General features: G+C 36.9%; 2 protein-coding genes across 2 annotated transcripts; one reads left to right on the top strand and one right to left on the bottom strand.

Moving 5' to 3' along the window:
* Window positions 1-41,377: 41,377 nt before the first annotated feature.
* Window positions 41,378-42,321, bottom strand: LOC101432058 (olfactory receptor 5G25-like). Its single transcript, XM_012530057.2, is given in 2 exon segments — window positions 41,378-41,997; window positions 42,000-42,321. Coding segments are annotated over 2 exon segments (942 nt in total).
* An 18,077-nt stretch (window positions 42,322-60,398) lies between these two features.
* On the top strand, window positions 60,399-61,343 carry LOC101419594 (olfactory receptor 5G3-like). Its single transcript, XM_004471068.1, has one exon. The coding sequence runs from the start codon at window positions 60,399-60,401 to the stop codon at window positions 61,341-61,343; it is 945 nt and encodes a 314-aa protein (XP_004471125.1).
* The last annotated feature ends 10,746 nt before the right edge of the window (window positions 61,344-72,089 follow it).

Here is a 72,089-nt window from a genome sequence, read left to right as displayed (position 1 = left end):
AATCCCATCCATCAACCATGTGGAATCTAAGCCCCCTCTCAATTTAAAGGAGGAGTGGACATCACCTTCCCAGGTCCTCAGGATGAAGGAATAAAATATGGATTAGAGTGTAGAGTGGACTTACTGGTATTCTACAATAGAATTTATTGTGACTCTATCAATGGGGGAAAAAAAGAACTCAAAATAACAAACATGGGTTACCAAATCCTCCCCTACCTCACCCCTAAGATATTAAGCTTGGGGGAAAATCCCTGACTCACTGCAGCTAAGAGGAGAACAAACATCTTCCTCCTGTGAGCTGTTACAAGAGAAAGGGGGGAGGCATTGCCAGGAAGATTTTCTTCAGTGAATTTAGCCAGCAGAGCTAGCTTTGACTGTCACCACTGGCCGGGCCAAAACACAGAAAAACGGAGATTCAAACACCTCTGTGGAAAGGTGTGCTGACAAGCGCCATCTGCTAGCAGGTCTGGAAATTGCATAGACAAAAAATGCTTTTGGCTCTCTCTGTACCCTAACTTCTGTGAGAAAATTTGCACCCAATTAATGAGTCCCTGGCACAGTTTTGGTAACTTAAGCTGGGTAATTTTAAAGACTTAGAATAAGTTAAAACAAATATAAAAGAAAAGTGTGGGAAAAAAAAGCCAGTAGACGAGAGGGGGAAATTGGCCATCAGAGTAAATTTACCAACATATTAAGATGCCTAGACATCAGCAAAACCTTACAAGCCATACTAGGAAAAATAAATGACCCAGCCAAAGGAACAAACCAAATATCCTGAAGAGATACAGGGTTTAAGACAATTAATTAGTGATAATCACATGACACTCCTAAACCAATTCAAAGAATTGAAAGAAAATATGATAAAATAGATAAAGAATATTAAGAAGACACTGGGTAGCCATAAAGAACAATTTGACAGCCTGCAAAAAAAAAAAAAACAGATTTGATGGAAATGAAAGACATGATGGTTAATTAAAAATACATTAGAGACACATAAGAGCAGATTTGAATTTCTCAAAGACAGAATTAGTGATTTCAAAGACAAAACATCTGAACTGGAAAAGACAGAACAAAAGGAAGAGAAGAGAATGGATAATATGGAACAGGGTCTCAGGGAATTGAGACAATGTGAAACACACAAACATATGCATTATCAGTGTCCCAGAAGGAGAAGAAAATGGAAAAGGGGCAGAAAGAATGTTTTGAAGAAATGACGACTGAAAACTTCCCAATCTTTATGAAAGACATAAATATCAATATCAAGAAGGACGATGCAATGCAAACTGAATAAATTAGAATAGACCTACCCAGAGACACCTTCTATTCAGAATGACAAATACCAGAGACAAAGAGAAGATCCTGAAAGCAGCGAGAGAAAAGAAAATCATCATATAAAAGAGAATCATGATAAGATTAAGTGTCAACCTCCCATCAGAAACCATGGGAGAGAGAAGAAAGTGATGTATTCAAGGTACTGAAATTGAAAAACTGCCAGCCAAAAATTCTATCTGGCAAAGCTGTCACTCAAAAACAAGGGTATGGTAAAAAGATATATCTCAAGCAGTTGAATACCTGTTTCCCACATTGGAAGTCCCGGGTTCGGTTCTGGTACCTCCTAAAAACAAGGAAAGAAAGAAAAAAAACCAGCAAACATAAAAAAAAAAATCAACACAGGGTTGCTGGTGTGGCTCAGTGGTTGAACACCATCTTCCCACATACAAGGACTCCCAAACTTGGTACCTTAAAAACACATAGACACATACTCACACCAATAAACAAATCAATTAGTGTAATAAACCACATTGATAAATTAAAGAATAAAAATCAAATGATCCTCACTATTGATGCACAAAAGGCATTTGACAAAATACAGAAAACTTTCTTGATAATAACAAGCCAAAAGAGGAAAGGAAGATTTCTCAATATAGTCAAATGCATATATGAAAAACCTACAGCTAGCATTGTACTAAATGGTGAAAGACTGAAAGCTTTCCTGCTGAGATCAGGAAGAAGACAAGAATGCTGACTGTCACCATTGTTATCAAATATTGGGCTAGAAGTTCTACCTAAAGCAATTAGGCTAAATAAAGAAATAAAAGGCACCAAGGTAAGAAAGGAAGAAGTAAAACTTTCACTATTCACAGATGACATGATTCTATATCTAAGGAAATCCTAAGAAATCCAAAGAAAGCTATTAGAATTAAAAGAGACGAGTTCTTTAAAGTGGCAGGATACAAGATTAATGTGCAAAAATCTGTAGCGTTTTTACATTCTACTTATGTGCAATGTAAGGAGGAAATCAGAAAAAAAATCCATTTATGTTAGAGACTAAAACAATCAAATATTTAGGAATAAACTTAACCAAAGACAAAAAGGATATATATTTAGAAAACTACAAAACATTGCTAAAAGAAACTGAAGAAGACATAAGTAAATGGAAGGACATCCTGTGTTCATAGATTGAGAGAATAAATATCATTAAGATGTTCATTCTACCCAAAATCATTTACAGATCTAAAGCAATCACAATAAATATCCCAAGAGCCTTTTTTGCAGAAATGGAAAAGTCAATAATCAAATTTATTTGGAAGGGTAAGGAGCCCCAAATAGCCAAAAAATATCTTTAAAAAAAGAAGAACAAATTTGGAGGACTATCACTTCCTGACTTTAAAGCATATTTCTTAGCTACAGTGGTAAAAACAACAGGGTACTGGCATAGAGACAGAAGATAAACCAGTGGAACCAAATCAAGAATTCTGAAATAACCTCCCACATCTACAGTCAAGCAATTTTTTACTATTAAGACCAACCAGCTGGGCCAGAACAATCTATTCAATAAATGATGCTGGCAGAACTGGATATCCATAGCCACAAGAAAGAAAGTGGACCTTTATCTCACATCTTATACAAAAATTCACTCAAAACAGATCAAGGACCTAATATAAAAGCAACAGCCCTAAAACTTCTCAAAGAAAATATAGGAAAACATCTTCAAGATCTTATAGCAGGCAGTAGTTTCTTAAACCCTATACCCAAAGCATGGGCAACAAAAGAAAAAATAAATAAATGGGACCTCATCAAAATTAAACATGTTTGCACCTCAAAAATTATGTCAAAACAGGGAAAAGGCAGCTGACTCACTGGGAGAAATATTTGGCAATCAAATATCCAAAAAAGGTTTAATATCACAATACCCAAAGATATCATACAATTCAACAATAAAAAGACAAACTACCAGATTAAAAAATGGTCAAAACACTAGTCCAAAGAAGAAATACATTAAAAAATAAAAAATATATATATTTTATGTATATATTTACATATATGTATATATATGTATATGTGTGTGTATATATATGTATTTTTTGTGGTTTCTCAAAAGTTTTATTGTACTGACATACATATAACCTAAAATTTTCCCTGTTAACCATATTAAAATATGTAAGTCATTGCTGTTAATTGTGTTCACAGACGGCGGACTTGGCCCAGTGGTTAGGCCTCCTTGACCCGTGTGGAGCTGGCCCATGCGCAGTGCTGATGCGCACAAGGAGTACCGTGCCACACAGGGGTGTCCCCCGTGTAGGGGAGCCCCACGCGCAAGGAGTGCACCCCATAAGGAGAGCCACCCAGCACGAAAGAAAGTGCAGCCTGCCCAGGAATGGTGCCGCACACACGGAGGGCCACACAACAAGATGACACAACAAAAAGAAACACAGATTCCCGTGCCGCTCACAACAACAGAAGCAGACAAAGACGACGCAGCAAATAGACAAAGAGAGCAGACAACCGGGGTGGGGGGAAAAGGGGAGAGAAATAAATAAATAAATAAATAAATAAATAAATAAATAAATAAATTTGTGTTCACAGTGTTGTTTTACCATCATTGTTATCCATTGCCAAAACTTTTCCAGCACCCACAACAGAAATTCATATCAATTTAAGCATGAACTCCCAATTCCCTACCCTTATTCAGTCCCTATTAAATTGTATTTTAGTTTCTGATTCAATGAATTTCTGATTCAATGAATTATTCTAATGATTTTGTATCAGTGAGATCATAGAATAATTGTCCTTTTGTGTCTGACTTTATTTAACCCATCATGATGTCTTCATGGTTGATCCATAGTATCACATGTATCAGAACTTCATTCCTTTTTATGCTGAAAAATATTCTGTAACATGTATATACCATATTTGGTTATTTATATAATTATATAACTGAAAATAAAAATATTTGAAATCTATAACATTTTTTTCCTCAGGAATTTCAAGTTTCTGTCAATTCACATAATCGAAACATCTTTGCTCCAGCACAGACTAAAGACAAGTGACATTTTTAAAAATTAAGACCTACATCTTTGGTTTAGAATTCTTTTGAAATCTAATGATTCAAAAGACAGTTAGGCAGTAACTATTTGACACAGTTATCAAAAAGATATTTTTTTTTCTCCAGACGTCATCCCAAGTTAACTTCATTATAACAAAGCAGAACTATTTCTTTAATTTTTTTTTGTTTTTTTGTCTTTATTCATTTTTTTAATATTACATTAAAAAAATATGAGGTCCCAATATACTCCCCACCCCCCTCACCCCACTACTCCACCCATAACAACAATCTCCTCCATCATCATGAGACATTCATTGCATTTGGTGAATACATCTCTGAGCACCACTGCACCTCATGGTCAATGGTCCACATCATGTATTTTTTAAAAGAATATGGTATTTAGTTTTATGAGATATGAATACAATCAAGCATTTTCTTTTCACTTTCTTCATTAACAAGGAGACTTTGATCATGTCAAAAAAAAGTTTGGATATGCGTTGGGTGTTTTCGTAGTAGTTAAGAGTTATAAATGACAACTGAGGGACTGCTGAGTTCCTAGCCAGGGGAGCTCTGTCACATTCCCCAGTGGAACAGCAACAATCTCCCAGGTGAAAGGGCAAAGGCCAGTGAAGAACGATGGTCCAATGATGGGCCCTTGATACTGATGACTTATGCTTATGAGCCTGTGTGCTTAAAATTTCAAATAAGCCTAGAGCTTTAGGGTGCCTAAGAGTTACCTCCTGAGGGCCTCAGTGTTGCTGAAATGTGGCCATTCTTTAAGCCAAACTCAGCATGTAAATGCATTACCTTCCTCCCAGCCTGGAACATGAGCCTCCCTGGCACCGAGGGATTACTACCAAGCACGAGCTGGTGATGCAACTAGAAGAAGACCTTGAATAAAAGGGGGAAATGGTAAAGAAAAATAAGTTTATATGGCTAAGAGACTTCAAAATGAGTTGGGAAATCATCAGAGGGATCATGCTTACACATGTCTCAGCAGGATCCCAGAAATGGCCAAAGTAGATACAACCCCAGGTACCAGTGCTCCTGAGGGCTACAAAGACATACAGGTTCTATGGTCATGGCAGATGGCTCCGGAATTCAGTGCCTTGTCAGTGGGCCCTACTTTGGAATTTGTCCTCCTGAGTGTGATGGAGTTAGACTCAGATGTGACCTTACTACACATGCCTCTTCTGTCACTTTCTGAACCTGGAGTTGGTGTATACTCAGGAGACTTGAATCTCTGGACTGGCCATGTGCCTCAGCAGAATTGCAACACCTGCTCTCCTGTCCATTGACTTACCCAGCTCAGCTAAGAGGGAGGTAAGAATGGTCAACCTCCAGACCAGGGAACCAAGAGTGTCTACAACAGCAAGCAAGAGAATCACATCCATCAGTCATGTGGGATCTAAGCCCCCTCTTGATTTAGAGGTGGAGTGGACATCACCATCCCAGGGGGCACAGGATGGAGGAATAAAATATGGATTAGAGTGGACTTACTGGTATTCTACTATAGAACTATGGTGACTCTAGCATTGGAAGAAATCGTATCATTGATGTGGAGACAGTGTCCATGGTAGTTGCTGAGAGCAGGGAGAGGGAAGAAGAAATGTGATGTGGGGGCATTTTCTGAACTTGGAGTTGTCCTAAATGATATTGCAGGATTAGAGGCTGGACATTATATATCCTGCAATAACACACTTAATGGACTGGGGGAGAGTGTAAACTATAATCCATGTGATGCAGCAATGCTCCAAAATATATTCACTGAATGCAGTGAATGTGCCACAATGATGAAAGAGGTTGTTGATGTGGGAGGAATGGGAGAATGGGGTGTGGGGTATATGGGAACATCTTGTATTTTTTAACGCAACCTTTTGGTGATCTATGTATATTTTTTAAAAAGACAAAAAATATTTTTAAAAGTTTCACTTGAAAGAAAGCTAAAGAATAATCTAGGGTTTGAATAACACAGTAAAAACAGAGGAGGATGAGAATGGTGGTTGATAGTACAGATGCAAGAGTGTCCTTCTGTGAGCTAGAGTATATGTATGTCACAATTGCAGGGCAGTGGAAATGTGAAGCATGAGAAAAATATAATTGCTATGATTTATGGACTGTGGTTAACAGCAGTAGTGTAATATTCTTGCATCGATGCCAAAGATACTGTACTGATAATGGGGAAGAGGGGTAAAATAGTGTGCCAAATATACATTATTGTTGGTGGTAATTTTCTGATGACATTATCTCATAATCTGTAACAAATATTCCACTACAGTGCGTTGGGAAATGGTGATATATGTGAGTTCTACACATGTGCATGATTATTTTTTAATTTCCCAATTTCTGCAATAAAATTTTATTTTTTTACAAAAAAGAAGAAATACAAATGGCAAAGAAACACATGAAAAAATGTTCAATATCACTAGCAATTAGGTAAATGCAAATCAAAGCTACACTGAGGCATCTTTTCACACCTATTAGATTGGCCACTATTTAAAAAGTCGGAAAACTGTAAATGTTGGAGAGGACATGGAGAGATGGAATGCTTAATTCATTGTTGGTAGGAATATAGAATGGTATAGCCTCCATGGAAGACTGTTTGGCAGTTCCTGCAGAATTTGAATAGACTTGCCATATGACCCTGCAATTCCATTATTAGGTATCTACCCAGAAGAACTGTGAGTACTGACACGAATAGTCATCTGCACACTGATATTCATAGTGGCATTATTCACGATTGCCAAAAGTTAGTAACAACCCCAGTGTCCATCAATCTATGAATGGATAAACAAATTGTGGTAAATACACATGATGGAATATTGTGCAGGAGTAAGAAAAAATGAAGTCGTAAAGCATATGACAACATGAATGAAACTGGAGGACATTATGTGAGTGACGTAAGCCAGACACAAAAGGACAAATATTGTATAATAGCACTATTATGAACTAAATACATTGTGTAAAGTCATGGAGTTAATAACTACGATATAGGTCACCAGATAATAGAAGGAGTTTAGAAAATAGAAAGCTGAGGGTTAATCTGTGCAGAATTGGTAAAAAATGTTGTGTGCATACCCACCATATGGAAGTTGCTGACACTGATTTCCAATTCAGGCACCTAAGCATTTTCTGGTCCCTTTTTCTCTCTCTTTGCCTTCCAGCATTTGACCCTAGACTGGCCACATACTGCAGCTACAGAGTGAGAAGGAGGTAGAACAACAAATAGAGAATCTGATTCACTCTATTCCACCACTGCAGGCTCCAGAGCCCACGATGGAGGAGGGAGGAAGTTTTAATTTGAATAAAGATTTGAGTGCAATTTACATTGGACTTGACACTTTAATACTTGGAGAAGAAAATAATTTGTTCTTTACTTTCAAGTGAAAGGAAAAACTATAAGAACTGCCTGAAGTATTAATGTGTTAGGGAGTTTTGAGATAACATTCTGAAGATGAAATGATGAAAAATAAAATAAAATTGTTTCTTGCTTGCACCCTGTGAGCTTTAGCTCCTTCAAGAAATTGATTACAAATGCTTAGTAGATTAGGTATTATTATCCCCAGGTTACAGATAGAATTAAAGATACCTGAAAAACTGTAAAACTCAAGTGATGGAACTAGGATTCAAATTCAGGTGACTGTCTCCAAAATCCAGCTCTTGCCCATACCACCCAAAACCCAAGTTTTTTCCTTCCCCATGCTGTCTCCACTTTCCCACCCATTAGTGCATTCAAAAATCCTGCAAAGGAATCAATATTGGGAAATCTTGCACACTTCAGATAACACCATGTTTACAAAATTCTGCTGTTTGTACTGAATAGTTTTTATTAGGAAACAGCCAAATACCTTTATAATTCACAACATGATTCCACACCCATTACCTAATTTAATCTTCAGAATAGCCCTACAATAAGATAGATATTGTCATTTCCTCCATTTATCACAGAATGGCTAGGCTCATACATAAAAGACATAATCAGCAGGAGTTCATCTTGGATCTACTACCCTGTAAACTTCACAGATGTAAGAAAGATGTCCATCTTATTCACTGTTCTTTACAGCACCACCAGACTACATGCATTTGAGTATTTACTCTGTTTTTTTGTTTTTGTTTTGCTTTTGGTATTATTTTGTTTTTTCTCATCTCTTTGATCACATTTTCTTTTTCCTCTACATTTTCCAACAGTTCTTCAAATTAGAGCTTTCAAACATGAATTTGATTTTCTAAGTGTGAAGCCTCTTTTTCAAGCCTCCCATTATCACTTTTTAATTTTGTCCCTGCATTGTATTTTCCTTAAAATCTTCACAATGTTTAATAAATCTCTTTTGCCTAATCATTTTTAATACGATCTGTTTTCTTCTCTGACTTTCTGCTTCTTTTTTTTATTGAGCAAAACGCAGCTGAGCTTCTCCTAGAAAATCTAAATATTTTCTAGAAACTCCAAGCTTCCTTACAATCCAGTCACTTCAGGGTTAATGCCTGGTTGAGCAGAAGAAGGCTCCAGGGCCAGGTTTCAACCATCACCCTTTGCAAGACTTACTTAAGGTGAGGAATGCAAAGAGCACCAGCAAAAGGAAAAAGAGGTTATCAAAATAATTCAGTTTACTCTTTTTAGTCCTTATAAACTGAAGTTCATTAATGACCAAACACTGTTAGTCTTTTTCAGGATCATTGAATAAGGAATGCCAAGGGAAAAGAATCACTAATTTATTAAATTCACTATAGTTGTCAAATTTACATAGAAATTTTCCAATGAGATATTCTCAAATTTTGTATAGGGATTATTTTTAATTGATACAATCAATTCTAAATTTCTTATAAAACATTTGACTGGAAAGAGTATCAAGAGAAAATCCAAAAATGGTAAGTGGGATATAAAAGACCAGACATATCAAATAATAAATATTTTATATAATTAAGTATTAAAGCAGGGTAATACTGGCAAAAAAAAAAACAGCTGGATAGAATTAATTTCATTATGTTACATATTTTCTAAAAATATATAAACAAAAGAGGAGGCAACTTAAGGGGAAGGGAGAGCTAAAGAAAGTCTCAGAAATTGCTTTGATATCTGTGTCTGCTTCCTGTACATCTTCAGGCAAGTCACTCAGCTTTATAAACCTCAGGGGTCTTTATCTCTTGGAGGAAGATACTTTTGACCTTACATGATTGTCTTAAAGTAGAATATCTTTACAGGACTTACAGCATCACCTGGACCTTGAGTTCCACAACATACCCTGTTCTTAAAGAGTTTAAATAGCTCATATTATTGATATTTAAGTATTATCCCATGAAGAGGAACAATCCTTTCTATACATCTAAAAATTCCAGAATAATTGGGGGTAACACAAACAATAGGACCATAGAACACAAAACAATAGAAACACAAAAATAAACATTTGCCAAATATTCAACACTTTTGTCAATATTTAAAAATGGTAGTAATAAAAATGAAAATTTTACATACTTTCATTTATTTTAAAAGGAGCAAAGGATTTTCAGTTAGTGTTAAAATCTTTTTTTCTTTATTATTGTTGGGTTGATATAAGGAGTTATAAAAATATTTGATGGAAAAGTAAAAAGCTCTAAACTACGTGTGTCTAGAACAGTTGTGCCATAATTCAATAACATGTAATAGGAATATCATTTTATATGTAATATATAAATAACAGTAACTTTGTTAGTTTCCCAATCCAAAAGAAAAGAATGTTGGACTAAAACAGTTATTTTAAAATTTTATGTGCCATGAAGTTTAGAGAATCTGATGAAATCTCTGGTTCTTCTCTGTGGAATAAATGCACATGCTCACAGACACACAAAATTTGTGTTTGATTTTAGGGTTTCACAGTTCTCCACAAACCATTCATACACTCTGAAAGTCTTTTCAAAGTCTATCTAAATAACACTTTCAGGTATTAAAAGAAACCTTATTGGACAATCTTGTTATGATTGATGAGTTGATGCTGCCATCTTGTGGCACAGTTTAATCATATCATAAGTAGAAACCATTACTGTGCTGGTTCTCCAGAAATGCCATCTGTATTGTATTATATTTGAACACAAAGGAATTTTATGCTAATTTATATTACCATGGTAGTTGTTAAGTTATTTACATTTATTACATAATTTATGCAATACTATTTAAATTTTATTTGCTTTTTATTTTCTCCAATAATTTATATGTCATAGACTTTTTCTACTGGAGCTGACCTTTAATATCGATATAAAAACTATATTTAAACCTATGTATTTTTTGACAAACTCAATAATGAAGCTCTACGTTAGAAAGTCTCTTTTCCTCCACTGAAAGATAAAACATGCAGTGTGGTGGCGGACTTGGCCCAGTGGTTAGGGCATCCATCTACTACATGGGAGGTCTGCAGTTCAAACCCTGGGCCTCCTTGACCCGTGTGCAGCTGGCCCATGTGCAGTGCTGATGCACGCAAGGAGCCCCACGCGCAAGGAGTGTGCCCCGTAAGGAGAGCCACCCAGTGCAAAAGAAAGTGCAGCCTGCCTAAGAATGGCGCCACCCACATGGAGAGCTGACACACAAGATGACTCAACAAAAAGAAACACAGATTCCCGTGCCGCTGACAACAACAGAAGCAGATAAAGAACACGCAGCAAATAGACACAGAGAACAGACAACCGGGGTGGGGTGGGGGAAGGGGAGAGAAATAAATAAATAGATAAATCTTTAAAAAAAAAATGTTCAGTGTGATTTCACTACACTTCCTCATCAACTGTCTCTCAATTTTTGTTTAAATTATCTGTAATATTATATATTAGTTTTTATTTTGAATTTTGTAATATAGCTTTACTTGTGTAGCCTGAATATTTGTGGGCTATTCACATATTTATAATCTCTCTCTCTCTCTCTCTCTCTCCATCCCTCCCTCCCTCCCTCCCTCTCTCTCCTTCCCTCCCTCTTTCTCTCTCTCTCTCTCACACACACCACCTGATTCTAAAATCAGTACAAAGTAACGAAGTAATAAAGTTTGAAGTGTGCTCCCCCCTCCCACAGAGATTGTTTCTTTGATTGGTGTAGAATAGGAAGATGTAAAAATGGTCTCTTTCTTCTTTGGAAGTTCCACATTCCAAACGTGCTGGTCTGTCCAACCACATATGATTTTCCATTCTTTTGTCCAGGGCAGCACATTTTCTACTTTAGGGAAACTCACCCACCTGGTGGGCCTGCCTGTCATTGACTCCACTTGCCCAAACCACAGAGTTGGGCACTAGATCTAGGAGAGTAGGTTGGAGAACAACGAGACACCCTGGGCACAGCCTCCAGATCAGGCCTGAGCAGGACCACAGGATCCTTCTAGGGGACTTGATAAAGAGATGATAAGTCCTGTTCTGTTGGCCTCTGTGGAGAAGACTGATATCAATCTGATCTTTAATCCTGTATTTTAAAATATGAAACACTTTTTTTTTTCTCTTTCATTTAGACATTTTTTGTTTCCTTTATTCTCAAAATGTAAATATATACCAGATTATCCCTGGTGTAATTCTCATTGTGTTTGGTACTTTCCAATTTGAAACCAAAGGCTTTCTTCAGTTCTGGGAACACAATTTCAAATTTGTTTTTATTTATTGCTTCTCTTCCATTTTACTATCTTTGCTTGTTTGGAAGTTTATTATATATATGATACCAATGAGATTTACTTGAGAATTTATGTTTCCCAGTGAGACAGAGTTGGACACAGTTGTGATTTCCCTACACATGCTCTTCCATCCCTTCTATTACTGTAGTTAGTGCTAGAGTTGATAGGTGTATGTCCAAGAGAATTAAATCTTTGGACTGCCATATGCCAGGTGGGCCCTGAATCTCAACAGAGTTGTAACATCTACTCTGCAGTTCATTGGACTCACCCAGGACAACTAACAAGGAGATGATGATGAACAATGACCATCCCAAGAATCAGAGAGAATCTGCAACTGCAAGCAAGATAGTCCCATTCATCTGCCCCATGGGATTTAAGCCCCTTCTCAATTAGAGGTGGAGTGAGCATCATTATTCCAGAATCCTCAGGATTGAGGAATGAATAATGGACTAGAGTAGGCTTACTTGTATTCTAGTATAGACTTACTGTGATTCTAGCAATGGAAGCACTTCTATCACTGATGTAAAGGTAGTGTCCACTGGAGGTTCTGAGGGAAGGGAAGGGAAAGGGGGAAAATAGGTGTAACATGGGAAGAGTTTCAAGAGTTAGGAATTGTCCTGCATGACATTGTAATAACAGAAACAGGCCATTATGTGTCTTGCCATAACTTACAAAATTGTGCAGGACAGAATGTAAACTACATTGTAAACTATAATCCACACTTAGTGTCAGTGCTCTAAAATGTGCTCATCAATTGTAACAAATGTACCACATTAAATAAAGGATATTGTTAATGTTGGGAGATGTGGAAAGAGTAGGGAGTGGGTATATGGGAATCCCTTATACTTTTTATGTAACATTTATGTAATCTAAGTATCTTTTTTAAAAAATTTTAAAAGTTTATTTTTAAAAAGTGAATGAAAGGATGCTGCTTATTTGAAGCAGTAATGTGTCTTTTTTCTCCTCTTGAGCCAAAATCTAAATCTAAGGATTTTATCATTGTCTGTTCAGGTTTACATTATAGGAAACAGAGACATAGAGGTGACAGGTGTGCCTGGGCAAGCACAAAAGAAAGATTGCTGGGGTCTCAGAGGGCTCTCAGAAGGCACTAGGATGTCTAGCACATGAAAGGAACCGGCAGCAGCAGGTTTTTGCAAGGGTGGGGAACATTTTAAAACACAATCATGTTCTCATCTAAAAAGTGTGGCCCAGTCAGTAAATAGTAATTGTGCCAATCATATGCCTAGCATTTTTTACTCTTGAAGGGCACCAAATGGGGAGCCAGAAAATGAGTAGAAATCTTCTGCCAACTGCATTCTTCCAATTTGATTCTTTTTTAATGCATTACGTCAAAAGTCAACCAGAGGTGTGGTGTGGATTTTTCACCCCCAAAAAGAGACATTTGTTTCAGTTTGAATTAGGCTTGCCTGCATGTGACAAAATAACAGTAACTTAAATAAGCAATTTTTAAAAGTTTATTTTCTCTCATATAACACAAGTCTGTAAGTAACCAACTGTTTTAGTTTGCAAGGGTGCCAAAATGCAATATACCAGAAATGGGTTGGCTTTTAAAGGTGATTTATCAAGTTGTAAGCTTACAGTTTCAAGGCTGAGAAAAATGTCCAACTCAAGGAAGCGCAGGTAATGCTTTCTCGCCAAAGGCAGGCTGCTTGTGAGCCTGGACTCCTCTCTCAGAATGGCAAGGCACATGGTGCCATCTGCTGGTCTCTCCTGTCTCTTCAAGGTTCCTTTGAGTTAAGCTTCTGGATCCCTCTGCCTTGTCTCTCCTGTGGCTTTCTCTCTGTATTCATTCCATTTATAAAGAACTCCAGTAAGAGAATTGAGACCCACCCTGGTCACACCCTATTGAATAATTGTAACAAAAGTTCCCACCTATAATATGTTTACATTCACAGGAAGGGATTAACCCTAATGACATGATTTTCTGGGGCCATAAAAGCTTCTAACTATCACATCGACATATGACTGACGTGGCAACTATACTGTGCCGGGAACCTAGCAGTTTTCTCATGGTAAAAGATGACTGCTTAGGGCCCAGCCATTAAACCTGCATACCATGGCACAGGAAAAGAAAGGTAAGAGGAGGGGCACTCCATTGAAAATCTGAGACTTCCCAGAAGCCCCTCCCAAATCTTCCACTTCCAAGTCGTTGGTTAGTATTTGGTCATAAAACCAGTCTTTTATCTTGGTTGCAAAAGGCCCAACTAAAAGTGTGGCTTGCTTTAAAGAAGCAGTATGGAAGATGGGACATATGGCTACAATTGCTGTGGCAGAGGAAAATGGAAGTTATTTGGCTTCTTTTCTTCTCAACCCTTCTTTTTCCTAGGAAAGCTCTCTATGATAAACATCTTAATATAATGGCTAAAACAATAAGCTTTAGAGTATAGGGGTCTGGGTTAGAACTCCAACCCTACTTCACACTAACTGCATGATCCTGCCTCGACCCCAAGATATCCTCCACCATCATATCCTCTTTCCTTTTGTGTAGTTGTACTGATCTCTAACATGTCAGCCTTTATTCACTTGACCCTCTCCCACCAAGAAAACGTAAGTTCCCTGGATGAAGAGGCTGTTCAATGTTAAATCCTCAAATCCTGGAATAAGTCTACCAATTAAAAGTCATTACATACATATTCATTAATTTAGTGAACAATTTTAGTAACTAATATCCTTTTGAGGAGAATATTTAACAGAAAATAATTTATTAGGAAATGTCTAGGCTTTCTGTTTTAGTAAAAACATGCTAAAAATAAGGGGTAATGGATATTGGTGATGGTAAAACAATATTTTGGTAATGTAATTAATACTAATGAATAGGACACCTGAAAATGGTTAAAATGGATAATTTTGAGTTGCATATTTATTACTACAATAAAAATTCAAAATTAAAATAATATTTTATATTAAATCTTGTAAAAATATTACATATGCAAAAACATAGAAAATACCAGAAAAAGATAAATACAAGTTTTAAAAAAGATTATCAGCGCAAACAAAATCAAATTACAAGAATATGCATTTTTCAGGATTTCATTGTCTTATAAAACAGATTATCTACATTCATACTTTTCTGATTTTTATGTATATTATACATATATATGAAAATAATGAAAATAAATGTATTAAACTGACCACAGTTTTTATATATGAGTAGTGAAATTACCTGTTATTTTTATCTTCTTTGTGCTCCACTTACAAAAATTTTTACACTGATTTTAAGCCTAGGGGAATGATTATGACCTTGTCACTCTATCAATGCTGCCTAAGAAAGAATTCATTTATCATGAATCATGAAACTCATTTGGGTAAGTGCTTGAGCTAAATCTGCCTCCTAATTTTTACTCATATCACTATTAAGACTTGTGTCAACCTTCTTTTTCTTTTCCTACCCAGGTGTAGAGTATTCTATAATATAGAAATAAATTGTATATATTTAGATCATGCCCAACCATCAGAGCTAAAATGCTTGCACACTTTGGTTTGTATGTTTCAAAAATCATTTTAACTTCTGTGAAAATAGCTATAATTCCTCTTGAATTCTTCAAAATGTTTTCAGAGGGGCAAAAAGTGTTAAAATATTTTTAACTTCATACTATTGTATTCCTATGTTAATTTGGAAATTAAAAATGAACATGAAAATGGAATATAAGCTTTTCTGTATTCTAGTTCACCTTTGACTTCTCAATACCTATTATTTCGGAATTTTTAGAATTATTCTGGTTTCTGCGTTCAATTTTTGCATTTTGTTTTTAATTTTTTAGTAACCTATCCCTATTTATTTTAATCTAAGGAACTACAAACAAACCAAGTATAAAACAAAAAAGTAAGAATAAAGTAAGAGGTGGAACAACTTAAGTGTCAAATATGTGGAGAGGCATCCAGGAATTATTACCAGAATTTTCCATTGGTAGAACAGTAAGATTAAAGGTTTTTATTTTTATCACTCTTCTTTTGCTTTCCATAATTTCTTTTTTTCCTGCAATGATCATGACATTTTATTTTAAGAAGACAATAATGAAGAAAACAAACATTAAAAAATAAAAGGGACATGGCACGGAGATTACTTTAATTTTTTTTTTTAAATTGTGAGCTGAGTTTGATTCTCCCTCTTTGATGTTTTCAAATTCTATATATAGGATGGGTAATATATATGTTGTCTCAATGAATCTCATATAGTCTTTGACATGTAAAGTGTACCAACTTGTGTGATAGTATTAGAGTCTAGAAGGTTCTAACATTTAGTCACTTTTATCATATTCCCAATAAAGAAGATGTTTGGGGAAGCAGAATTGTTATGACTCTGTGGGTCACCAGGAATTTTTTTATATTTTTTTCTTCCTTTTTATTATCTTTTTTTAAAAAAAGATACATAGATCACACAAAATGTTACATTAAAAAATATAAGAGATTCCCATATACCCCACGCCCCACACCCACACTCCTTCCACATCAACAACTTCTTTCATTAGTGTGATACATTCATTGCATTTGATGAGTACAGTTTGGAGCATTGCTACACAGCATGGATTATAGTTTATATTGTAGTTAACACTTCCTCCCAGTCTATTCAGTGGGTTATGGCAGGATATATAACGTCCTGCATCTGTCCCTGCAATATCATTCAGGACAATTTCAAGTCCCAAAAATGCCCCAATATCACACCTCTTTTTCCCTCTCTCTGTCTTCAGCAACTGCCATGGCCCTGTCTCTGCATCAATGATATAATTTCTCCCATTGCTAGAGTCACAATAATTCTATAGTAGAATACCTGTAAGTCCACTCTAATCCATATTTTATTCCTCCATCCAGTGAGCCCTGGAATGGTGATGTCCACTCTACCTCTAAATTGAGAGGGGACTTAGATCACACATGGTTGATGGATGGAACTCTGCTTGCAGCTGAAGACTCTCTTGGTTCCCTGATGTGGTGGGTGACCATTCTGATCTCCCTGCTAGATGACCTGGGTAAGTCCAACAAACCAGAGAGTAGGTGTTGCAACTCTGCTGAGGCTCAGAGCCCAGCTGGCACATAGACAGTCCAGAGATTCAAGTCTCCTGAGCATACACCAACCCCAGTGCCAACCACAGGTTCAGTAAAAGTGACAGAAGAGGCATGCATAGAGGTGACACTCCATCACACTCAGGAGCACAAATTCCAAAGTTGGACAGGTTTTTAATTAAATTATTACATATTCTATTTCTAATCTTTTAACTTTATTGCCATTTCATCTCCTATTAATTGAATTTGGCAATATATTAGACTTCATTTTTGAAGAAGTTTTGGATCACAGAGGGGTTCAACTATGGTAGGGGAGGAACACTGATGTGGGGTATCACCAGGAATTTTTATCATCTATGGTCCTTGGAAACTTCATTAGCCATTGTTTGGTTTGGGTTTCCACAGTAAGAAAAAGAGAGAAATTATAATGCATTCAACATAAATTCCTTAAATCATAATATAATGCATAGGAAAAGAAAATTACAGCTTGAACTTACTTATGGAAATTGATGTAAAATAAAAGAACATTTTATTAAATTCTACTTCACATACTAATGAATTTTATCAAATAAAGTAGATCACTGCTCTAAAGAGAAGTATGATTTAAAGGGAATTATTTAGTAAATTTAGTGCAATTCCATCCAAAACCTCAACATAACTTTTAATAACTCAAACTGATTTTGAAAACTTATGGAAGAGAAAAATGCTCAAAATAGCCAAGAAAATTTTGAAAAGTAAAATCAAAGAAAAAGGATGGTATTTATTATGGCAGATATCAACACATATTACTAAGTTATATTAATTAAAACTGTAAGGTGTTGGTACTAGGAAAAAAAAAGAGAGGACTAGAAAAGAATAGAAAACCCATCAACAGACCTATGTAATATGCCAATTTAATATTATATATCTTTAATACAGATCAAAAAGGTAAAGATGAATTAATCACAAAAAGTTGTTGGTCATTTTTGAATGGTCATTTGAAAAAATAAATAATATTAAAATTCTACCGCACAATACTCAAACAAAAAAAAAATCTTAATTATAAATACATGGGAAGAAAATAATAATGCATATTTTTTATTTTGTTATAGGGATGGTCTTCAAATGTTAATACATTTGACTATCATAATTTTAAATGACTGCACGATAGTGTGTAAGTTAAGTTAAGACACACAGACTGAGGAAAATATTACAGCATATATTACAAAGGGTTAAAATTAAAACACACGAAGAACTACCACAGATCATCAATAAAAATAGAAAAACTCATCAGAACAATAGACAAAGGATACATAATGGCATACCATGAAGAAGAAACTCAAAGTCCCAATAATCATGAAATAAATGTTTGGTCTTCCTACTACTGAAACAACAATTAGTTACTATTTTCACACAACAAATTGACCAAAAAATGAAGAAACATGAAAATATAAAACACTGATGAAGGGGTGAAGGAAGAGGGTGATAACTCATACCATGAAGGTTGTTCATGTTTTCATTACAAAGGCAATGTATGTATATTGCTTCTTATAGCAAAAACATAAAATGACAGGTAAAGGTAGAGTTCCTTTTGATTACCAACTTTGTACTGTCCTCAGAGGTAATGTTCATTTGGTGTGTATACTTCCAGACTATATTATTTTATTTTATTTATTATTACTCAATCTTATTTTGCTTACACAAGTTTATATAATTATCTAAACTTATATTCTGATGAGTTCCTTTTCTTCTTTACGGATGATAAAATGAACTAAAATTAAGATGGAGGATAAGTTGCACTGTATCTATCTCCACTCCCACACCTGTGTTTCTGCACAGACAGGAGGTCAGACTTTCCAAGAATTATTTAACTTTGTTCTTAATCTTCTGCTCATGGGCCTTGTAAATTCCCACTCTGAAACAAGTTAAGTGTTTTCTTCATTTGGACTAATGTTTCCAGAAGCAGTTGTAAGAAAGAAATTTTCTTCCAGAAAAAAATAAGGCTCAGCTGGTTGTGGAGAAGAAAAGGATTTATTCTCAACCTTGCAAGAAGGGGCACACAACCAGAAAACGTGGCTGGCGCCATGAACAAAGAAGAATGACACAATTTATACCCCTAAGACTAGCACGCAAGTGCTTCCTCTGTTTCTCCATAGATTGGATACTTCAGAGGTTACAACCCATCAGAAAAGATCTAACATTTCCATGCAAAAGTTTGTGATTAACTGCTTCCCCCATCACATTCCAACCATTTTAGTTTTTACCTACTCCCCTTTGCTAAATAAGGAATGGAATTTAGTGCTGAATTGGTGTTGACTTAGCTCTTTCTTGGGCATCGTTTTTACTGCCTATAGGACTAAGTTAAGCTGGTTTCCTTTGTTCATGCTTAACCCGGGAATGGAAGACTGAGGCAGTAGGCTGCCAGGTTACATTAATAAATATTTTATTCCTTTATGTGAAAACTAAACTAATCTTCATTTCTTACAATTACCCCCTTTCTTTTAAACCTTTTCTTGTTTTTATGTTTCCATTTTTCAAATTTTCTGAGAGCTATCTCACACTCTTCATCATAGAGATCTCCTTCTTTAAGGGGGTACAGATATTTTGCCTATACTGTATGGGCATTTGTTTGGTTAGGGTGGTTTCAATGAGTCTTTGAACTAGCCCTCGGGCATATGGAATGATACAGCATCTGACTGTGGTAAGCACCCCAGCTGAGATAATGAGGGAAGTTAAGATGGACAGTGCAACCCCTTTTCATTTTCCAAACCAATTTTTAGTCCATCCTGTGCGTGAGTGAATTGCTAATACCAGAATTTTCTGCTAATTCCTCAGATAGGGCTGTTAGGCCTTGTAAAGCTTTAGTGACAGTTCTGTTAGGGGCAATGTTATTGGGAATGAATGTACAGTAACTACCTCCAGTCATAACACAGACTCCTCCTTTTTCAGTTAGCATCATATTTAAGGCCATTCTATTTTCCCAAGCCATTCTACTAGTAGCATCTAATTGTTTTGCAATTCCCTTAATTACAGTCCTGGTATAATTAATAATTTTTTGTTGATTATAATAAATATAATTAATCTAATGTACATTTTATTAAATTTTATTAATGGTGACCCACCAGAACAAGAATAACTCAAACCCACCTGCTACCTGATTTCTAGTCTTAAATTTATCTGGACTCCTCAGGGAACTCATATTATTTATGAGTTTTAGATAGATCTGCTCATCAAAAGAACCAAGTAAACTTCTCTCTCTTTCACTGGGATGTAATTTTCACTTTTTTTTTTCAAATGCCAAGGTGAATTGGGATAGCCAACTGGACCAGAGCACAGGTTTCACCCAACCTCTCAGGCAGTATTGGTCAGAAAACACACTTTCCACAGCACCACCGCAGGTCTGTTCGAGGTCTGACCAAACTGGAGAAATTGTTAGTATGATCACTGCTTACATTTCACACTTGTGTACCTGAGGCCATAGTTCCAAGCTTCTGGAATCCTTTCCCCTGTCTAGAGAGACAAGCGGAGTGATTCCCTGGGCCCAGATGGGAGGCAGGTATCGCCTTGATGTTTCTGTTTTTGACTGGTGGGAAGAGAGAGGACAATGTACTACAATTTTCACCAGGAGCAGCATTTTGGAAGAGGAGTATCATGCACTTAAACTCCTTTTTATGCTTTTTCATGCCTAGCCGAAAGGGTACAATATGAGCTGCACGCCGGTTTGTTGTACAAGCACAACAGTTGCTTTTGTTTAGACTCTGAACTGTATATTTGATTCATTTTACCCAGGCATTTGTGTTCCCATATCTTGTTTCTATTTCTATGGTTTGCTTTAAATCTTTTGCCTTAAGTGTCCTGACTTCTTTGGGATCATTTTGAATTGTGGAACTGACTTTTGGTTGGTTTTCCTGTGGTATTTCTGAAGGGTTAGCTGGAGAGGGTGTTGTCAATGTTACATCCACAGGAGGAGGAAGGACTCAGATACGGAACCTTCCCAGAAGATTTTTACCTGTAATGTTTGCTCCCATTCCATATAGTCTATTGACTACTTGGTCCCTGGTGCTGTTCCTAGTTTCTAATTTGTCTACTTTTTTAATAGTTATTACTATTGGATTGCACTGATGATTTTAAATTCCCAGTTCCCTCTTAGGGACAATTTGGATTCTTAACAGAGCTATAGGTAGACATTTAACACATGATAATTTGGTTTCTAAGACCAACTTAGAGAGAATTTTTTTAAGGTTTGGATTATTTTTTTCACTTTCACTGAGGATGGTGGGTGCTAGGGTATATGGAAGTTCCATGTGATTCCTAGACCCTGCATAATATTTTGCAACACTCTGGATGTAAAGTGACTACCATTGATTGAATCTATATTTTTTATTAACCCATATCGGGGAATGATTTGTTTAAGGATAATTTTTGAAGTCTCTGATGCTGTAGCTAAAGCAAGAGGGTATGCTTTTACCCACCCTGTCAGGTGATCTACAATAACCAGAACATACTTTAGGTGACCTACAGGGGGCATTTCAGTATAATCAACCTGAATGCTCTGGAATGGCTTGAGGCCGGGCTCCCTCCCCGCTGGCACTTGCTTTCTTAAACCTTTATTATTAACTTTTTGACAGATTATGCACCATTCACTTATTTGTCTGGCTATAGTATAAAGGCCCATACACCCAAAATGCTTGAAGACCAGGTCACACATGGCCTGTACTCCCCAGTGACTCCCTCAGTGCAAAACTGCTAGTACTTCCCTTATTATTTGCTTATTCAACATCTGCTGGTCATTTGGGAGGAGCCACTTTCCTTGGCTATCTAAGGTTACCCCCAATTATTTTCTTTTACTTCCGTTTCAGAGAATACAGGGATTCCACTTTCTTTGGGGATGGAGGGTATCAGGACCATTAGTTCCAGAGGGGAACAGAGAGAAACCACTTTGGCCTTCTCAGCCAATCTGTTGCTTTTACTTCAAAAGTATGACATTTCTTTTTTTTTTTTTTTAATTTTATTCATTTTGTAAAAACATTACATTCAAAAAATATGAGGTCCCATTCAACCCACCACCCCCATCCCACCACTCCCCCCCCCAGCAACACTCACTCCCATCATCATGACACATCCATTGCATTTGGTAAGTACATCTCTGGGCATCTCTGCACCTCATGGTCAGTGGTCCACATCATAGCACATACTCTCCCACTTTCCATCCAGTGGGCCCTGGGAGGGTTTACAATGTCCAGTGATTGCCCCTGAAGCACCATCCAGGGCAACTCCAAGTCCCAAAGACGCATCCACATCTCATCTCTTCCTCCCATTCCCCATACCCATCAGCCACCATGGCCTCTTTTCCCACACCAATGCCACCTTTTCTCTGTGGACCTTGAATTGGTTGTGTCCGTTGCACCTCTATGTCAAGAGGAGGCTCACATTCCACATGGATACTGGATGTAATCCTCCTACTTTCAGTTGTAGGCACTCTAGGCTCCATGATGTGGTGGTTGTCCTTCTTCAACTCCATGTAAGCTGAGTGGGATGAGTCCAATAAATCAGAGTGTAGGAGCTGAAGTTTGTTGAGGCTCAGGGCCTGGCTATCATATTGTCAGTCCAGAGATTCAAATCCCCTAAATATATCTTAAACCCCAACACCAACTACAATTCCAGTAAAGTAGCATGAAAGTCTTATGAAAAGAGATCCCATCTGAGACCAGTTCCATCACACAGAAACACCAGCTCCAAAGAAGGGCCATCTGACATGGCAGTGAACCCCATCTGCCATGACCATAGGTCCTGTGGGTCTCTTTAGCCCTCAAAAGAACCAATACATGGGGTTGTATCTACTTTATCTGTCTCTGAGACTCTGCTCAGGTGTGCATAAGGGCAATCCTTCTGACAACCTCCAGACTCTTTTTTAGAGACTTGTAGCCATATAAACTCATTTGTCCTTTCCATTTTCCCCTCACATTAGGTCAAACAGCATTTTAAAGTCATGTTATTATATGTAGACAGGGATATTCTGCTGATCCTCATTGAACCTTTAATTCAAGGTCGTTTTCTAGTTGCATCTTCAGCTGGTATTTGGTAGTGATCCCTCGGTGCCAGGGAGGCTCATCCCCAGGTGTCATGTCCCACGCTGGGGGGAATGCACTGCATCTACATGCTGAGTTTGGTTTCAAGACAGGTCACATTTGAGTAACATGAAGGCTGTCAGGAGGAAATTCCTAGGCATGGTGCTGCTCTAGGCCTGTTCTTATTTCAGGCATATAGGCTCACAAGCATAGTCATTAGTATCATGGTCTCACTGTTGGACCCTCATTCCTTCCTGGTCCTTACCATTGCACCTGGGGGACTGCCGCTGCTCCCCTAGGGACCACAACAGAGCACCCCCGGCCAGGAACCCAGTACCCCCCAGCTGTAGTTTTTAATTGTTGCCACTATGAGTATATCCAAATATTACCATGCACCCTGGACATATGCCCTGTATAGCTCCCTGTCAGCCATATATTACCTGTCAATAGTATCCTATACCAGTATTCCTCCACTGCCATTGTTGAACCACTCTGTGATCCAAAACGTCCTGAAAAGTGAAGCCCAATATAATGTCAGGATCCCTTACAAGTAAAATGGAATATAGCTATGGGTTTAAAGGTTAGATATAGATTTGGAAAAATTCTACATCCTATCTTTTTCTGTTCTTTTTTCCTAATTATTGAACTTCTCTTCACAAGAGCCCTAGACCACAGTAATTCATATATACAATATACAGTACTCCCACACATCTACCATAAAACCTTTTCCCTTCCACAGTGATATTCTTATAACTTATTCATATCATATTTACTTAAACTGATGTACAGACTCTGAGACAATAGCTTTCAAACAAGGTGACATCTGTGCTTACATTGTGGTCCATACTTTAGGATATGCAGTTTTCTAAATTTTTAGTTATCCTATGTTTTACATTATGGTTTACATTATTAGTCTGTCATCCCCTATATGTTTATGGTGTAATGTTACAGGTTTTATATCCATCCTTGTGTACTCTCGTGAAACTCCTCTCTTACCCCACATTTACTTTGGTTCCACACATTTAACATCCATTTTCCCCTCCCCTTGGGACCCACAGTGACAGCCAATGTCCATTTCCCGAGGAGCCACGTCCAGAGATACTTGCAACAGTGTTCAGGGCCTACCTTGCTCAATTGCCCCAATGCCCTGCGACCCTTTCTCTCGAGAGATACAGTTCCCTCTATTTGATGGCATTAGTTCTCCCCAGGATATGGGTCCACCCCCACTCTCACTACTTCAGTCTCTACCCAATGGTACAACCCACTCTGGCAAAATGAGCATTCAGACATTCCCCAGGAGCCCGTCCCGCGTCAGACCATCCTCTCTGAGCATCCTAAACAGGTAACCCTCCTAATTATATTTTGATACGATTTTCTCAGCATTTTACTCTCAACCAACACCTGACACTCTCCTATGTTCATACGGTGCCTCTCCCTCCCCCCACTTTTTGGGCAATATTACCCATCCGCCCATCCCCAGCCCCCCTCAAACCTGCAAAGACCCACCCAAAGGCAACCCCTTGCCCCCATTTTATCTCTTCTTTGTGTTCATACTTACCCCCAGCTCATCATAAATTCCACCCCTGCAGACGTCGGCTCACATCCTTCCTCCACCCCTTGATTTCCTGTAAGCCTATCGTTCAGTCTCTAGCTCTCTGAGGCAGCTTGTTTATTTCATATCATTGAGGTCATGTAGTATTTGTCCTTCAATGCCTGTGTTGCTTCACTCAACATAAGGTTCTCAAGATTCATCCATGTTTTCATGTGTGTTTGTAGTGTATTTGTTCTTACAGCCGAGTAGTATTCCATTGTGTGTATATACCACATTTTATTGATCCACTCGTCTGTTGATGGGCATTTGGGTTGATTCCAACTTTTGGCGAGAGTGAACAATGCTGATATGAACATTGGTGTGCATATATCTGTTTGTGTCCTTGTTTTCAATTCTGCTGGGTCTATACCCAGCAGTGGTATTGCTGGGTCATATGGCAAATCTATGGTTAGTTTTTTGAGAAACTGCCAAACTGTCCTCCAGAATGGCTGGATCCTTCTGCATTCCCACCAGCAGTGGATGAGTGTTCCCCTTTCTTCACATCCTCTCCAGCATTTGTATTCTTCTGTTTTTTTCAAAGCTGCCAGTCTTATGGGAGTAAGATGGTATCTCGTTGTAGTTTTGATTTGCATTTCCCTGATAGCTAGAGATTTGGAGCATTTTTTCATGTGCTTTTTAGCCATTTGTATTTCTTCTTTGGAGAAGTGTCTGTTTAAATCTTTTTCCCATTTTTTAAATGGGTTGTTTATCTTTTCATTTTCAAGATATAGGAGTTCTTTATATATGCAAGTTATAAGTTTCTTATCAGATATATGGTTGCCAAATATTTTCTCCCATTGTGTGGGTTCCCTTTTTATTTCTGACAAACTCCTTTGAGGTGCAGAAAGCTTTAATTTTGAGGAAGTCCCATTTATCTATTAGTTCTTTTGCTGCTCGTGCTTTTGGTGTGATATTTATGAATCCATTTCCTATTACAAGGTCCTGTAGATGTTTCCCTACACTGCTTTCCAAGGTCTTTATGGTCTTGGCTCTTATATTTAGTCCTTGATCCATCCTGAGTTGATCTTTGTATAAGGTGTGAGATGGTAGTCCTCTTTCATTCTTCTACATATGGCTATCCAGTTCTCCAGGCACCATTTGTTGAATAGGCCATTCTCTCCCAGTTGAGAGGGTTTGGTGGCTTTATCGAATATTATATGGCTATATATGTGAGGTTCTATATCAGAACTTTCAATTCGATTCCATTGGTCTGTGTGTCTCTCTTCATGCCAATACCATGCTGTTTTCACTACTGTAGCTTTGTAGTATGTTTTGAAGTCAGGTAGTGTGATTCCTCCAATTTCGTTTTTCTTTTTCAATATGTCTTTGGCTATTCGGGCCTCTTTCCTTTCCAAATAAATTTCATAGTTAGTTTTTCTAGTTCCTTAAAGAAGGCTGTGTTGATTTTTATTGGGATTGCATTGAATGTGTAGATCAGTTTTGGTAGGATAGACATCCTAATAATATTCAGTCTTCCTACCATGAACAAGGAATATTCTTCCATTTATTTAGGTCTTCTTTGATTTCCTTGAACAGTCTTGTATAGTTCTCGGTGTATAAGTTTTTTACCTCTTTAGGTAAATTTATTCCTAAGTATTTAATTTTTATATTTACTATTGTGAATGGTATTTGTTTCTTGATTTCCTCCTGATCTTGCTCATTATTGGTGTACAGAAATGCTACTGATTTTTGCACATTGATCTTATAACCTGTGACTTTACTAAACTCATTTATGAGTTCTAGAAGCTTCATTGTAGATATCTCAGGGTTTTCTATGTATAGGATCATGTCATCTGCAAATAATGAAATTTTGACTTCTTCCTTTCCAATTTGAATGCCTTTTATATCTGGTTCTTGCCTCAGTGCTCACGCAAGTACTTCTAAGACAATGTTAAATAGGAGCGGAGACAATGGGCATCCTTGTCTTCTTCCTGAGTTTAGAGGGAAGGATTTTAGGATTTTGCCATTGTAAACAATGTTGGCTGTAGGTTTTTCATATATACTCTTTATCATGTTCAAAAAATTTCCTTGTATTCCGATCTTTTGGAGTGTTTTTATCAAGAAAGGGTGCAGTATTTTGTCAAATGCTATTTCTGCATCTATAGATATAATCATGTTATTTTTTTCCTTCAATCTGTTTATATGGTGTATTACATTGATTGATTTTCTTATGTTGAACCATCCTTGCATACCTGGAATAAATCCCACTTGGTCGTGGTGTATAATTCATTTAATGTGTTGTTGAATACAATTAGCAAGTATTTTGTTAAGTATTTTTGCATCTAGGTTCATTAGAGAAATTGGTCTGTAATTTTCCTGTCTTGTGGTGTCTTTGTTTGGCTTTGGTACTAGGGTAATGTTGGCATCATAGAAGGAGTTCAGCAATGTTCCTTCTTTTTTGATTTTTTTGAATAGTTTCAGCAGGATTGGTGTTAGTTCTTTCCGGAATGTTTTGTAGAATTCACTTGTGAAGCCGTCTGGCCCTGGGCTCTTCTTAGTTGGGAGATTTTTAATGACTGATTCCATCTCTTTGCTTGTGATTGGTTTGTTAAGATCATCAATTTCTTCTTTCATCAATATGGGCTGCTTATGTGTTTCTAGGAATTTGTCCATTTCCTCTAAATTGTCATTTTTGTTGGAATATAGTTTTTCAAAGTATCCTTTTATGATAGTCTTTATTTCTGTGGGGTCCGTGGTGATATCGCCTTTCTCATTTCTTATTTTGTGTATTTGTGTATTTGCATCTTCTCTCTTTTTTTCTTTGTTAGTCCCGCTAAAAGTTTGTCAATTTTGTTGATCTTCTCAAAAAACCAGCTCTTGGTCTTGTTTATCTTTTCAAGTGCTTTCTTATGTGCTATTTCATTTAGTTCTGCTCTTATCTTTGTTATTTCCTTCCTTCTTCATCCTGTTGGGTTACTTTGTTGTTGTTTTTCTAATTCCTTCAAATGTGCTGTTAGTTCTTCAATTTTTGCTCTTTGTTCTTTTTGATATGTGAATTTATGCCTATCAATTTCCCTCTCAGTACTCCTTTTGCTGCATCCCATAAATTTTGGTATGTTGTGTTATCATTATCATTTGTTTCAAGGTAGTCATTGATTTCTTTTGAGATTTCCTCTTTGACCCACTGTTTTTCTAAGAGTGTGCTGTTTAATTTCCAAATCGTGGTGCGAAATCTGGGCCTCTGTCCCTTGTAAATTTCCAGCTTCACTCCACTGTGGTCAAAGATATTGTTTTGTATGATTTTGATCTTTCTGAATTCATTAAGCCTTTCTTTGTGGCCTAGCATATGGTCTATCTTGGAGAATGATCCATGTGCACTTGATAAAAATGTATATCCTGCTGTGTTTGGGTGTAATGATCTATATATGTCTATTAGATCCAGCTCCTCTAATATACTGTTCAAATGCTTTGTTTCTTTAATGATTCTCTTTTGAGATGTTCTGTCCAGAGTTGATATGGTGTATTAACATCCCCCACTATAATTGTAGATGCATCTATTGTTTCACTTAGTTTTTCCAGCGTTTGCCTCACGTATTTAGAGGCACCCTTGTTAGGAGCATAAATATTTATGATTGTTCAATCTTCTTGACAGATTGTCCCTTTCACTAAAATGTAGTATCCTTCTTTGTCTCTCACAATTGTTTCGCATTTAAAGTCTATTTTGTCTGTTATTACTAGAGCTACTCCTGCCTTTTTTTGGTTATTGTTTGCTTGTATGATTGTTTTCCAGCCATTCACTTTCAACCTCCATGAGTCTCTGGGTCTAAGATATGTCTCCTGTAGACAGCATATAGATGGGTCATATTTCCTTATCCAATGTCCCAGTCTGAATCTTTTGATAGGTGAGTTTAATCCATTGACATTCAGTGTTATTACTTTCAAGGAATTATTTGTGTTAGCCATATTTTGATTGGATTTGTGTTTTTCTTATTTTGTTTGTATTTTTTCCCTTCTATTTTTGTCTTTTTTGTTGCTCTTACACTCTCCTCCCACTCTGCCTGTCCTGTTTTTTCCTTTCTTCCTGCAGAACTCCCTTTAGAATTTCTTGAAGGGGAGGTTTCTTGTTGGCATAGTCTTTCAGTTTCTGTTTATCTGTGAATATTTTGAACTCTCCATCATTTTTGAATGCTAGTTTAGCTGGATAGAGTATTCTTGGTTGGAAATTTTTTTCCTTTAGTACCTTGACTATATCATACCACTGCCTTCTTGCCTCCATGGTTTCAGATGAGAAATCAGCACTTAATCTAATTGAGCTTCCCTTGTATGTGATGGTTTTCTTTTCTCATGCTGCTTTAGAATTTTCTTTGTCTTGAGCATAAATACTATTAAGTCCCTTCCCAACAAATTACTCCCAGCTTCTGGGATGTATGACAAAGGGCTTAAAATTTGACTGTCTTCCCAACAAATATTAGTGGGAGAAAGAATTGGGACCTCAAATCCTTCTCCTTTTACACCTGAGACTGTAAGGGAGCTGCCAGAGAGTTTGGTTACTCTGGGAAGATAAGTCACAGAGGATCGGACTGCACCAATTTCTGTTGTAGAATGGAAGAGGTTCAATTATTTGCGTATAGAGAGGCCAGGACTCAGGAATGATTTTGAGAAGGAAAAATGGTTTACTGATGGCTGGCCAGACTCAGGAGCTTTCTGTTTCAATCCCGAGCCCTGAACTAGAATTTTTAGTCCCTTTTATAAAGAGAGGAAATGCCAAATGGTCCTTTAGTTTCAGTTCTCAATAGGCTTGAATTAGCATATATCTTCCACATCCTAAGTAAGCTTTTAGCATGTTTGGTTTGCATTTCCCCTGAATATTCAAAGTCTATATTGTTTGCATTGATAAACTGTTTTCTGTGACTGGAGTCATTGCCATGGTCACCAAGGGGAGGACTGCAGCCCCCCATTATCCCACAACCACAAGTCAGCACAGACAGTCTAGGTTAAGGTTATCTCCTAAGAGACAAAGAGCCTCTCACCCATAGCCCAAATCATTTCCCCCTTATGCCAAAGTTTAACTTGCTAAGCTTTGGCATAATTATTGTTGGAGCTATGAGGTGGATGGCTATTTGCTGTTTTGATTGATTACTTTACTTATCAATCTTTAGTGTAACATCCAGGACTGTTTTTAGAAGTTTAGAAGTTTTCATTCTGGACAGCAGACTCCTGGGGCAGGGGCCCCCTGCAGTCATCCTGGGGCCACCAGCATTCACGTGGATTTCCAGTCAGGCTCCAGATCCATCTATTAATTTTGTTTTACCCTTAAAGAGTTTACACTTTAATTTGAAAGGGGTGCTGAAGGGAGATGATCTCTTTTCTGTAACTGCTTCCTGCTGGCCATGGGCTGTAGTCATTGCCTAACAAGGTGTAAAACTCTTATTTTATTTTAACTGGAGGAAGATGGATCTGGCATTCTGTACGAAGTTGGGTGAAGTTTACATATGGTTAATAAGATGTTCACTCTGAAAGAAACAAACTTAATTAAAAATTTGGAAGACCTGTTTTTAAAAGAGGACATTGGATTGCAGAGGTAGACAAGGTAGACATCTTTATAAAGATGGCACTCCTTTTTAAAAGCTGGTGGGAACAGTATATATATATACTTTTTCTAAGTTATTTATTTTTAGAGAGAAATTGCAATAGATATTTAGTTTGTTTGAAGACACATTTCAAGCTGTTTAATGATTGGCACTCATGTGCTCTGTCAAATGCTCCTGGTGAAATGGCACCCCTTGGGCAATTGGTTTCATTCAGGATTGGTACACCAAGTTGGAAATTTTCTTAGTTTTTAGCTGTGGGAGTGATCAGAACTACAGAATAAAGGTTTCTTTTTTTTACACCTTGGTTTTAATTGTACAATTTCTAGTAATTTTGACTTGTTCAATAGGTGACTCATTACTGGCAAGCAAACCTCATTTTTGCTACACAGTAGAGTACAGTAGAATATAGTAAGTTGACTGAGCCTGGTTGAGACTCCCACCTTATTTTATAGACATGTTTATTAACTGTTTAGAAAATGAATTTACTAGGAATTTAACATGTCTAATATACTTTTGCACTTGATCTGAAATAGAAAAGATAACGTTATAATTATTAGGCATATATTTAGTACAGGATAGGAGTACAGAACTTAATATTAATTACTGTATTACTTAATGCAAAGGATTTAGAGTTGCAATTAATAATTTTAAATTTCAGGTTTGTAATACTTTACATGTTATCTCTCCATGGGAGCAGGCCACAATGCCAACAGTGTTTAAGTTTTACTTGGTATCCTGGTATCATGGCTCCACTTAGTATGTTCTTCACAGTGAGCAAGTCGCAGCATTGTTGATTCTAGAGAGAGTTTCCAGTAGTTTACCACCTGGTGCATAGTGCTCTCTGGCACTATTGAACAGTGCCAGTCTGGAGGCGATATCCATTATACACTTGGCTGTACCGAGTCATCATTGGCTGCTGCAGGAGCTTGAAACTGCAACGTAGTTTCCATCGACTTCAGGAGCAGAACCAGAGGCTGATATAGCAAATATTTCTAATTGAGGGGTCAGGGACCAGCCTAGCCAATAATTCACATGGAGAGGCAACTTGTAATGTATTCAAGGCCTGGTTTGAATGCACAAAAGATTTTCACAATGTTAAAGTTTATTCCTTGTTTTTATATATATTTTAAACAATTTAATGCAAAACATCATATATCAAATGACTGCTTACTTATATAATTTTACCATAAAGATAATAGTAGGTATTTTACTTTAGTAATAGAGGGGGAAAAATATTTTCCATTGTTAAAATGAAAACAGAAGATTCCCAATAGAATCAAGATAACTTTTTATTACCATTTACTTAAATATGCACTTTGCGGTGGCCTTCAGACAGGTTTTATAACCACCAAGTTATTTTTTGCAACCACTACCAATCCAAGTTTTTAGTTAACAATGACTTCTAAAACTAGAACTATTTAAGTGTTTTCAGTTTGGAACATGTCTTACAGACTTTTTATAATTTACTACAATCACATTGACTAGTTACCTTACATTTAAATAAACTTAGTAAATTATAATTACTAACCAAAGAAATTTACTTTATTTCTTTAAAAAAGCATATCTACAATCTTTTTTAGGTTAATTTTATTAATGTGAACTTAAATTTTTATTGCTTTAAAGATTTTGTACATATAATGTTAATTTAGTTTATAAATTAACTATGGGAGATTACACTTGAGCTAAGTAAAATTGAAACCATTATAGTTTATGCAAGGAATGTTCTCTTTTTATCTTTACAGGAAGCTAAAACTTTTTCTTTGTTTAAGTTATAAAAATGAATAATTTTTTTTAAAAGCACATTGACTACCAGGTTTGAAAACACATTATACAATTACTTAATTTGTTGAATCATAATCTCGGAAAGATCTCTCCATAGTTTCATAGAAATTACTGAAATTTGTTAACAGAGCCACTAATTACCTTTATTTTTGTTGGAAAGAAATCTTCTAGAAGAAAATAAGGCTCACTCAATTGTGGAGAAGAAAAGAATTTATTCTCAATCTTGCAAGAAGGAGCAAACAACCAGAAAATATGGCTGTCACCCCCGAACAAAGAAAATGACACAATTTATACCCTTAAACCTAGCATGCAAGCTCTTCCTCTGTCTATCCATAGATTGGATACTTCAGAAGTTACAACCTATCCAAGAAGATCTAACTTCCCCACACAAAAGTTTGTGATTTAACTGCTTCCTCTATCACATTCCAACCATTTTAGTTTTTACCTGTTCCCCTTTGTCAAAGAAGGAATGGAATTTAGTGTTGAATTGGTATTGACTTAGCTCTTTTTTGGGCATCTTTTTATTGCCTTTAGGACTGTCTTAAACTGATTTCCTTTGTTGCTGTTTAACCCCGGAGTGGGAGACTGAGGCAGTAGGCTGCCAGGTTACATTAATCAATATTTCCTTCCTTTATGTGAGAACTAAACTAATTTTTGTTTTTTTACATTTTATGGCTGACAAAAAGTTTAAACTGGGATATTACAGGGCAAACTGATTCTTAATTCCCTAGCATAGTAGATAGGTTTAATCTGCCACACCTAGTCTTGCCTTTAAAGCTCTTGCCAAGAGGAGGCCCTTTCCCAATTGTTTCTATAATCAGATTTCTATGACTTTTTCATCCTGCTTAGTTTAATTTGGGCTTTAAGAATATTTACTTACATATATAACTGCATATTTAATTTTTAACAATCTGAATAGAGCTCTTTTAAGAATTTTCACTTGTTAATTTGATATTATTATTCTGATGTGTGAAGACATACACTGAGCAAACGGGCAGACACAAAGAGACACAGAAACACAACTCATTGATGTTACTTATAATTTGCATTATTTTATATACTGTTTAGCTTAATGTGGGGTCCAGAAATATATATTACTTATATAACTGCATATTTAACCTCAATAATTTGAGCAAATAGGCAGGCATGAATAGTATGACACAAAAACATAACTTTAGTTACTTAAAACTTCCATTTTTTACAAAATAAGTGTGACTGCAGAACATTTCAAAGACTCCTGAAACTTTTCTTAATTTGCACTATGACTGTGCAGTTTTACACTATGACCATGCAGTTTTACAGAAGATTTTTTTTTTCTTAACTAATGACTTGTAACCAAAATGTTCCCAATGCTTTAGCACTATTTTTTTTGTTTCAGAACTTTATATTTTACTTTGAATTTAGCAGAATTTTGGATAAGCAACAAGATTAATTTTATGTATATTTACTTAGGCTATTTGAAGCCTCAGGAAGACAGACTGGTTTCTCTCGTGAACTGCCACTCTTAGGAACACTGACAGTTAAGGCAGGAGATTTTCTTTTTTTCCCCCTAGTCCTTGGAGATAATAAAACTCCAGTGATTGTTTAAACCTAAGGGCTAAGAATTCCACCAGGCAGCAATTTAGTTTACTCTTGGATTCATGAGAGAAAGCAGGGTTACTAATACCAGGACAGGAAACAGGGAAGTCCCAGCTTTTTTTGGGACTGTAGGGGCAGAAGCTATCATGAAATAACCATAGGCAAAGACAAGGGGTGAGGTCAGGCTTGAAGCAACCATAAATGAAGGAAAGGTTAGTTTACAATTTATACTTACAATAATAGTTTCAGGCTAAATTTACTCAGTTATAATTTCAGTTATTATTTTTCTACTGTTTTATAATATAAATGCATTTATAAATGATTTTAACTCTTAGTTACAGTTTTTTTTAATTTTTTAAACCTGTTAATTTTATAACACTTTAAAAACCTTTCATTTGACTTATAACATATTAAATGAACTTAACTATTACTTTAATTTTTCTTTTAAGGTAAAAGAACAAATCTATTGCAGTTAGTTTGAAATAAAAAGTTACTTTTTGGGATTTGATTTCTATTTTCTCTTTGTCTTTATTTACTTTTTTAATATTACATTCAAAAAATATGAGGTCTCCATATACTCCCCACCACCCTAACCCCACTACTCTCCCCATAGCAACAATCTCACCCATCATCATGAGACATTCATTGCATTTGGTGAATACATCTCTGAGCACTCCTGCACCTCATGGTCAGTGGTCAATATCATAGCCCACACTCTCCCACGTTCCACCCAGTGGGCCATGGGAGGGCATACAATGTCCAGTAACTGTCCCTGCAGCATCACCCAGGACAACTCCAGATCCCAAAAATGCCTCACATCTCATCTCTTCCTTCCATTCCCCACACCCAGCAGGCACCATGGCCACTTTCTCCACACCAAGGCCACATTTTCTTCTATTACTAATTATTATAGTTCATGAATAAAATATCAGTAAGTCCATTCTCCATATCCTATTCCTCCATCCTGTGGACCTTGGAATGGTTGTGTCCACTCCACATCTATATCAAGAGGGTGCTTAGATTCCACATGGATGCTGGATGCAATCCTCCTGCTTTCAGTTGTAGGCACTCTTGGTTCCCTGCTGTGGTGGCTGACCTTCTTCAACTCCATGTTAGCTGAGTGGGATAAGTCCAATAATCAGAGTGTAAGAGCTGAAGATTGTTAAGGCTCAGGGCCCAGCTATCACATGGTCAGTCCAGAGATTCAGATCCCCTGGGTATATATTAAACCCCAGCACCAACCACAGTTCTGGAAAAAGTAACAGGAGAGGCTTGTGAAAAAAGATCACATCTCAGTCCAGCTCCATCACACAGAAACACCAACTCCAAATAAGGGTCAACTGACATGGCACTGAACTCCATCTGCCATGGCCATAGAACCTGTGGGTCTCTGTAGCCCTCAGAAGAACCAATACCCGGGGTTGTATCTACTTTATCTGTCTCTGGGACTCCACTGAGGTGTGCATAAGGGCAACACTTCTGATAACCTCCCAGCTTTTTTGAGAGACATATAGCCATATAAACTCATTTGTCCTTTCCATTTCCCCCTTTTATTCAGGTCAAAAAGCATTTTTAACTCCTGGTATTATATGTAGACTGAGATATTCTGCTGGTCCAAGTTGACCCTTTTATTCAAGGTCATTCTCTAGTTACATCATCAGCTGGTACTTGGTAGTCATCCCTTGGTGCCAGGTAGGCTCATCCCCAGGAGTCATGTCCCATGCTGGGGGGGAGACAACGCATTTACAAGCTGTGTTTGGCTTTAAGACTGGCCACATTTGAGCAACATGGAGGCTCTCAGGAGGTAATTCTTAGGCACCCTGCAGCTCTAGGCCTTGTTCTTATTTCAGATGCACAGGCTCACAAGCATGGTAATCAATATCAAGGGCTCACTGTTGGAACTTCATTCTTTTTTGTTCTTTGCTGTTGCACTTGGGGGATTGTTTCTGTTCCTTTAGGGACTGTGATAGAGCTCCCCTGGCTGGAACTCAGCACTCCCTCAGTTGTTGTTTTTAATTGTAGCCACTATGAAAATATCCAAACATTTTTATGTACCCTGAATAGATGCCCTGTAGAACTCCTTGCCAACCATGTGTCCCCTTTCAGTAACATCCCACACCAGTATTCCTCTGCTGCCATTGTTGAATCTCTCTGTGATCCAAAACTTCCTGAAAAGTGAAGCCCAATATATTGCCAGGTTCCATTAATAGTAAAATGGAATATAGCAATGAGTTTAAAGGTTAGATATAGAATACATATTAACTTGGAAAAATTATGGTAAAAATAAATTAGAGTATCAAAAAATTAAAAGATGCAGAAGCTTTGTTTTTGATGTTTTGTCTTCCATCACTACAATAAGTGTTGCCTTGTATGCAAATTGGCAAGGCAACTACTTCCATCTTTTCCTCAGTCTCTATGTCCTATCTTTTTCTTTTCTTTTTTCTAATTATTAAGCTTATCTTCATAAGAGTTTTAGATCACAGTAATTCATATATACAATATACAGTACTCCCACATATCCAACATAAAACCTTTTCCCTTCCACAGCAATAATCTTTTTACATATTCATACTATATTTACTGAAACTGATGGACAGATATTGAGACAACAGCTTTCAAACAAGGTAACATTTGTGTTTACATTGTGGTTTATATTTTAGACAATACAATTTTCTAAATTTTTAGTTATCTTATGTTTTACAGTACAATTTACATTTTAGCCTATCAGCCCCTATATATTTTTGGTGTAATTTTACATGTCTTCCATCCATCCTTGTGTACTCTTGTAGAACATTTCTATAAGATTTGATTTCTAGAACATAATGTTCTTTTAAAAGAGATAAGACCCTTTCTTCTTCAAACACTGAGGAAATGAGGTTAAAGCACAAGAAGCTATTTTGATAAAACAGATTTTCTTTGTATATTGAGTATTCAGGAAACTTTTACTAAAAGAGACTAATGACTTGAAAGACTTGGAGAAAGAACAAAATTTTTAACTTTGCATCTGTATACTACTTGATACTAAACTTTTTAAAACCTTATAGACAGACTTATCAAATCTTACTCAATTTTAATCATAAAAATTTTTCTTCCACAAACCTTCTACACTTTCAGCATTCATTCAGGTTTTGTCATATACTCTACTCTTTCCTAATAATCAATCATTTTATCTTAGGACAAAATCATCTTCTGTTTCCTTAACAATAAAAACACATTCCATATATTCCACATACTAAGTTACCAGGCAAACTTCTTACAACATATAATTGCATTAACACTAAACAAGCTTGTTAAAATAATGAACTTTTCTTCACTTTAAATACTTAGTAGCATGTAATACTAGAAACCATTTTTTTAGAATCAAGTTGGCAGGGGAGGCTGGCCACCAACAAGTTTTCTTGTTATAAAATTACCTTTTATTAGTAGTATTATCAATTCAGTTTTTGTTTATTATAGGCTTTTTGGAATTAGCCATTTAAATACCTTAATTTAAACAATGCTTAAACTTTTTATAATTATTTATAATTTTAAGACAAATTTTACCTTCACAGAACACATTTCCTTACTTAAAGTTACCACAATACCTTTTAAGAACCTGGGCAGAATGCAAACATATTTTGGCTTTGACACCCTAGGGAAGGAACTTTCCTGCATTTATTTTGATTCTGCTTTTCATCCTCTTCACTTCCCCTCCCTCCCCTTCCAGGCAGTCAGGTGCATAACAATCAAATAGGAATGTGGCTTATGAATAGAAGGTGTGGACTCACTGGAAAGGGGCAAGCCAATCCCCCCTTTCCAACTTTCTGCTAAAATGGGCAGACAGAACTTACTCAAATTCAGTACCCCTCCTGGGGAACCAGCCACCCTGACTGGGGCAGCCCCAACAAACCTGGGTGCATGGCACAGACACAGACAGCCTCCAAGCCCCAGCAAAGGGGTGGACCAGAGACAAGGCATCAGAGCATGTGCAACATCCAGACTCTGCAAACATCCAGACTCCACAGTTTTGCCCCATAATCAATTCACCTCCTTGCCAATGGCAAGGGAGGGTTCTAGCTCAATTAAATTCTACTTTACATAACCACACAACTCCAACACTAGCATTGAGCTGACACAGACAGAAGCACAAAGGTCACTAATCTGACCCACAATTTCTATATATATATTTTTCCAGCATGGCTGCCCCCACAGCCATCACAAACTTTAGAGAGAACACTTAACACTAACATCTGGTATAAAGCAAATTCATTCACAATTCAGCACCACAACAAAAGATTCCAGCTGACCTTTTTCACTGTTTAACTTTACATCCAGACCAAGCTTCACTAGAAAAGCCAATCCATTTTCCTGTAACCAAATTTTTTTTAAAAATCCAGACCAATTTCCAGGATGTTAGGACTTGAACCTATAAACATTCCTTCCTATTATAATCAAGCTTCCACTCCTTCAGTAGATATAAGTCTAATACCAGTTTCTAACATGCAGTTAGACAAACCTAAAACACCAGGCTTTTTCCTGGTTTTCCTCCTTTTTCCAGACCTAGAGAGAATGGCTTCCCCCCTATTTTCTGGGGCTACTAGGGTTCTCTTGGGAGGTGATCAGCCTCCCCCTCCTAGCAATTAAAGCTAGGGCTTTCCAGACTGTGCTCACCTGGGGAGTCTTACTTTCTTCCATGTTCAGAGTTCTTTTTCATTCCCAGAATCTTTCTCTTCAGACCTTCCATTGCCCTAAATTTTTGTGAGGAAGATTCTGGTGGCACCCACATCTTTTCTGGATTAAATTTAATCCAGGGATGCCCATATTGGGGTTCACCCAAGTCCTCCTGGCTTCCTCGGGTATTTGGAAGGGGCATTAAAATGCTACCATCTCTGGCCTTCGTTTGTAATCCTGGACGAGCCCCCAAAAATGTTGTAGAATTGAGGGAGGTTCAATTATTTGCCTACAGAGAGGCCAGGGCTCAGGAATGATTTTGAGAAGGAAAAATGGTTTATTGATGGCCAGCCATAACTGGGAGCTTTCTGTTTCAATCCTGAACCGTGAACAAGATTTTTGAGTCCCTTTTATACAGAGAAGAAAGGCCAAATGGTCCTTTTGTTTCAGTTCTCAACAGGCTTGAATTAGCATATATCTTCCACATCTTAGGTAAGCTTTTAGCATGTTTGGTTTGCATTTCCCCTGAATATTCAAAGTCTATAGAGTTTGCATTGACAAACTGTTTTCTGTGACTGGAGTCATTGCCATGGTCACCAAGGGCAGGACTGCAGCCCCTCATCATCCCACACTCACAAGTCAGCACAGACAGCCTAGATTAAGGTTATCTCCAAAGAGACAAAGAGTCTCCCACCCATAGCCCACATCATTTCCACTAGAAATGTAATTTCTTCCTGATAAAGGTCCAACCTTAGATTTGCTAAAGGCTCCCAGTAGACTTTAGAAGTGAGGCGCCTCAGACCCCGCTAATCCCCAAAATTCATGAGGAGCATTACCCCAACTCTCTTTCTTTAAACTGGGCATTCACTTTTGAAATGACCAGTCCTCTTGCAGTGATAGCACCCTGCAGAGCTTTGCATTTTCCTTGCCCTCTTATCTAAATAAGCCCATTTTGCATCTTTATCTTGCCTCTGCCTGTTCCCTCCCAGACTCATCTTGAATCTTTTCCTAACCATTTGATCAACAGCTTATCATAACCTTTGATTTCTGTTTTGTTTTTCCTCCTCTCTCCTTACGAACACTTTCTGGGACTTTCTCAATAACTCTTTCAATGGCTTCCTCCTATTTTCATCCTTCTATTTTCTGAATCTTCTTCTGAATGTTAGGCCAAGACCCTTTCATATAGCTGACTTTTAACATTCCCTGAGCTACAGGATCATTAGGATTCATCCCTGAATATTTCCTCATTTGTTTTCTCAATCATTGCAGGTAAGCAGAGGGAGTTTCATCCTTCTCCTGGACTACTTTAAATGCTTTATTCAAGTTTGGAGATTTAGGTGCAGCCAATTTGATCCCCTGTATAATGAAGTTTCTAAGATTTTTTATTTGTGCTCTGTCCCTCATGTTATTATTATCCCAATTAGGTTCTGAGTTTGGGGATTTCTGTTCTGCTGCTATTACCCCCTGTCCAGGTGGATGCTGCCTTTCCCATTCCTTCATAGCTGCCCTCCACCCATTCCTCTTTTTTCTCCCATAAAGAGGATATTCAGTATGGACATACATTCAGGCCATGTGTATAAACTAGGACTGAGGAACTGATCTACTTGTTCAGCCAGCTCCACTGATCTTCCATTAGTGATTTCATCTCCTTTTTGAAATTCCTTACTTCAGTACTTGTCAGTGGGACATTTACATAGCCAATTTCCCCTGGTTCCATTGGTACTTCTCTCAGCGGATACAAAGGCTCAATGGAGTTTTGTTCTTTCACTTTCTTTAACTCAGATACTCTAGGGAATGGAATATCTTTTTTACGCTGTTCCAATTCTTTCCTTAGCTGTTAGTGGGTTGTAACCAGTGGGGCTGTTGGCCCCACCTGATTTTCCAGTTTTCTAAGGTTTACAATGGGTTCTACTGGGCCTTCCAAGTTTAATGGCCCTTCTCCTGGGAGGGAAGGGGGAACATAAGGAGGAGGGAGATTAGATAGGTCGTCCCAGAGTTTAGTTTCTACAGCTTTAATTTCTGCAGCCTTAGTTTCTGCAAGCTTAGTCTCAGGGTCTAGATTTTCAGCTTTCATAGGATAGAAAGTGGCCCCCTTTCCCATTAACCAGCACATGACATAGTCAGACTCTTCATTGGAGAAGGGTGTTTTTCCATTAACATAGAGTACGAGGTTGGCACAAAGCCTCATCTGCCCCATATTTTGGCCAGAAAACATCAGGTGGTAAAATACTTTCCTTGGTCCAGATAAACAGCAGTATTTAATCATTTTCTTTTTGTCTTTTAGCTTGGTCTGATCTCTATCGCATCCTCCCTAAGGGACTATCTGGAGGAATGTCTCCAGGGGATTCTACGGATACTCCATTCTCTTTTTACACAATTGACCGACTGCCTCTATTTTCCATTCTGAATCTTGTCTGGATCTCTTTCTCTTGAATCTTTCACTTTTTCCTCTCTGGCCCTTTTCCTCATGGGAGAAGGGAAACAGGAATTGGGACTCCTCATTCACTTCACACAGTATGTTACAGGTCTCATTCATGCACAGTTAACCTCGGACTCATTAGAATTCCCAACAACCAAGGTAATATTTAATAGACTTTCTTCTTACTTTGGTCCATGCATGGGGTCCCCTGGTCAATAAGAGGCAAATTTTTCCTTCCCTTTTTCTCATTCACAATCAGCAGATCTAAGCATCTGTTCTAGGGCCTCTTGACTGCCAAAGGCAAGGCTCCCACCACTGGAGTCCAAGACCTCTTAAACAGCAGGGTGCACCACCCCGTTGTCTACCATGGGGGTCCACTCTCTGAAGCATCAGAATCCTGTGTGGGCCCCCAAAGTTGTAAGAAAGAAATCTTCTTCTGGAAGAAAATAAGGTTTACCAGATTGTGGAGAAGAAAAGAATTTATTCTCAATCTTGCAAGAAAGGGCACACAACCAGAAAATGTGGCTAGCGCTCCAAACAAAGAATAACAACACAATTTATACCCCTAAGCCTAGCTTGAGAATATGTTATATCATTGTGGGATTCTCTATTCCTCATCTCAGTTTAGAGTTCTAAGTCTCATTCCTACTGAATGAGATTTGAGAATACAGAAATGAGAAAATTGTTGCCTAAGGATACTGTGTGACTTGTCAATTACACAGAGTAAGAAAGAATGAATCTTGCATTAAACATAAGGGTCCTGACACCCAGTCCAGTATTCCTTCCTCTCTAATGTATTATATCTCAAGCTACAGTATTCGGTTTACCTCCCTGCAAGAAACTTCTTCCTTTCAAATGTCCTTCTGAATGAATCTTTTACTTCCTTGTTTCTCAAGCTGTAGATAAGTGGGTTCAACATGGGGATCACTGCTGTGTAGAACACAGATACCACTTTATTGATGTCCAGGGAGAAACTAGAACTTGGGCCTACATAGATAAAGAAGAGTATCCCATAAAGGATGGAGACAGCTGTCAGGTGTGAAGAGCAAGTGGAAAAGGCTTTGCGTATCCCATCAGCAGAGTGGATGCTCAGGATGGCAATGACAATGTAAATGTAGAAGATCAAGATGAGCACACCGCTGAGTACTCCTAGGGCTCCAGCCAAGATGAAAAGTAAAAATTTATTGATGCGGGTGTCTGCACATGCCAGAGAGAGAACAGGAAGCAGATCACAGAAAATGTGATTGATGATATTTGGACCACAGTAGGTTAGGTGGAAGGTGAAAGTCGTATGGGTCGTGGTGCTCATAAGTCCAATGGCATAGGGCCCTACCACCAGCTGCACATAGATCTGCTGGGACATAATGAGTGTGTAGAACAAAGGTTTACAGATGGCCATACAGTGATCATATGCCATGGAAGCCAGGAGGAAACATTCAGTACTACAAACTGACCAAAAAACCATAACTGGGCAGCACAACCAAAAAAAGAGATTACTTTTTCCTGCAAAAAGATGTCAGTCAACATCTTAAGACCAATGACAGAGGAGGAGCAGATGTCCACAAAGGACAAGTGGCTGAGAAAAAAGCACATGGGAGTGTGGAGTTGAGAATCCATCCAAATGAGAGCAATCATCCCCAAGTTTCCCAGAAGAATAACAAGATAAACAAAAAGAAATACCAGGAAGAGAGCAACCTGTTGCTGGAAACTATTTGTCAAGCCCACAAACAAAAATTCAATCACCAAAGTTTGGTTTCTGTAATCCATTTCTCTGATCTGATATGTTACGAGAAAGAGAAAGATTTTTTACTTAGCAATAAATTTATATTTAAGTACTTCTTCATTTCACATCTGAATTTAGTTTTTATCTTTTAAGTGACTTAGCATAAGCTGACAGATATCCTGCTTGATGATCTGCTAACTATGTGGTAACACAGAGCAAGACACCAAACCCCACTGTACCTCTTCAGTTCCTCTCTTTGTCAACAGAGAATCTTATACAGAATCATAGAATTTTAGAGCTAGAGGCAAACTTTGGAGACTGTTTAAGGCAAGTTCTCTAACTATTCCAGATTACCTTTCTAAAAATGTCTGCTATTGAACCAAGGATGTCTTAAGAAACATTTCATAGGAAAGGCATTAAGTGAACTCAATGCATTCAGGCTGATATCTCTCCTCACTTCAGGTAAAGGGTAAATAGGTGTTAGGAGCATACCTTCCTCCTATTCCTTTAGATGCTATAATAACAGTTAACTGAATTTTCTACAACACAACATCTGATCTGAAAGAAGGGAGGACAGGCTTAGGCAAGAGAATTTGGCTTTGGAGTAGGGATCGAAGTCCTCAACAGCATCTCCTCCGTGCTACCCGCATTCCTTCATATCACTGGAGTCTACACCTATTAATTCAGTAACTGTCTATCAAATGGATACCAGAGAAGAGACTATTTGCTGAAAGTTGAGTAGGTGCTTTGACCCAATCAGTGTATCAGGCTCTTGGGAGAGAAAAACAACTGTTTTAAGAATGAAAGGAGCACTCCTGTGCATTTATCCCAGAGAAATAAAAATGTCCGTCCACAAAAAAAAACCCGTACAAGATTGCTCATAGCAGTTTTATTTGTAATGACCCCAAAACAGAAACAACTGAAGTATCTTAAAATAGGTGAACAGTAACCAAACCATGGAACATCCATACCATGGAATAGAACTCAGCAATAAAGAGGAACTAAATATCAGTACATGCAACATTTGGATATATATCAAGGATATTGAGCTGAACGGAAAAAAAAAATCTCATAAATTCACATGTTCTATGATACCATTTAAATAACATTTTGAAATGGCAAAAGTATAGATATAGACATGTTATTGGTTGCCAGAGATTAGGGAGGGTGGTAGGGAAGGTGGTGAAAGGAATAACTCTGTGTCCTAAGTGTGGCAATGGCTACACAAATTTATACATGTGATAAAATGGCAGAGAACTATATACACACATCGTTCTAATATCAGTTTCCAGGTTCTGATGTTGTTCTATAGTTACATAAATGTAGAAATTGAGAGAAATTGGATGAAGAGTACTCGGGACCTCTCTAAGCTAGCTTCAAATTATCCTATGAATTTATAATTACTTCAAAATTAAAAGTGAAGAAAAGGGAATGAAAAGGAATGGAGGAAAAGGAGAATTGAGGACAGAGAAAATGAGGATAATTAAAAAGGGGAGTATGAATTTTGGATCTGATTCCAACAGTACTTTTGCACAAAAATGTTCACAGGACATGAGAGAAGAGAAGTATGCACTGAAAGACTTCAAAGGCTTCTCTCTCTCCTGGTAAGAAAGCTTGGAGAGGGTTGTGTTTAAGCATAGAAATTAATTAAATGAAAAGCTGCTTGGTGGGAAGCGGCTGTGGCTAAATCAGTTGGGCTTTCATCTACCATATGGGAGGCCCTGGGTTCACATCCCAGGGCCTCCTTGTGAAGGCAAGTTGGTCCATGCCCACGCCACAGAGAGCTGATGCAGCAAGATGATGCAACAAAGGGGGACAAGCAGACACAGAAAAGATGCACAGCGAATGGACACAGAGAACAGACAGCAAAACAAGCCACAATGGGGGGGGAGGGACAAATAAATAAATCTTTTTAAAAAAGCTGCTGGCATCTTGTGGTTGCACAGGCAATGGGACTTAGGAAAGAAAAGGGCTTGCAGGGGGTTAACTTTAGAATAGGTAGAAAGACTATATCTTAATATTAAAATGTTTCAAGAATTTATTATATTCTGAAGAGAGGAAGTCTTCAGGTCATTTATATTTTTTCTTATTACACTAAGAAGATGGAAACAAACGCTTAAAATGTCAAAGTAAATTGAGGTTATGGAAGATTTATTTTGATAATTAGGAAACTAAAATATTCATACACATTTATGATGTGTAACTGCCTCTGTAAACAAAGGTCATGAAGTAATACACCATTGATAATAGCTGTGCATTTAAAATTCTGTATTCTACTTGGAATCCTAAAAAGTACAAATAATAGTTGTTGACAGTAGAATAGTGTATTAAGCTGTACTGTTCTCAGCCTGACCCAGTCCAGAGATTCTAACAGAGAAAAACCATGTATGATGAGTGAATTTGTGAATTTGGGCAGAAGCTGAATGGGACCTCAGGTCAGCTGATTCAGAGGTCTGTTTTCTATTGATACCCAATCTAAGTAAAAAGTAAGAAATTAAGATCCAAATAAGCAATGGCTCCTTAAATCTAACAGTCAAGGAGTCTGTAGATCTTCGAGGACATTTCAGTATCTTTATGCCAAACACAAATTTCATCTAGATGTACATTCAAGTCAGATCACTGAAACCAAAAAAGACACAGACTACACATTATTATTTGTATCAAATTATTCTCCCAGTGAGTTTAGAGATTACTTTTTTCTAGGCTTCTAAACTCATTTTTTCAATTTAGGAAATCATTTGACTTATATGTCTGAGGGCAATTTAAGAACTCTTAACTCACCAGTCTGAAGAGAAAAACCACTGAACTCTTTGTTTACCCATGTCAAAGTGACTTACAGAACTAACAGTTGCTGATATAAAAATAAATTACCCTTTAAAAAAAGATACTGGTCATTCTTCTGAGCTCCTTTGGGTGTCTAGCAAGATAAACAATACAGTGATGCCACCTCGCAAAATGGACCTTCCAAAAGTACTTTGAGAAAGAGTTCACTGACTGTCAATTCCACACAGAACACAGGAGAGATTTTTCTAAAGAGCCATTGGTAAATTGGAGCCAACTCTCTTAGGGAATCAAAACCTCAGGAGATTAAGACTATAGGGAAAATATTAAAAAGTTATATTTTGAGAAAGTAGTTTCAGAAGCTTTGAATCCACTGTGATTGCACAAAATACAGCACTTTCTCCCTTTGGTAACCCATTCCCTTGGGTAATTTTGAGCCTTTCTTGGCTGCATGATGAGCACCTGCACTTGGTGCTAGACAGATTTAAGAATTCTAAAATAGAGCCCTTCATCAAAGAGATCACACTCAGCTGTGGATTCTGAGAGCACAGAGGTAATAGGGGCAACGTGATTGGCTCAGGAGTTACAAGGAGGGAGAGATCATTGGAACCAGAAAAATTTGGAAATGGTGTCATAATAATGATGATTCTCAAAGGGAGCTAAGATATAGGATAAATAAGAATTAATTATAGAATGGAATCTAGTCTAGGTTACCAGAGGAAGGGGTGGGGATAGGAATGGGAAGTTAAGGCTTAGAATGTACAGGGTTTTTACTTGGAACCACAGAAATGAATTGGTAATGGATGGTGGTGATGGTAGCACAGCACTGCAAACACTATTAACAATACCAAAATACATGTATGGATGTGATTAAAGGGGGAAATGTTACAGTGTATATATGGTAACAGAATAAAAATTTTTAAAAATCCATGAAGCTACACTGCACTTGAAACCTAAGTTAAACCATGGACTGTAATTAATAGTACAATTATAAATATGTGTTATCATCAACAGTAACAAATATTTCACACCAATGCCAGGTGTTAATAACAGGGTGCTGTATGGGGATCCTGTATTTTATACATGATTCTTCTGTAAACCCACAACTTCTCTAATAAAGGGGGGAAAAGATGACACAATTCACATGTTCTGAAAGATGAAAAGTATTTAAACATAAACTTATAAAACTACAATTAACATATTGTGTCCTTCTTGTGCAAATTTTCAAAAAAAATTGAAAAATTTGGGCTTAGAAATGACAAAGGGAAATAAAATATGTCTTTCCTATTTTTATCTAGAGAGCTCATCAGCATCTTTGTCAGCCAGGATTTTGCCTTGTTTACTGACTTTGTTCTGTCTTCACTCTGTAACATGTCCCACAACCACTGTTACAGGTCACCTCTTAGATGGCCATTGCTTACTTTGAGACCTGAAGTATTGTCTGTCTTTCTAACTGTTCATTAAACATTGATGATGCAAAATCTAGTAAACAGAATTTAGGAGGACAGCCATAAGCAATTCCAAAGTCTCTTTCTGGAATTGCTATTTCTACTCCTAATCATGTTTGTCTAGCTCTAACCGTTGCTGTTCTGATATCCTAATATATTATTCTGCCTAGAATTCTCTTCTTTTTTTTTTTGGATTCCACCAATTTATTAAACAAACAAAATTAATACTAGCATTACTGAATATAATATTAATAGAAAATTGCAGGAAGACTCTAAGTACAGTACCGCAATTATAAAGAACACAGTTTAAATCAGCAATTCTCAAAATTTTTGGCCTCAGAAACTTATTAGATTGAAGACCCCAAAGAGTTGTTTATTTATAATTATTGTGCTAGATATTAAATCTAAGAAATTTTTAAATATTTAATTATTTTAAAATAATAATAAACATACTGTGTATTAATAGAAATAGCATATTTTAATGAAAAATAATTACATTTTCCAAAATAAAAAAATTTAGTGACAAGAGTGGCATTTACATTTTTGCAAATCTCTTTAGTACCTGGCTAAGTAGAAGAAAATTAGATCCCTGCTTTGCTTCTGCTTTCAGGCTGTGGCAATGTGTTGTTCTGGTTGAAGAATATGAAGGTCTGGCTTCACACAGCTTAACTGGGAAGCTACAGTTTCCAGTGTGAACCCCTTCTTCATCTAGTTGCCACTGATGTGGTCGACTAGCCTCTGGAACACAACCATCTTTCTTTCTCCTAAACTTTGCTGTTGTTTGTTCATGTTAATTTTTGTCTACTTGTCCTGAGTAGATGTCTGGAGAGATTGCTGACCCAGATCTTCCTTACAACACATGCAAGGGTCTTCTTCTCTGAAAGAAGTTGCTTAAGCCCCAAATCTGTCTCTGCTCCCAACGAACTCCAGCGCCACTCCTAGAATTCTCTTCTAACCGTATTTATCTGACTAGCTCTACTTGATTTTCATATTTTTTTTAAAGTATTACTTCAACTTAGAGAATTCCCTTGTTGAGGATTGAATCATGTACCCACCAAAGGCATGCTCAGGCTCCAAGCCCTGGAAGGTGTGAACCCACTTGTAAATAAGACCTGTATAGATGTTATTAGTTAAGTTGCACCCAAACTGAATGAGGGTGGCCCTTAATCCAATATAGCTGGAGTCCTTTAAGCAAAGGAATTGGACATGAAAGGAGAAAGCCATGGGGAGAAGCTGGAAGTCAAAGGAACCTGGAGGAGAAAGGAGAAGACATTGTCAGGTGCTTTACCATGTAACACAAAAGTTGAGGATCATGAATCACCAGCAGCTAGCCCCAGAATGCCTCAGTCTTTGGGGAGAAGAAAATATTGTCTTATTGATGCCTCAACTTGGGGTTTCTCCTAGGCCTCAAAATAGTGAGCCAGTAAATTCCCATTGTTTAAGCCAACCTGTTGTATAGTATTTATTTCAGCAAAGGGTTTCCAAAATTTTTGTTCCACAGACCCCTTTACCAGTCAGGTGGAAACCAGGGACCCTTTACTAAGTCCACATTATACTTCATATTATTTAATAAATATATCACACCCACACCAACATGTCCCCACAAGAATAACATTCCTCTGAATTTCAATTCAAGCTCATGGACCCCTTGTTAAGAACCCCTGCTGAGGTCAGCTAACAGGAAGGTGAGATGGCTAACTACCACACTAGGGAACCAAGAGAGTCCACAACTGCAAGCAGGAGAATCCCATCCATCAGCCATGTGAGATCTAAGCCCCCCTCTCAATTTAGAGGTGGAGCCACAGGGGGCACAGGGGCCACAGGATGGAGGAATAAAATACAGATTAGAGTGGACTTACTGATATTCTATTATAGAATTATTGTGACTATAGCAATGGAAGAAACTGTATCATTGATGTGGAGGCAGTGCCCATAGGAGTTGCTGAGTGCAGGAAGATGGGAGAAGAGGTGTGATATTGGGGGCATTTTCGGTACTTGGAGTTGTCCTGGATGATACTGAAGGGACCGATGCAGGACATTATACATCCTGCCATAACACACTGAATGGACTGGGGACAGTGTAAATTACAACATAAAATATAGTCCATGTGGTGTAGCAGTGCTCCAAAATGTATTCTTCAAATGCAATGAATGTACCACACTGATGAAAAAAGTTGTTGATATGGGAGGAGTAGAGCCTCATATTTTTAATGTAACATTTTGTGTGATCTATGTATCTTTAAAAAAAAAAGACGATAAAATATTTTTAAAAAAGAACCTCTGCTGAGTCTTTGTGTTAAGCAGGGACAGAAATTCACTTGGATATATATTTTTTGTCACCTTGCAAGAGGTTCCTGTTATTTTGTACAGGGTGATGTGTTAAGTTTCATCATCAGGAGCAGGGGAACTATGTCTCAATCAAGGCTTCTACAGACTGAAGCCCCTGATGTGCCTCACTGATTCCCTAGGAGGAGGTAACTTATTTTCACAATGGGCCCCCTTAACTTTAAGTAATATCTGCATGGTTCACATCCACTGGAATGGATTAAGATTAAGATCATGTTTTTCCTGGGGTACAAAATTCAATCTACCACATGTAGCAAAGAAAAACTATTACACACAACAATTTATAATGTTATACTGTACTCTTCTCTTTTTATAATTTTAGAGCCAAACTTTTCCTTCCTTTATTCACTAAACAAATTGCTAAAGTTAATTGTGCCATCCTTTTCACTTGTGGACCTGACATTTTTCTTTTGTGTTAACAAACTGCATTTATTTATTTACATTTTTTTGGAGACATTTTAGGTTTACCAAAAAATACAGAGTTCCCATATTGCAGAAAATAAAGTCCCCATATTGCACCTCTCCACCCCTCCCCCCCGCCCCATTATTCACACCTTGCTTTAATTTGGTACATTTGTTACAATTGATGAAAGAATACTCTAATTGTACTGCCAACTATACTCCATGGTTTATATTAGGGTTCACTGTGTTGTACAACCCTATATTTTTCTTTAATTTGAAACATATACAACCTAAAATTTCCCCTTTTAACCACATTTAAATATATAATTCAGTGCTATTAATTACATTTACAAAGTTGTTCTACCATCACCAAAACTTTTCCATTATCCCAAATAGAAACTGTACAATTTAACCATTCATTTCCCATTCACTACCCTCATCCTGGCCCCTGTTAACCTGAACACCTGTCTTACTATTTGGTTCTTAAATATTAATGATGCAAAAATTTCTTGAAATTGCATATAAAGGTGGATAGCAAGCAGTGAGCCATGATTTTTTGAGAACTTTTTTGTGAATAGTATAGGGGAAGACAACTGCAATGTGTGAGTATAGTGAATGGGAGAATTAAATTAAAAGATCAAGAAAGATTACTGGAAAAAAAAAAGAAAAATTACTGGGAGGGAAGCAGTTTTGGCTCAACTGATAGAGCATCTGCCTACCACATGGGAGGTCCAGGGTTCAAACCCAAGGCCTCCTGACCCATGTATGGTGAGCTGGCCCACGTGCAGTGCTGATGTGTGCAAGGAGTGCCATGCCACACAGGGGTGTCCCTCGCATAGGGAAGCCCCACACGGAAGGCGTGCACCCCCACAAGAAGAACCACCCCATGTGTGAAAAAAAGTGCAGCCTGCCCAGGAATGGCACCACACACACAGAGAACTGACGTAGCAAGATGATGCAACAAAAAGAGACACTGACAAGAACACAGGTGGACACAGAACAACACACAGCAAATGGACACAGAGAAAGGGACAACCTGGGAGGGGGGAGGGGAGAGAAATAAAATTTAAAAATAAATAAATAAATAAATAAAAAGTCAGTGAAAGATTACTGGGTATATGTATTATATGATAAATATTACTTTGTGTATATGTCATCATGTTCACATAATTCAAGCAAAAGATTTGAGTCATTTTGAAATTCCTTTTGACTACATGAGCTATATTTTATGTACTATAATAAATTGAATAAGATCAAACTAACTTTACTCACTGTGATAAAGCCCATTTGGTCATGGCATTAATATTTTTATATGTTTCTGAATTCTGTTTTCTATTAATAGTATTTTATAGAAAATTTTTGCATCTACATTCAAAAGGAATATTGATCTGCAATTTTCTTGTGAAATTTTCTATGGTTTTGGTATTAGGGTAATTCTGGTCTCATAGAATGAGTTTGCTGTGTTGCCTCCCCTTATATATTTTTTATATATAAAAATAATACATATATATATCCTTTCTGGAAGAATTTGAGAAGGATTGGTGTTAGTTCTTCTTTAAGTGCTTGGTAGGATTCATTAATAAAGTCATGTGGACAAATTATCTTGTTTAACATGCCATAGAAGCAATGAGATTTCCTTGTCAGTTACATTATTTTTGTAACTAACTCTTCTCAAATATTTTACTTTTGAAAATTATCAGTAGTAAGTTAATAGGCCAACTATAGCCATTTCAAGTCTTTTCCATCTATGGATCATTTTTTGTTTTGTCATGATGCTTCCCTGAAGGTCTACAATCAGCAAAAGGCCAGAATGGTTTTATCTTTAGCAAAGGATTGCCTCAGAGTCCCGTGGAAAAGGACTATGCCAGGTACTTTGGGGTATAGGTTTCTGAGAACATCACTTAAACAACTTTGGGATCATACCGGTGGACTGAGTTGGGATACCCCAAGCTCTAGTTAGGAATTATGTGGGTTCATGAGACTGCTAACCCGAGACCCAGTGGAACAAGAATGAATTACAGTTCATGCAGTACTGGATGACCTGGTAAGGGCTGATTGCAGTTTTCGTTTGGAATTTTAATGATGTTCTTCTAACTTTTGGATATACACAGAGCCCCTTCTCTTTCCTCTTAAGCTATCTATAACTAATAACAATTTATTATACTCTGCTTTTAAAACTGAAGTAAAGAATTTTAAAATGATAGCTTATTTTCTGTGCCTGAGCCCTCCAGAATTCAGAAATTCTTTTTGAATCTTATTTTTATAGCAATATAGTTACTGGTAAAGGTTCAATAATAATGTCCTTTTTATCTAGAGAATAACTGGAAACATTAATTATGCAACCAAGGCCTTGCCTGGAATATCATATTTGAGAATGATACTCATTTAATCAGATATGACCAGTCACTTTTATGAAACCAAGGTTGAGTTTATGAAGCCAATTCTTACAAAAATTGATCTAGGAAAATTCACCTAGTACCTGGTTTACAGGTTTTGCAGCCTTACAGATCAGTAAAGCAGATCACTTTCTAGCAGACCCAGGAAACTTAAAATATTTCATCCAATTGATGAATATTGTAGGTGGCAAATTCTTGGCTTAACTTCCTAGCATCAAGGAACTTTTAAAAGTCCAAACTGAGGTTCCTTATGTAAACCTTCAGAAAAGCAAAATTACAAAAACCCATATGTAAAATCATCACTCTTGCTGCACCTAAGTAAATGAGCAGGACAAAAGTAATGAAACCCAACCTAATTTATGATTAGGAATAAATTTTTTTTAGATATTTTTATTTTAAAAAATTATGCTTAAAATATAAAATTTGCCTTTGAAATCACTGTAGGTGTACAATTCAGTGGCTTTAATAACATTCACAATGTCGTGCAACTATAACCACTATCTAGTTCCAAAAATTTTCATCATCATAGTTATTTTAAATCTATCTGAAAACATTCATCAGGGTCTTCTGTGGATCTCTTTCCATTGTTTATAGTCTATTGCTTCACTTGGCTTCCAATTATGCTGTCTCATCTTTTTATATGCCTCTTTATTTTTTATTTTATCCAAGGCTTTGAAAATTGAAGTGAAATTTGAGGCCTAATATAATAATATTCTAGAGATGGCTTATGTTTGTTTCTACCAGGTGAAAGAGCAATTAGCAATCTGTGATAACCTTAATAAATCAGTTACTGAGATGAAGACCAATCTACTTTTGGTTCTTACTATCTCTAGTGTGTTGCCCTTTGAGGTACTAACCCAGGTCTTGGTGATGGGAACCACCAAGGGTCTTTCTCTGCAGAGTCTTGAACTGTCTTTTTATCCAAGATATTCTCAGCCCATTGGCCACCTTTTCTAGAATTGGCTGATGCATCTTGGGGAAAGTGGCTATAAGAGTTGGGCTCTGCATCCTGAGTTCCCTTCATTTCTTTCATTATCTTAGTCATGATTTCCATTCACGTTAGCTTTCTTAAGCTTTCAAAAAGATTCAACAACTGTTCAACAATTGTTCAATATTTCTCATTATTCTTGGTGAGGGAGATCATCCAGATAATATAGACTACCACCACTGGAAGCAGAACTCCACACTGTGTCTTTTTGACATGATCCCATTGATATTTGAGACACTCCTGGCTCCTTGGCACAACAGTCTTAATGCCCACTGCTGGGGAAGCCATGAACACATGTTCAGTGGTCATTTTCCAAGGCTCACCAACCCCTGCCTCCTTTTATATTGTGTGCAGATGTCTCAGTCTGTTTTTATTCCATAGGCAGGGGAGATGTTAGGCCTATGAGAAGGCCTGAATGTGTACCTTAAACTGGGAAACCAGGAACGTTCAGCCCCAGGGGCTTTTAGGGCAGGAACTCTTAGTGTCAGGACTCCCTCCCTCTGGGGTGGATAAATATTCAGCCCTCAAGCAGCACAGGTTTATCTCTTCTCTCCAACAAGCAGTGGTATGTGCAATGAACCTAACCGGAGCAGATGGCCTCCCTGGGAGACCATGAAAGATGGGAACTCTTCCCCTGCTCTTTTGGACACTTGGTGTTTTGTAAATAATAAAGCAGTCAGTTGCTGAAAGTTCCTATTGGGCCTGAGCCTGTGTTGCCATGATACACCATGAAGCAAATCACTACACACTCACTTTGTACTTTTCTTGCAGTAGACCGTAATTCTGTTATTTTTTCAGAGTCCTAGTCTTTTTAGAAAGGAATAGTGTTTAGAAATCAGAAAATGGGTGCTAGGGATGCTGAATGCAATTGGAGTGTCATTATTTCTAATTGGAATGCTATTATTTCTAGATCCTCTTGGTATAGAAAGCTAGGAAATATGTTTTTAAAAGATATAGTTTAAATTTATATTTGTAATTCAAATTTAACATTACAGTTTATTTCTTAGCTCCATTTTTTAATCTTTAATTAAAATCTTGGTTCCTAATATCACTAAAATTTATTTGATGCTTTACTTACAAGATACATGAAATACTTTTGAAATCATAATACCAAGATTACTACTAATGATATAACTATTGAGTGAAGCTTAAGTTTTCCTGAAGTGGTTTTGAACTTAGAGTATGTTTAAGGAGTATTTAAAGAATGTGTTTCAAAAGTTACTTGATGTAATTATTTTTACCTATGATTATAAATTTTTGGATTTATTTTTGCCTTTTTTATTTCATTTCTATCAGTTTTTGCTTTGTGCATTTTTAATATCAGTTATTATATGCATAAACATTTAGTATTGTTTCGTCTTCTTGATGAATTGACCCCTTTATCATTATGTAATGACTTTATTTATTCCTGGTAATATTCTTTCTTTAAAATATACATTAATATAGCCACTGAAGCTTTCTTTTAATTAGTGTTTGCACAGTATATTTTCACCTTTTGAGATAACCTATGTTTATGTATATTTAAAGTACAGTCCTTGTAGGTAGTATATAGTTGGCTCTTATGTTTTTAGCCAAACTGATAATCTGTGCTTTCTAATTGTGTGTTTAGATAATTCTCATTTAAAGTGATTATTGATATGATTATATTTAAGTCCATTATACTAACATTGTTTTTTATTTGTACAATTTCTTAATCCCTTTTCCCTCTTTTCCTGCTTTCTTTTGGATTATCAATTTATAATCTCATAATACATCCTTTGTTGGCTTATTAGCTGTATTTATTTTTCATTATTTTAGTGGTGACTTTATGTGTTATAGTCTGCATCTTTGACTTTATATACTTCATATATAGTGTAAGAATCTAAGATCATAGGTAAAAATAATTACACAATAATTACACAATGCCATATTATTTTCTAGTCTGACTTGTGGAAAAATGCACTAATCTTGACCCAGTATGAGGGCCAGATAGTGTTACCTCTCATCCTCAGGTGCTTCTTTCCTGAGTTGAGGGGAGTTTCCTCAAATGCAGACTTTCAGGATATCAGCATAGAGATGACATTTAAAGCCATGGGATCTGCTGAATACTCAAGAAGGAACATCCCTAGATGTCTACTCTTTTTCTCTGTGCAGCTTTCTCCTCTACAGTACTGTGTTCCATGTACTATAGATGCTTTTGTCTCCTAAAACACACATCTGCATCTCTTCAACTCAAGAGACTGCTGAATTCTGCCTGGGTTTCTAATCCTTATACTTCTGCCTGAAAACTCTCTCAAAGCAGTATGTTGGTACAATTGCAGTATTTACCTTAATATTTTCCTATAATTCAGGGATCATTGTCCTTCTTTGACTGATGTCCAGTATCTTGAAAACTCTTGCTTCATTTACTTTTTCTTTTTTTTTTTTTTTTTCTTGTCATTTTAGGTAGGAGGATAAGTCCCTGTTTCTCCATTTTGGTCTGAAGAAGAAGTCAATAATTTAATTTTTTTCATGTTCTAATTACCCATTAGGCAGTGTATTTAAGGAAGAAATTAGTAGTGAAGGTAAAATTTCAGAATATTAGCATAGAGATGACATTTTGGGATTGGGTGATATTTTCTAGGAAATGAATGAAGATCAAGACAAGAAGAGGTCCAGGGGCTGAGAACTCAGTCTCAATGTTTAAAAGTTGGGAAGAAGTAGACAATCCCCAAAATTACACTGAGAAAGATAGGAATCATGAGAATGCTGCATTTAGAAGCCACTTAGGAAAATTATTTGAAGAAACATGGAGTGGTGAGTAATGTCAAGTACTGCATTAAGTTAAATAATGAGAACTGAAAATTGATCACTGGATTTGGAAATGTAGACATCGTTGGAGTTTTTGGAGTGTTGGGGACAAATGCCTCCTTGGAGTGGGTTCAAGAGAGAAAGTCAGGAGAGGAAGTGGAGGCAGCCCTATAGCCAATATGGAGTGGAGCACAAAAAGGGCTTAGTTCCTGGATGGTACATGAGGGAAAATTGAAGATTCAAGAGTGCAGGCAAATGTATGTATGAAGTACCTGAGTAAGCATCAAGGGCATGGAATCAGATGCAGGATTAGATGGACTGGCTTTAAACATAAATGTGTAGAATATCTTTAGTATAAGTGAAAGATATATGGATACAGGGGCAGATAGTTTGGTGAGGGAAATATGTGGAAAATTGCCTTTCAAATAAACAGAGCTAAGATTTTCTCACCCTGCATTTTATGATCTCTCTGGTTATATATTTAATGCCTGCTCATTTCTATTCAGTTATTTGTGTTATCATTTTTTAAATATCCATTTCTTTCCTGAAAGTTTTTATCCAACTATTGAGGATATTTTTGAAACTTTACGCAACTTACACATAGACATTTTGCTTTTTATTAAAGATAATAAATAAATTATTAAAGATAATAAAGAAAGAAAGAAAGAAGATTGAGAGGTAGAGAATGTAAATTCTTAGACCCAAATACATGACCTAAAACCAGTCACTCCAATCCACAATGACCTCTTCCTCTTAAATCTCAAAATTTATTGTATGAAATTTAGAATTGTTGTTGTAGAATTTTCTAGCTGCCTTTATTGCTAACAGCATATATATTAGAATTTGTTCAGAGTTTAGTTAGTAAAGCCCTGTTCTTTGACATGGCATAAAATGAATGTTTTAAAAGTTAAAAAATATGGTGTATGTCACTGAAATCCAGAAATGTGTTTACTGTTTTTGATCACTTAAAGTATATTACTTGTATAAAGGCATACCTACAGGTAGACCTTGGGAGTCCATTCCCCAAAGGAGTCTTTCTTTGACCATTATAAATAAACATAAAAGAAGGTATTTTTCAAGTCTCTGTGTAGTCAGGTTTCTGCTATTATACATGTTTGATTTTTTCATGTCTGTCCAGTCTCCAAAAACAACCAGTGAACAGGGACAGTGTTTGAATTTTTAATTCCTGTCGCCTTAGCGACATTGTTTCTTCCTCAGCAAAACTCTGCTCTATTTTTCAAAAATGTTTCCAACATAGAAGTATTTTAATCTGGATGGTTTCCTTTAAGAAAAAAAAAAAAACATTGTGAAACAATAGTGACTCTATTACCATGTTATCTATTTTAATCTTCTCTCTATAGATGTAAACTCTTGAGGTTCAGGGATCTTCAGGGATCAAGTGCCAATTTACTCAAAACTTTCAAGAAAAGCATATCCTTTGTATAGTACCCTAGGAGAGTTAACAATACACAAGAAATGATTTTATCTGTGTTGGGAGACCCCAGGTTAATAGGGCAGAGATAACCCCTGTTCTTCATAAGAATATAATAAGTCCTTCTGATATTTTGAGAGAATACCACAGTGGAGACAATTCTTGCGATAACTCAGGATTTTTGAATTTTGGAATTCTTTTTGAAAGAATTAAAAGAAGTGAATAAAGGATATTCTAAAAAAGGTAAGTATGCTGAGTTTTGGGTAAATCAAATTTCCTTAAATGAGATTATTATGAGTATATCACCAGAATCAATTTTTTTTTTTATATTTAGGCTCTCCAAATAGATCATTTTAGCTAAAATATTTATATGCTTGTTTCACCCTGAGCAAAAGGCTTGCACAGTTCTTAAACCCGAATAGAAGGTTACATTTAACTTTTTTTGCATTGTCAAAATGTTTTATCAGGCTCTTCATTTTCATGAGAATTTGGTGATATGAAATGACCAGTGTCCCACTGCAGGTGATTTTGTGATATACAGTGTTTTTCAAAACTAAACACTTTCAATTACATTTCATGGTTTTCCTGCACTTACATGAACTCATTCATGAACAAACAAAATGTTATCTGAAATCGATCATGTTTCTGTCGGAAGCCTAGATTTATATGAGCTATTATTTAAGTAATATTTGCCCCTTTGACTAAAGTAGACTTAATCCCTAGGGAATTCCATACATAGTTTATTGGAGGGATAAAAGACTCATCTATTTTTACCAACCACTATTACACCAATATGGCAATTTATTTCCTATTAAACATTATTTACTATAATAGGACAAAATGGCGTATTAAATTGAATTTGTTTATACAGGTGATTAACTGGGAGGACGTTCAGTAATTCATGTGTATATGTTTCAAGTGAGGGTCTTGTTAAAATACAGAATTAGATTCAATTAGTCTGAAGTGGGTGTGGAGTTTCAGATTCTGCATTTCTAACAAGTTCTCAGAGGACACCAGTGCTCCAGGTTCACGGTATACCCATTGAGTAGAAAGGCTGTTGAATTTTCAGGCGAATATCCCACAATGCCCTACCTTGCTTTCTGTTGATTATGTGAAATGGTCTCTTTCTTTTTTACTAGTATAGTGAGTAACATACTTTTATCAAGAATTTATAAATATTGTCATTTTTATTACGGTCTTGAATTACGTCCATATGAAATCTGAGGAAATTATGGAAATAATCCCATTACTCTGAATTAGAACAATGCATTAATAAGATGACAAACCCAGGTATCCAAATTCTACAGATGAAATCTTCAACCCTAGAACCCTGTAACTTTGTTTTTTTCTGCGATAGTACTGACTGACTGCGAACCAGTCATTGTCTGAGTGCCTCCTCTAAAGCGATGAAGATCTTTATACCTCCCAAACCAGCTATTCATTGTTGGAATTTTGTAATTGCTGACATTTTATTCACCCTCTTCAGCTTAACTTGACTATTTTACAACTTAGACATCCAAAAGCTTTAGCTGCCTTCGTGAGCTGCTCAGAGAAAAAAGTAAAAGCACCATTTTTCATAATAACCCTACATCTGTAATTGTACTGTAGGTATTTAGAGAAAAAGACTGTTTGTTCCCTGATCATATCTGTATCCTAAGGCCCCTGTTTCTAAATAAGGCAGCAATAATCACCTGAGATCACATTCCTGATTTGCTTTTATTTTCATGTTTGTTAGTATGCTTGCTCTTTCCATGTTTCCATGCTGAGAAACAGACTAGCATATATGTTGTCTTCATAGTGGTACAATGAGCTGTCTAAGGATAACATATAGTTAGAAAAACTGTACATGTATTATTGAAATTATAATGATGTTTTTCCTTCTCATTTATTTATCTAAATATCTAATACCTTCCACTCTTCACACACTGTGATAAGTCACAGGGGTATGTACAAATTTTAGTAAAGGAAGTTTGCTTTCTCAAGTTGTTCACTCTATGTTGGGAAATATTGTAGCATATTTGATAAATGCTGTATGAAAGGGGAGCTATGTTGCAATGGAATCATGATGAAAGAGTAACCAATGCTGACCTTGGGTTCAGGAAAAACTTTACAGAGGAGAGAAGGAAAGGAACAGGGAATTACCTATTGGTATTTAATTTAATTAATTTATAACTTTGCATATTTTTAATTCATTTTTTAAAATAGGTCTATGAGTTAAGTATTCTTATTTCATTTTTAATGTGCATCAATAACCTAAAGCCATATATTTAAGAAGAGGCAGAGCCTGAGTCTAATTCTAGGTTTGCTGGGTTCTAAGTCCTTTATATTTCCCTTCTCCTAGGCAGTCCTCATGTGTGGCTGCATTTGAGCTGAGATTTGTTCTTTTCTTCACAGCACCGCTTGCTTCCTGAGATGATGTATGTTTACACATGTATTAATGATACATTTATGTATTTGTTTATAGTTTGCTTCTGATTGGAAAGTTAAGAATGCCTACTCGATAAGGACTTTGTCTTTCATATGAATGTAGCCATAGGGTCCAGGCTTATGCCTAGGACACAGGAAGTTGTCAAAAATGTTTGTTGGATTAAGAAATAAAGAAAAGATACATGAATTCCAGATTTCTAATACTTTCTTTTCTTCTCTATTAGAATCAGTTTCCCTCTCTGTTTGCAACATGCAGTGAACAATGGCAAGTAAAGGGTTTGTATTAGAATGTTGGTAAAACCTGGAATTTTCTAATAATAGGTGTGGGTTTTCTCATCTTAGTCTCTTGAGTTACCAGATCAAGCCGGATGCAATATGGTTTTGAACATTTCATGTATTTTTGCACTTTTCCTGGGCTGTAGATTTAGAGTCAGTCATTATTCTTCCATTTGACTAAAAAGAAATGGAAGCTAGAAGTTGTTTAAATTAGGGGTTCTTAATCTTTTTTGTACCACGGACCCCTTTGCCTGTCAGGTAAAAACCATGAACCCCTTACTAAGTCTACACTATACCATGTATTATTTAATAAATATATAACACCCACACCAACTTTTTCATGCAAAAGTAATGTTTTTTGAATTTCGGTTCAAGCCCACAGACTCCTTGTTATGAATCCCTGGTAAATCATGAAATTAAAGAGCTGGAAGGCAATATTAGAATATCCAGATAAACCTCTATTTACACATAAGATGCATAAAACCAAAGTCATTAAATGTAAACTGCCCAACTAGCAAAATAGCCATATCTAGAACCTAGAAGTTTGACTAATTCCATGATTTTTTGCTGTAGTTCTTAGGATTATTTTTAGTTATTTATAGCATATTACATTTCTTAAAGCTGAGTATCAAATACAAGGGCATTTGTTTAGATCTATCTCTAAAACTTCTTACATGTTTGAAATTTCTAAAAAGTCTAAGTTGAAAAGCCTAAAGAAAATTGAATTCTAAAAACAAACTTTTACAGTATCTGAAGAGAACAATTTAATTGCAGCTCATGGATTAAAAAGACTGTATGGCTCTGTTATTGATTTTTTAAGAAAATTCCTGTTTTTGTTACAGGTTATCACTCACCAATGGGAGATGAGAATCGAACAGAAGTGACTGAATTCCTTTTCATGGGCTTAACCGACCTCCTTCTACCCAAGATTGTTCTCTTTTTGATATTTCTCTTTGTTTATCTTGTTACACTGGGGGGAAACTTGGGGCTGATCACTCTCATTTGGATGGATTCCCGACTCCAGACCCCTATGTACTTTTTTCTCATCCACTTATCCTTTGTGGATATCTGCTCCTCTTCCTCTGTTGCTCCAAAGATGTTGTGTGATACCTTTGTGGAGAGAAAAGTCATCTCCTTTGTGGGTTGTGCCATACAGATGTGGGTTTTTGGTCAGTTTGTAGTGACTGAGTGTTTCCTCTTGGCTGCAATGGCATATGATCGGTATATGGCCATCTGCAACCCTTTGTTGTACCCAGTCATCATGTCCCCACAGGTCTGTGTGCAACTGGTGGTAGGGCCTTATGCCATGGGCATACTAAGTGCCATCACCCACGAGACCTTCACCTTCCACCTACCCTTCTGTGGTCCAAATGTGATCAATCATTTCTTCTGTGACATTCTCCCTGTTCTCTCCCTGGCATGTGCAGACACCCAGATCAATAAATTGGTTCTTTTTATCATGGCTGGATTAATAGGAATACTCAGTGCCCTGATCATACTGGTTTCCTATATTTATATTCTCAAAACCATCTTGAAGATTCAGTCTGCAGAGGGGAGGCGAAAAGCTTTCTCTACCTGCTCTTCTCACATGTCTGCTGTCTGCATTTTGTATGGTACCCTTTTCTTTATCTACATACAGCCCAATTCAAGTTCATCTCAGGATGTTAATAAATTGGTTTCTGCATTCTATACCACACTAATTCCCATGTTGAACCCTCTTATCTACAGCCTGAGGAATGCAGATGTAAAAGATGCATTTAGAAGGGCATTTGTTAGGAAGAATTTTCTTCCAGGAAGGTAAATTAGAGGGCAGCTTTTGACATTCTATAGTTGGAGATGCTAACATATTGAAAAGACGACTGTACATCAGGAGATGCCTTCCATTTTAAACCTTGACTCTGACATTTAACGAGGATTAAAAGTAGGTAATTCATAAACATTTCAGGCTCTCAATATCTTTATTCTGTCCAAACCCCTGTGAATGTCATCTTTTCATATGATGACCAAAACAAAAACCTTAGAAACTACATTCCCCAGTTTCCAGGTTTTCCCTTGTTGGGACTTGTTTTCTCTTTGTAATCTATGACTTTGGAACATTGCATGGAGGGTTTGTCAACTTAGTACTTTGTAATGATAACAAAAATGTTGATTAAAAGATTGAGCTCACCACTGGGAATGAAATGTTTAACCTATATTAACAATAAAATAAAGCCTTAGATGGCAAAGTCCAAGGGAGCAGGAACCATTTGTGTGTTGAACACAAATTAGTACACAGCACATGGCAGAGTGCCTGACTCATAGTAAGTATTCAGGAAATAAATATTAAATGAGTGAGTGAATAAAGCAACAACCAAACATGCATACATGCATGTGCACCCACACATATATAGTTACTTTAAGTCGTAACTATAATCTCTCTTAAAGAAGGGATTTCTTAAACTGGAAAGCATGTGGTTAGGAACATATCTCTTTTCTAGTCCTTTGTGGATCAGCTTCTTTCATCAGTCTTATGTCTCCTTCATGTCTTTTGGATCCACACTGATTTAAGACCTACATGACTCTTCACTGGAAGCATCACTTCTTAGGTTTGTCAATTCTCATTCTCTGTCTGTAATTGCTTATAGTTTAAACTGTATATATATTTCTTAGAATTTTTATTTCTACAACTCTAGCTATTGTTAAGCATAGGATTTTGAAACCAAGTATGTTTGCTCCTCCTTTCACTTTTCAAAATACCAGTCATCACCTTTTTTATTCAGAAACTTTTTCCTTTCCCTTCCTTTCCTTTCCCTTTTCTTTTCACTTCCCCTCCCCTTGCCTTTATTCCCATTCCTTCCATCCCTTGCTCTGTCCTTTCCTTCCCTCCCCTCCTGTGTCCTCCCCTTCCCTGTGCTCCCCTTTCCATTTCTTTCCTTTTTCATATGAACTGTGTTGGTGTGAGAAGATATATGGACTTCCCTTGATTTTATAGGGGGGGATGGGTAGCACATGCAAGTTGAGTCCTCCTCAACTTGTCCAGCAGAAGTCATTGGCTCCATGTTCATTCCTAACATTGTACTATCTAGCATCTCCTCCTTTTCAAGGAACTGTTTTTATTTTTATTATCAATTTTTGACCACTTGATGTGGTCCACAATTTCCTACTAAATGGCCCATCATTTGAATTCAATTCCCTCCTTTTTATGACCAGTTTCTTCTCCACTGATATTAACATCTTGCCTGGAGAAGTTACTTGCTTGGTGTGACTATTCCCAATTAGTGCATGTTGATTCATGAGATGGATAAGGCTAGGAGGAAATGGTTAATATTACATCCAGTTTTTAACTCAGTCTTTGTTTTCCTTTTCATCAGGGCCATACTTACAGCTTGCTGTTTTCTCATGGTCTATGGAATAATAACAATGTGGAATGTTAAATATATTTCTAGACCCCCCCAATTTATTGAGACAAATAATTGTTACCCAGGGAAGAGGAACAGAGTATATTCTGGATGTTGTAATAATAGTTCCCATCGGGAAGCGGACTGGCCCAATGGATAGGGTGTCCGCCTACCACATGGGAGGTCTGCAGTTCAAAGCCCGGGCCTCCTTGACCCATGTGGAGCTGGCCCATGCACAGTGCTAATGCGTGCAAGGAGTGCCCTGCCACACAGGGGTGTACCCTGCATAGGGGAGCCCCATGCGCAAGGAGTGCACCCTATAAGGAGAACCGCCCAGCGCGAAAGAAAGTTCAGCCTGCCCAGGAATGGCGCCGCACACACAGAGAACTGACACAGCAAGATGATACAACTAAAAGAGACACAGATTCCCGTGCCGCTGACAACAACAGAAGCGGACAAAAAAGAACACGCAGCAAATGGACACAGAGAACAGACAACTGGGTGGGGGGGGAGGGAGAGAAATAAAAAAAAATAATAATAAAAAAATAGTTCCCATGTTGCAAAGTTTGTTCAGTCCAGTCCTTTGACTGAAGACTTCTCACATAAGCAGATATTTAACAGAGGTGTGAATGAAGTGAAGAAGTAAATTGTGCAGATATCTGGAGAGAAACATGTTGTTAGCAGAAGAAAGAGAGCTAAGATTCTGAGATAGAATCATGCTTTGCTTGTTCTAAGAACAGAATGGGGCCTGTGGAACTAAAGTAGACTGATAAGGGGAGGTGAAGTAGGAGATTCCAGACCTTTCTATTAATCCATGCGTTAATAAAAACCCTTCTCAAACTGCTTAGAAGGGTGAACTGATGTGGGTTAAGTGGTTGATCTCCTTCTTTCCACATGGGAGGTCCCAGGTTTGGTACCCAGTGCCTCCCTAAAAAAAAAAAAAAAAAAAAAAAAAAATCCCCAGCCCCTGGAGCCTCAAAACAAAAAGAAAGAAACACTTAGAAGGGTGCCAACCCAGGCAAGATTAACTTCCTGTGGCAGTTTTTTGGTGAATACATGCCATCTCTTTCCTGAAATTTGAAAGGCTCCTCATTACTTACAGAGAGAAGTTCAAAATCCTTTGCCTAATATTAACTTATTTATGATGTTTGGGCCCAGATATATTTTTCCAACTTATGTTTTGAAACTTTCATAAGGCCACGTGACCAATTCTGTCTCTGCAAGATGCTGTCCAAATTTATAGCTGTCTACTGTTGCATATAAATACCCCTTCCCCTTGTTTGCCTTGAGTTGTGTCATTTTTAACTATGCATTTTATCATTTCAAAATATTTGATAAGGAGAGAACTTACAATTAAGTGGAAAAATTATAGACTATAGGGAGGAGGCAAATGTAGATCCCTATACTACAGTGAAAGCTGAAGTATATAGAGCACCTGAGGTCAAAGATTTAATTCATAAATGTTGGAAGTGTTTCATGAAATTAACAAATATTAGGAGAGCAGATTTGCTCAATGGTTGAGCACCGGCTTCCCACATTGAGGACCTAAATTCAATCCCCAACCCCAGTACCTCAAAAAAAAAAAAAAAATAGAATGTAAATGTAATCTTAAAGAGAAGGCATTGAGTCAAGATCCTTCAATTTTGATGATGTAACTAGAAAATGACCTTGAATAAAAGGTTCAACTCAGATCAGCAAAATAACTCTGTCTACGTATAATAACAGGAGTTAAAAATGCTTTTTGACCTGAATCAAGGGGGAAATGGAAAGGACAAATGAGGGTATATGGCTATAAGTCTCTAAAAAAGAGCCAGGAGGTTATCAGAGGGGTTGCCCTTATGCACACCTGAGCAGAGTTCCAGAGACAGATAAAGTAGATACAACCCCAGGTATTGATTCTTCTGAGGGCTACAGAGACCCACAGGTTTTATGGTCATAGCAGATGGAGTTCAGTGCCCTGTCAGTTGGCTCTTCTTTGAAGTTGGTGTTTCTGTGTGATGGAGCTGGACTCAGATGTGATCTCTTTTCACAAGCCTTTCCTGTTACTTTACCAGAATGGTAGTTGGTGCTGGGGTTTAATATATACCCAGGGGATCTGAATCTCTGGACTGACCATATGATAGCCAGGCCCTGAGCCTCAACAGACTTCAGCTCCTACACTCTGGTTTATTGGACTTACCCCACTCAGCTAACATGGAGTTGAAGAAGGTCAACCACCACACCATGGAGCCAAGAGTGCCTACAACTGAAAGCAGGAGGATTGCATCCATCATCCATGTGGAATCTAAGCCCCCTCTTGACATAGATGTGGAGTGGACACTACCAATTCAAGGTCCACAGGATGGAGGAACAGACTATGGATTAGAGTGGACTTACTGATATTCTATTCATGAACTATTGTGATTAGTAATCAAAGAAAATGTGGCATTGGTGTGGAGAAAGTGGCCATGGTGGCTGCTGGGTGTGGGGAATGGGAGGAAGAGATGAGATGTGGAGTCATTTTTGGGACTTGGAGTTGTCCTCAGTGGTGCTGCAGGGACAATTACTGGACATTGTAGATCCTCCCATGGCCCACTGAATGGAATGTGAGAGAGTGTGGGCTATGATGTGGACCATTGACAATGAGGTGAGCGATGCTCAGAGATGTATTCACCAAATGCAATGAATGTCTCATGATGATGGAGGAGAATGTTGCTATGGGGAGGAGTAGTGGGGTGAGGGGGTGGGGGTATATGGGGACCTCATATTTTTTTAATGTAATATTAAAAAAATAAATAAAGACAAAAAAAAGTTTAAAATAAAGATCCTTCAATTTATTTTAATGATATAATCATTCATTCTTACATTCATTCATTCACTTTTGACACAAAGTGAAACTTTTAAAAAATGTATCTTTATTACAAAGTTAAACATGTGCATCATAAAGTTCAATTCAGATGAGTATGACTCTTCCCCTTCCCACCTCCAATGTCACCTCATTGAAATACCCAGGGATGGGAAGTGGATGTAGCTCAAGCAGTTGAGTGCCTGCTTCCTACATACCAGGTCCCAGGTTTGATCCCAGTTCCTCCTAAAAAGTGAAAAAATACCCAGTGTTAACATTTTGGCCTATAGCCTTTCACACTTTCCCTGCAACCATGTACATAAATGCATATACGCATATATTATACATGTAACGTAGGCTTCAATATACAAAATGTGGCCAGCGCTGCATAATCTTTGACTTGATTTTCTTTTCTTTATCAAGGACTTTATCAGGGAATTGTCTCCAGGCAAAATATGAATATCCAGCATTCTTTTTATAATTATCTGTACTATATTTCACAAAAAGAATATATGCTTCTTCTTCAAATTCATGTTGTTTTGTTTTTTCCCTCCCTACAAAGGATGCTGCAATATATGTATCTGGTATCAATATTTCTATAACAAAGATTTCCAGATGCACAGTTGCTAGGTCAAAGGTTATGAAATTTTAACTTTAATAGAACCTGTCAAAATAATTTCTGAAAATGTAGCTACTCACATTCTCAGCAGCTAAATATATTAATAAAACTGCTGTCCATATCCAAATGGTAACTTCATCGACATTGCATATCATCAATCATTTTAATATTTGCTAATCTGATAAATGAGAAAAGCACTCATTGTCATTTTAATTTCATGTGCTTGAACAACTGTGAGGTTGGGCATTTCCAATTTGCATTTTCAAGTCTGTAAATTGCCCATGCATTTATTGGCCAATTTTTCTACTCTTTCTCAATTTTTTCTTTTCTTTTACATATATATGTAGCATCGCTTTGACTATCAGGACATTAATCCATCATTTGCCACCTATGTTGCTACTATACTGTCCCATTCCATTTTTTAAATTTTAACAAAGTCTATGGAAACTTTAATAATGAATTCTAGGAAACGGACTTTGGCCCAGTGGTTAGGGCGTCCGTCTACCACATGGGAGGCCCGCGGTTCAAATCCCAGGCCTCCTTGACCCGTGTGGAGCTGGCCCATGTGCAGCGCTGATGCGTACAAGGAGTGCCCTGCCACACAGGGGTGTCCCCGGCGAAGGGGAGCCCCACGCGCAAAGAGTGCACCCTTAAGGAAAGCCGCCCAGCGCGAAAGAAAGTGCAGCCTGCCCAGGAGTGGCGCCGCCCACACGTCCCGTGCCGCTGACTACAACAGAAGCGGACAAAGAAACAAGGCACAGCAAGGAGACACAGAGAACAGACAACCGGGGGAGGGGAGGGGATTAAATAAATAAAAATAAATCTTTAAAAAAAAAATAATGAATTCTATTGACCATTCCCTTATAACATTTGTTTTTTCTGTGTGGAATAAAATGTCTTCCCAAACTCACAATCATACAATATTCTTCTGGATTTTCTTCTGGTATATATTACATTTATACCTTTAACATATTTGTAAATTACTTTGTATTCATCATTTTGCAAATGGAGAAGATTGAGACACAAACAATATAAAGGGGCATTTCCAGCATTTAGGTGACCTGATAATTGGCAAACCCAGTGTATTAGTCAGGGTTCTCTAGGGAAACAGAACCAACAAGTAATATCTGTCAATAGTAAGAGATTTTATCAGAGTCTCTCATGCTAACACGGGGATGCACAAGTCCAGGTTTCACAGGCAGGCTGCAACCAGGGGCTCCAATGAAAGTCCGATGAAGGTCCTTGATGAGTCTGGGAAGATGTTGGCTGTCCAAAGATGAGCTGGGAAGGCATTCATTTGGGACAATGGAAGAAGAACAAATATCTACAAAGGACAAGTGGCTAAAGAAAAAGTACATAGATCTGTGGAGTCTGGATTGATTCATATGATTGTAATAATCCCAAATTGACTCCAGTGTGACAAGATAAACAAGAGAAGTGCAATGAAGGGACAATCTGCAGATGGAGATGACCTGTTAGGTCCAGGAAAAATTATTTAATCCCTACTGATCCTTATCTTCCAAGAGTCAATTTTAATCTAATATAAGATATAAAAAAATATTTTTAATTTTTTATTTTTTAATTTTTTTAATTTTTAATGAATCTTTAGATTTCATATGTGTTATACTGAAAACACAGGGGATTCCCAAATCCTCAACCGCTCCCCTTCCCACATTTTTACCTATTAACAATATCTTTCCTAATTTGGTACATTTGTTAAAATTGATGAACACATATTGAAGCATTGCTACTAAACATGATCTATCATTTACATTATGGTTTACACTTGGCACTGCATAATCTTATAGGTTTTGACAAAATATATATTGGCCTATATCTGTCATTGCAATGTCATGCAGAACAATTTCGATGTCCCAATAATGCCCTATGTCACACCTCTTTTTCCCCTCTCCCTCCCCTCAGAACATCTAGAATAATAATGTCTACTTTAGTCCATAGTTGCATTCTCCCCTCATGTTTCTTCATTCTTCTGTCTTGAGGATTTGGGGCTGATGATGCCTACTCTGCTTCCAAATGAGAGGGAGTTTAGATCCCATGGGGCAGGTGGGTGGAACTGTCTTACAGTTGTAGATACTCTCTGATTTGGGGATGGGTGTTTTCCACCATCATCCTTTTGTTAGTTGTCCTGGGCAAGTTCAGTGAACTGGAGAGTAGGCGTTGGCTACAACTCTGCTGAGATTAGGGCTCAGTTCGCATAAGAGCAGTGGGAAGATTTAAGTCGCTGAGACACATATTTAATGGGTATAAGTGCTAATTATAAGTTCAAATTATAAAGGCAGAAGAAATGTGTAGAAAAATCATAAATGAGTCTAACTCTGCTACATTGAGAGGATAGGTTATTCCAAGGTAAATCCCACTGACAAGGTGCCGAATTCCTGGGGTGGTCTGGCCTGCCTATAGTGTACAGATTCAAAATGAGACTCATTCACTATGTTTCATATGTATATGTATAACGCGATAATAAAACCCAGATAGGAATACAGTTACAAGTAATATTGAAAGCAATGATAAATTTCCAATTGGCACTTGGTATAGGCTAAATAGAAATAAAGCCCTTACCATTCCTGTTCTCATATAATGGATAATATCATTCAAATGCATGAAGACAACATTCATATCTTATTATATTAACCTATCTCCTTATAAAAAGATTAGAAAGGGAAATATTTACAAACGTCAAACATTATTTATCATGCAGAAGTTTATGTAGTACACATAACAAGCATATTTATCTTTTTAAAGGAGGGCCGTGCAAAAGTGAGATTAGGTTTACTTACTCATTGTTCAATGGACAGAAGGGGGAACAAAGAAATAAGAATATAGGTTTCAAGATTTTAGTGAAGGATAGAAGAAAATCCCATCGACCATATAACTGAAATAAAGAAATATAATGAATTTTTAAGAATTGTGATCCAATTCCTTTGAGATTAATTTGTCTCAAATATTTGATATCAACTTGCCATGGAAATCATTAGAAAAGTAATTGTCTGGTGAAAGCTCAGCTGACTTCATCTCCAGATAATTTGTACCTATGATTTCTAAGAGTGTATGAAGATATTTTTGTTCATCAGAATAATAGAATTATATACTCCTGTTTCCCATAATATTTATAAGCCTATTAAAGGACATTAACAAGAACAATAACATAATTACAAAAATTAGGGTATGCAATGGAAGTAAAACCATTCTAATAATTTTCTTGCCTTGGAATCAACTTATAGGATTTCAACATAATACCTCAAGAAATACAGATTTATTATCAACAATTTTAAAGATAATCCCTAGAAGAAATAAAGACAATCATAAAGTTTCCAAGTTATCAAAAAGAATACACACATTTGCATATTACCCAAAACATGAGAAGTGCACACTGTGGAATGATTTTTGTTTTAAAAGCATCAAAACTTTAACCAAAAGTGACAGCTATACTGTGATTATATAATAGAATATCATTATTCTTAGGAAATATAAAAGGATGTCTTTAAGAACAAAGGGCTATAATGAACGTAACTAACCCACAGATGGTTTGGAAAAGACTTTTTACAGGCAATAATATATGTGTCTCAGTATGTGTATGTGGAGAGAGAGTGAGAGCGAGAGTAAATACACAAAGAATAAAGTAAATGGGTTAAAATATTAACAGGAGTCTGAGCAAAGTGTACATGGTTTTTATTTACATTACTTTTATTCAAAAATACTTCTGGAAAATGCATTAAAAGTGAACACATTTAAAAATGGAATGAGAAAACTAAAACAAAACATGTATCTTACATCTTTGTTGCAGAATTTGTTTTTATTATTTCAAAGGACTGGAAAAAATGTTTACCAATAAGGGGCAGGTTAAACAAATAGTTCAAAGAATGAATTAGGACTATATGTGTCAATATGAAACAATATCCAATAATTAAGCCATCATGCAGTAGAGCATAATAAGCTCTCATTTGTTTTATTTTTAAAGCCTACACGCATACACACACATTTAATACACTTTACATGTAGAAAAAACATTCTCAAAAATACATAATGAGTTCTATTTGCAATGGATGGGAATCTTATTTTTGTTTCTATTTTCTAATGTAATATTTGAGTGTTGTGCCACGTTCAATTATACTGCAATATAAAAATGCACTATAGTATCTAAAAATGACTTATTGTAATATGTTGCAAGGTATATTTAATCAAATGAATGATATTTACAATATACCAATTGACAGAAAAACAGGATATAAAATGTATGTGTAAAAGATCAATTCATAGAAAGAGCAAGGAATTAGATCCAACTCTCTGTCACCAATTCCTTCTCCTCTAAAACTTGCAACTTCTCTTTACTCCCATGATCTTGTCAAAAATGAAAGTAAAATCCAACACCACATCTACTGATCAAGAGAAGATTTATTCCTTTTAACCAAGGATATGATCACAACAGTAATAAAATGGAGGTTACAGAATGGGTCCTCCCTTGGGGTGATTTTGATTGTCCCACCTTACGCTCCCATCTTCACTTCACTTCACTGCTGAGTAACCCTTTTTTGGATAGATTATCCAAACCTGGAAATGCTTCCAGGAGGAGGATTGTGAAGCTGCTGCTAGTGAGATGACAAATTAACCTATAATAATGACAAATTAACCTATAATATCTGACCTCAATAATCCCAGCAGTTTGAGTCAGATTTGTAAATTATTCCCAACTCTAGGCAGTCAGAATGAGCCGTGGCCACTTATTCATTACGTTGTCTAGTACATGATGAAAGTGTCCCACCAACTAATAGCTAGCAAGAAGGAAGTTTTAAAATCAGCTCTTGGCTATGTGTCAGACACTAGGGAAAGTATGTACTCTAAGCTGTTTCCATTTATTATACTGACTAATGTAGCAGATTCTGTCTGTGCCTTATCCTCGTCATTTCAGCACACATCAGCCCAACTTTCAACTGCCAGCACCTGCATGTTTTCCACTGATGTTTTCTCTTCCTATTGCTGTTTTACCTGCCCAGCAAGCCAGAAGTGCCAGAAAATTAACATCCCCAAGAAGCTCTCAACCAAAGACTAGCTTAAATACACATTCTTAGCTCCCTTGCCACTCAGGTGGAATTACTTTGATACAAGTGTTTTATATTGACACCCAAAGATCTCTAGCAAGATTAGGGCTTAGTTGCCTATTGCAGTAACATGTTCATGAACACAATAAAATAATAATTCAATAAATAGAAGTTTACTACTTATAATCCTAAAGGCAATGACTAGAAGAGATAAAAGCAGACTATAAAGCTTCCAGATTATCAAAAAGAATACACATTCACACATCAGCACCCCCAAAATAAAAATAGAAAACTCATTTTGGAGAATATTAACTTCTTTCCATTCATTGGCTCACTTCCCAACTTCCCTACTTGGTGCTTTCTTTGCCTCCATCTTCTATGTGAATCCTTATCTAAGGGTTTGCTTCTGGGAAAACTCAAATTAAGACAGCTAGTACAGAAGTGGTCTTTAGGAAACATCCCTGGGATGGGATTCTGAAATCACATCATTCACCAACAGATGTCAATAAGAGACCACTGCTGGTGGTAGTGGGGCATCTATAAGCACTAGCATGCCGTGGCATCCCAATTACTAAAATTTGCCTGCAGCAAATTTGAATGAGACATTGGTGAAAGCTGTGCATTAACTTGTAAGTATCTCTTCTATATGAGAATTAAAGGAAGCAACGGG

Source organism: Dasypus novemcinctus, chromosome 10 (genome assembly GCF_030445035.2).
Source record: "Dasypus novemcinctus isolate mDasNov1 chromosome 10, mDasNov1.1.hap2, whole genome shotgun sequence".
Classification (NCBI taxonomy): Eukaryota; Metazoa; Chordata; class Mammalia; order Cingulata; family Dasypodidae; genus Dasypus; species Dasypus novemcinctus.
Note: the sequence above shows the minus strand (reverse complement) of the source record. Positions and strands in the feature narration are given on the sequence as shown.

Bases quoted from the DNA above. Each gene is read 5' to 3' on its own strand.
- LOC101419594 (XM_004471068.1), top strand. From the start codon at position 60,399: ATGGGAGATGAGAATCGAACAGAAGTGACTGAATTCCTTTTCATGGGC.